The sequence below is a fragment of the Amblyomma americanum genome, chromosome 1 (genome assembly GCF_052857255.1).
Source record: "Amblyomma americanum isolate KBUSLIRL-KWMA chromosome 1, ASM5285725v1, whole genome shotgun sequence".
Lineage (NCBI taxonomy): Eukaryota > Metazoa > Arthropoda > Arachnida > Ixodida > Ixodidae > Amblyomma > Amblyomma americanum.
In genome coordinates, this window is record NC_135497.1 from 479,003,770 (window position 1) to 479,075,327 (window position 71,558).

The 71,558-nt window shown below is 48.5% G+C and overlaps 2 protein-coding genes and 3 non-coding genes across 5 annotated transcripts; 1 reads left to right on the plus strand and 4 right to left on the minus strand.

Annotated features, from left to right (window-relative positions):
• Nucleotides 1-13,045: 13,045 nt before the first annotated feature.
• Nucleotides 13,046-13,117, minus strand: TRNAG-UCC (transfer RNA glycine (anticodon UCC)). Its single transcript has one exon. It is a non-coding gene; the product is annotated as a tRNA-Gly (tRNA).
• A 126-nt stretch (nucleotides 13,118-13,243) lies between these two features.
• TRNAG-UCC (transfer RNA glycine (anticodon UCC)) lies at nucleotides 13,244-13,315 on the minus strand. The gene has a single exon. It is a non-coding gene; the product is annotated as a tRNA-Gly (tRNA).
• Nucleotides 13,316-18,311: 4,996 nt separating this feature from the next.
• On the minus strand, nucleotides 18,312-18,383 carry TRNAG-UCC (transfer RNA glycine (anticodon UCC)). The gene has a single exon. It is a non-coding gene; the product is annotated as a tRNA-Gly (tRNA).
• A 3,446-nt stretch (nucleotides 18,384-21,829) lies between these two features.
• Nucleotides 21,830-22,714, minus strand: LOC144126689 (uncharacterized). Its single transcript, XM_077660448.1, has one exon. The coding sequence runs from the start codon at nucleotides 22,712-22,714 to the stop codon at nucleotides 21,830-21,832; it is 885 nt and encodes a 294-aa protein (XP_077516574.1).
• Nucleotides 22,715-30,517: 7,803 nt separating this feature from the next.
• On the plus strand, nucleotides 30,518-53,201 carry LOC144126705 (uncharacterized; the record flags this gene model as incomplete). The annotated part of the gene is made up of 5 exons (XM_077660449.1): nucleotides 30,518-31,039; nucleotides 36,395-36,520; nucleotides 40,518-40,641; nucleotides 42,647-42,876; nucleotides 52,890-53,201. Coding segments are annotated over exons 1-5 (984 nt in total), but the record flags the coding sequence as incomplete, so codon positions are not given.
• Between the last annotated feature and the right edge of the window lie 18,357 nt (nucleotides 53,202-71,558).

Genomic DNA, 71,558 nt, shown 5'->3' on the forward strand with positions numbered 1-71,558 from the left:
GATGATGTCCTCAGGCTTAATGGCACATACCCATGGCGGGGGATTGGCCAGTGTGCATTGCAGATACAAACGCACTCATGGGCAAGGAGTGGAGTATTTGGATAATTTTTTAAGTCTAGAATTTGTACAAAAAAAAACGAAAAAGAAAAAGCATTGGATTCTCATTCTAGCAGATCAATCTACCTGATGTAATTTTACAGTCGTGGATACAATCGGACACTTTTTTCAGGGCATATCCCCTGGCGCTTGCCCCGAATGAGAAAAGAATTGGAACAGATAGAGGAAGCCCTATTCGAGCGAGGGCGATCTTCAGGTAAATTCTACGGAGTGCAGCGAACCACCGGCAGAAGAGGCAAAAGTGATCTGGACTCAATTTTGCCACAAGACTCACCACGACTCACTCAATTTTTTTCTTCTAGCACAAAATTCAACCTCCTCGACTACCTTAAATTAGACATTGTTTCACAATTGCTTGTCTGTAAAATGCAACCTGGCCAATCCCCCACTGTGGGTATGTGCCACTCCAACAGAGGACAAAACAGCATCTCACAAAGGTTGGTCATAGATAACTCCTATCGACGTAAATAGAGATTTAGTCGCGGTATTTTGCAGCGCAAGAGGGCCATCGACGCCTCACATTTCCTTGAACTGCACATCCGCACACTCCAAGGAAATGCCAGGCGTTGAAAATCCGTTGCAGCAAGGAGAGGCTCCTGGATCAAGTAGTGGAGACGCTGGAATCACCGCTGGAATCGTTGGAAGCGTGCTATAGTCAAGTAGGCAGCATTTGGGACGAACGGGACAATAGGTCCACCAAGGACGGACTTTGATAAAAAATCAGCCCTCTCATTAGAAGCAGTGACACAGTGCTCAGGGACCCAGTGAAAGCGTATTTTTGTAATATGTGGTGGAATAAAAAAATTGAAGGGAGCTGCTCATAGGAGTATCCCTCCATTTTACGAGCGCTGTCAAGACGGAAATGCTTACTGAAAGTGGCTGACTGAGTGGGATGAGGGAGTGCTTTCGTTCTCGCCTTTTATGATCCTGCTTCCGTCTTCGTGGGAAGACCAGTAAATGTCGGAAAGTTCAGTGGGATTTCCCGTTGTATTGTTGGTGTTTGTTTCGGTTTGTGCTTAGTATCTTGTCTGCATACTTGTCTGTCCGTATTTGTACTTTTAATGCGTTATTATTAGAAGCCCCACTGTGAAGTACAGGAGGCGTCCGGCATAGTGCTGCGTACACGAAATGATATATCCTAGAACCAGTGTGCGATTATCTTCATAATGACATCCTTGCTTCAGGGAGATTCATTTCTTAGTTCTGCTTTTGAATTTGTTTCTTTTCACACAAAATTGCACTAACGTCCAACTTATTTGCTTCGATACGTCACTATTCTTTGATTGTGCAAGGCACCCTGGCCAATCCCCCCTGTGAGTGTGTGCCACTCCAGCTGAAGCAAACAACAGCCACCTGTCATAGTTGACAGGCGACGAAGAGGAGAGAAAATCCTCCTCCCCATTTTTAGGGCACAGGAGGGAGAGGCAGGATAGGGGCAGCCGCGGGAAATCCCCCCCCCCCCCAAATTTGATTCAATAAATGACTGTAAAATTGATAATAACTCAGAGTGACTCAGCAAAAATGAGATCGGCCCAGAATGACTCAGCAAAAAGCGAAACGGTGGCTCGGCAAGTTTCTGAGCAAACTTGTGCAGAGAAGTGCATGTCAAAGTATACAATGAAATATCAGAAGTGTACGAGAAGGCATTCAAAGCATGGAGAAAACCTCGTGCTTATGCAGTGTCATCGCATTATGATAATTAGGCGCACTCGTAATTTTTATATTCGGTATTTCACGTCACGATTCCCGTAACTATAAACTGCCTCTGCTCCTCAGTAAAATCTCTCTTCTTTAGGCTCTCTCGTCAATGCCAGCTCTGACTCTTGACTCCCTACTCTCGGCCGCCTCCGCCAATACCACACTTCTCATCAACCGATATATCCTCTTCAGTTTACCTAGAGTTTTACTACTCTCTAGGCCTGTACTCAGGGGCATCGTTGGCGCACAGAAGTGATTTTTAAAGCGAAAGCTCCACTATGCCCTTCCGTAGCTTGGTAGGCGTGTGTTTCATATAGCCTTGAACCGAGGAGCGGATGTGGTGGCAGTATTCCAGAAAACAATCACTAAAATTTTTACCAACTGTTCGTCATAGAGCATTCGAGTGGTGTCAAGTTTTAGTCAAGCTGTAGGCTAGCTTGCGACAGTGGTTCCGACCAATGACATATGCACCTTCAATTGCATGCTTTCTGAGACTTGCGACAGGGGTTCGGACCATTGAGATACATTGTATGCACCTCCAGTTGCATGCTTTAAGGCGCGGTTGAGGTGTCCACAGAGATGTCGAGATCTCGGTTTAGGTGTCCCGAGATGTCGACTCCGAGATGTCGAGATCTGAGAGCTACTGCATCCTTTCCTTTCCTCAAAAACCTTACCTTTCATCAAAACACATGCTTTCGCATTCCTCCACGCAAACAGACTTAAGTTCCCTCAGAATTTTTATTAAAGCTTTCTCTAAACTTGCTCTCGTGCAAATTGGATCTGGAGATACTAAGATTGAGCGCGCCTTTCTGCTTAAGAAGCTGGCCTTTGGAGTTAGCTTAAAACTCACCTCGACCAGGTTTTTAAACAGTTTATGAGGTCTTACGGACGGCAAGGCCCTGAATCTTCAGCAGACCCTAAACTTGTCGGTGACGTCGCCCAGTAACAGTAATTTATTTCATCCTAATCAACAAACCCGCCGCGGTGGCATAGTGGTTAGGGCGCTCGACTACTGATCCGGAGTTCCCGGGTTCGAACCCGACCGCGGCGGCTGCGTTTTTATGGAGGAAAAACGTTTAGGCGCCCGTGTGCTGTGCGATGTCAGTGCACGTTAAAGATCCCCAGGTGTCCTAAATTATTCCGGAGGCCTCCACTACGGCACCTCTTCCTTCCTTTCTGCTTTCACTCCCTCCTTTATCCTTTCCCTCACGGCGCGGTTCAGGTGTCCAACGATATATGAGACAGATACTGCACCATTTCCTTTCCCCCAAAACCAATTATTATTATTATTACTAATCAACAAGGCAATCGTAAAGGGTTCTAACGAGACACTGAGCCAGCGTTATTTATTACTAAATCAGTTGTAATTTTGTTTTAAACGCACCAGTTGTTATGTTCATGGATTTTAAAAATGGTTTTGATAATGTTCCTCAACAATGACTTCTACTGAAACTTTCAAAATCGGATTTTTGCCCCCCTTTTTTGGACTAGATATGCTGCTTCGTTACCAACCCATAACAACTTGCATTCGCTTATAATCACTAGTTTAATAGTAATCAGCTAATAATCACGCGAATAATCCTTTCCAGCACTCTTCGGTATCACATAAGGAACAGTACTTGCACCCTGACTCTTTCTAATCTGCATTTAATGACCTTCCCAATCATATCTCCTCTCACATCTGTCTATTGCATGCAGACGACTGCGCAATCTATCGCCCTATTATTAATAGCTCTGACTGCTGCATACTTCAAGACGACCTTCATTGTGTAGAGGCCTGGTGCAATAAGTTGTGAGAGTTAATTGGTTTCTCAATTTATTGCGCCAAGCCTCAAGACGCTCAAGGTTGTCTTGAAGCATGCAGTAGTCAGAGCTGCATACTTCCAAGAAAAGGAAAGTATAGCAGAGGGCGGCAGAAGGTTAGGTGGGCGGATAAGATTAAGAAGCTTGCGGGGATACGGTGGCCGCAGCTAGCACAGGACAGGGTTAAATGGAGAGACTTGACAGAATACTTTGCCCTGCAGTGGCCGTAGTCAGGCTGATGATGATGATGATGCAATAAATTTTTAATGCGTTTTAACACCAAGAAAACGTCCTTTATCTCTTCTTATCGTCGGCAGCACTACCAACTTTAAAAATATGTGACATATTAATTGCGGCCCTGAAATGTCCCCGTTAATTCATATATATATATATATATATATATATATATATATATATATATATATATATATATATATATATATATATATATCATCAGCTCTACTACACCCACTGCAGGGCAAAGGCATCTCCCATGTCTCTCCAATTAACCCTATCCTATATACCCTAGGATATATATATATATATATATATTTATATATATATATATATATATATATATATATATATATATATATACCTTGTCGTCACCCTTTAAATACTCTAAGTTGGTCTGAACATGTAATGAACATTACTAACGAAGCCAATCGCACTCTTGGTTACCTTAGTCAAAGTTCATTCAAGATGAACTCCTTCAAGATGAACACTTCTTCTCTTGTCGCTTGTCTTTTGTGATTGTTTTTTTTTCAAGTTAAATAAAGTCGGTCGAAAGCAGGAAATTCTTGGCGCCCAACGCGGAGAAAGCAAGCGCACTTGGATAAACCGCTGCCCGCGATTCGAGGGCAGTGCGGTGTCGACGTTTGCCGGCAACAACTCGGAGACGAATCCGCGAAGCGGCTTCGCAGGATACCTGCTGACCCACTTTCCTTTCTTGGCCTCCGCCTTGCAAGCAGACTTTGTATCCCTGAGCAGCTTTTAACATCGTTTGTACCCTGGAATGTGAATTGTCGTCTGTGTAACGTGCCTGAGACAATTGATCATTGCTTCATCCTGTGCCGTGATGCCATGTTCTTTTGGGACATACTACAACGTACTCTTAAGAAGGACATTGAAATTACACCATACACTATTAGATTTCTGCCTGTTGACAAAAACTCTGTTGTGCCTTATGACGTGTTTGTGTTGATGGGACTATCAGTCTTTGGAAAAGCCGTATGATGGACAGACATGCCGAGCCACCAAGATCGTCCAAATCTGTGTTTCGGGAACAGTGTGCGTTGGTGAGGAGTGTATATGCTGCTCGCGACGAACCTCCAAGCTGGCTGCCGTGCCTAGATGCTTGTGTGTGCCTCCCTGAATTTTGATGTTTTGATGGGGATGCAGTGGTGAGTTAGGGCTATGGGGGGCTCATATTAAGCAGCCCGGTAACTTGAGACGCGAACTAGTCTGATTGAAGTTTCCTCCTTTCTACAGAAGTTCTTCCATGCAATAAAGAAAAAAAAAGTCGGTGGTATAGTGGTTAGCATAGCTGCCTTCCAAGCTGTTGACCCGGGTTCGATTCCGGGCCGACGGGTGTCTTTTTTTTTCAAGCACAATTTTTTTGTAGCCCTCCTTTGGTCGATTATGTAATGCTGTCCAGAAAACTTACGCTGACCAACCACCGGTTGCCCCGCCGCGGTGGCTCAGTGGTTAGGGCGCTCGACTACTGATCCGGAGTTCCCGGTTTCGAACCCGACCGCGGCGGCTGCGTTTTTATGGAGGAAAAACGTTAAGGCGCCCGTGTGCTGTGCGATGTCAGTGCACGTTAAAGATCCCCAGGTGGTCGAAATTATTCCGGAGCCCTCCACTACGGCACCTCTTCCTTTCTTCTTTCACTCCCTCCTTTATCCCTTCCCTTACGGCACTGCGCCATTTCCTTTCCCCCCATAACCAATTATATATATATATATATATATATATATATATATATATATATATATAGGTTTAAGAGAAGTGGGCACTTCTACAAAGACTCTTTTATTTATCAACGTTTCGACCGCGGTGCGGTCTTCTTCAGGACTGTAGTGGTCTCGCGTCAGATGGACGTTTTAAGTTTGTGAGCTCAAGAGGAGGGAGAAAGGAGTGTAACACGCAAATAGCAACAACGGTTCAAAAAATTGGAAAAAAAATAAATAAAAAAAAATAAAGATGGGGGTGCGGGGAGCAGACCAGGACAATATTGGGGGAGGAAGCAAAAAAATAGAAATAAAAGAAAAAAAGGGGCGAAAACTAGTATAGAAAGGAAGGGTGGGGTACAAAAGGAGATGGCGAAACGAGAGAAAGGGAGAGGAAGACGGTGCGGGGGACATGGGCAGCACGGCAACCACAGGCGTACGAAAACAAAACGTGCAAACAAAACACACAAACAAAATGCACAAACACAAAGGGCGCCGCTGCAGATGCGTGGCCAAAGAGGAGCCGCTGCGCAAATGACACTGGCAGTGACGAACAGGCCATACCAGGCGCCTTTTGGGGGTCTCACTAATTTCCGGTGAGCCGAGGGCTAGAACGTTAAGAAAGGAATAGGCTACGTTAACGAGCACATGTGTAAGAACTTACTCACGGGGTCTGGGTTTCACTGAACGGTGCACCCCTCTCCGTGGGTGGGTCGTTGAACCGACCTCGCCGGGAATACTTGTTTGTAGGGGAGGAGGGCTGGGCTAGCTGTGTGCAAAGATTTCAAATTGTCGGAAAATGTAGGGAAAGAACGTCAAAAGCTTATCAATACTGCACGAGGCAGGATAGTGTAAGTAAGGAGGGATATGATTGCCTGGGATATACACTAGGAGTTATAAAAGGTATATCTGAGTTAGCCAATTAACGAGAAGTGTAGTATTATTTTGTTTGGAGGTCGTGAATAAAAGAAAGTGTACCAGGCTTTTCGTTAAGACCTTCTTGAATAGTATTAAACTTGTGGATAAAATAGGATTCACGCTGTTCACGTTCTCGCCTGTTTTTGAAGCCCCCTTGAATAATTGTTACTTTTAGTTGGTCAAATGGGTGTCCTTCTGCGTTTACATGCTTGGATAGGGGAAGGTTTGGGAGAGACTTGGCGTGTGCGCGGTGATTGTTAAATCGAATGCGGAATGCAGTGTTTGTCTGTCCTATGTATTGCTGGTTACACAAAGTGCATTCAAGAAGGTAAATAATGTTTGATGAGTCGCAGTCAAAGTTACCGTTGATTGAATGCTGGAAAACTGACCTCGTACTAGTTGCGGAACACGTAGTCTGCATGTGCTTGCAAACTTTGCAGCGACCCTTACCACAGGGCTGGCATCCATATTTTGGGGTTTTGTGTTCCTTGGAGTGGACTAGGTGGTTCTGAATGTTTTTGGCACGCCTGTAAATCACGCGGGGTGCGCATGTAAATATTTTCGATAGTCGTTGACTTTGCTGGAGAATGTTAAAGTGCTTATTAAGAATTCTGTTTATGTTCGGTGCGTTACTGTTAAAGGATAAGGTTTGTAGTGTAATCATTTCGGTTATCTATTTAGTGCCCCTGGAGTATTTGACTACGGTTAAGATTTGAAGCTCTGCTTATGGCGTCATCAATAAGGGAACGTGGATAGCGCTGTGTTAAGAGCACGTTCCGCATGTGTTCGGAGTTTTCATGAAAGTCTAGGTCGTTAGAGCAGATTCTTCGAAAACGATGGGCCTGCGAATAAGGGATGCTGGTTTTGCAGTGACGGGGATGGGCGCTTTGAAAATGTAGATATTTTTGTGAGTCGGTTGGTTTTCTATAAACGGTTGTACGAACTGACCCCTTGTCCACCAGAATGTCAACATCAAGAAAATTGATTTGACTGGCTGAGTAGGTGTGCGTAAACTTTATGTTTGGGTGCACGGAGTTGAAACTGTCAATGAAATGGATAAGTTGTTGTTCTGTGTTTGTCCATATTATAAAAATATCATCCAAATAGCGCTTGTAAAAGTACGGCTGAATTGTACAAGAAGAAAGAAATTTTGACTCTATATGATGCATGAAGATATTGGCATAATTTGGGGCCATTCTTGTTCCCATAGCGGTGCCACTTACTTGCAGATAATATTGAAGATCAAATTCGAAGCTATTATATTCTAACACAATTTTGGCTAGTGTTCCTAACACGTTTGGGCTTGGAGATTCATGAGGTTTCTGCTGTTCATAAGATTCTAAAAGGGCTGCAATGCCGTCGGCATGGGGAATGTTTGTGTATAAAGATGTTACATCCATGGTCACAAGAAAGGCTCCTTCTGGTAATGTTATATTGTCTATCTGGCGGAGAAAGTGGTTTGTCTCTCTGATGTAGGATGGATGTGTGCCTGGAATGTGGCTAATTAGAGTGTCAATGTACTTTGATATTGGTTCTGTGAGAGTGCCGATTCCTGAAATTATTGGCCGTCCAGGAATACCGGCTTTATGTAATTTAGGGAGCATGTAGAAACGCCCAGGAGAAGGATGGGTAGCCGTGAGTGCCTTGCATAGTTTCGGGGAGATTTCATTGTGTTTTATGAGGTCGAGGAGAATGGCAGATATAGCTTTTGAGTGCTCGTCGGTGGGGTCGCCATGCAGTTGTTTATAAAAATGGTTGTCAGAAAGCTGTCGGATGCCTTCTGCTATATAGTCATCCCTGTTCAAGATAACAATGCCTCCGCCCTTATCAGCTGGCTTTATGACGATGTCGGTACGGTTGCTGAGCGCCTCGAGAGCAGTACGTTCTCTTTTAGAAAGATTGTCTGGTCCTAACCTGCGGTTCTTAAAATTTTCAACAATGTCATTTTGAACTGCCTTAATATAGATATCCAAGTGTTTTTCCCGCCCGATGTTGGGAGTCCAATTTTGGTTTGCTGGGTGGAAGTCCGTGTTTTGGTGGGGGTTTTCGGGCTTATCAAAAAAGTATTCTCTCAGGCGAAGTTTTCTGGCGAAGTCGTCAAGATCTTTCAGGAGTTGGAATTCATTGAATTTGCCTGTGCGGGGGCAAAAAGTCAGCCCTCAAGATAGGACGGCTCGCTCATACTCTGTGAGCGGTGTTAGAGATAGATTGGTGATGTTGTCTACACTGTGATGGCCCTGTTTTGAGAGGGTTTGCCCTTGGCTGACCTTTGACTGAGCGATATCGGGGTTGGGAGAATTTGATCCAACCGCACTTAGTACTTCTTTCATCCATTCGTCATGGGAAACTTTGTCCCGTGTAAATTTTCTCATTTTGATTATGCCAATTTCTGAAGTTTTTTTTGTTTTGAAACGTTCTAGTTCCTCGGCCTCCAGCGCGGAAACAATAAGATTATTCCGAGCCCGACGCTCCTCCGTTCCCGGTATCACCGAAGCTTTCTCAGAGTGCCGAATTGTGATTTTGAGTAACTCTAGGGAAGCTGATTTTAATATGTCGTTCCATTGCTTTTTGTCTCCTTCTGATAGATTATTCATTGCTGGTATCAGCTTCACTTGTAGACCTTTCGGTACGATATTAGCCCGAAGGTACGTTTTTAAGGTTTTAACATGAAGGTCATGTCTAAGCCGCTTATCAATTATTTTTCGTAATTTAAGAAAAGCTGAAGATTTGAAACAGGGCTGCCGGTGATATGAGAACAAGGGAGGCGGAGTACTCACGCGGCCTGTGTATCAGTCCCGGCGCACTCGCTGGGCGGAACCACAACGCTTCCGGAGGTCATATGATAAAACAGGGGTGCTGGGGATCAGTCCACAGTTATATGACGGGCTGCTGGTGATGGGTTGCTGTTCTGGTGTAGAATCCACGGCAGGTTTTTGCCTCGGTTGCATACCTCTCTTCGGGCTTGCCTCTCGACACGATGGCTTGTTAGATGTGCTCGCCTGGGCTGAGGTGCTTGCTGTAGGGGAATGTGCTGCTGCTGTGCCACTGGTGGTCTGGTGTGGCTGTTTTAGTGCGGCGCTGCAGTGTCCCCTCGATGTCCGGGAGGTGAGTGGTGGCCTGGTGGTGATGTCTGGACGGCTGGCTGCTGCTTGTCTAGTAGACATAGCATTTTGGCCTACGACTTGTGCAAATGTTCGAGGCTCTGGAGTACTCATCGAATTTTGTTGCTGCCGAGGCTGTGGACGTTGTGGCGCGTAGTCTCTCCATTGCCCCAATGTGAGGTGGCGAATTTGGAGGAGTAAATTATAGATATTCCATGACAGCAGCGAGACTCCACCGAAGCTGGGGTGCACGCCGTCTGCAGACAGAACTGTGCTAGGGTGGAACATTTCCATTTGGTGGTCTACGAAGGAGGTGTTCTGCTCTCGTCGGCAGATGTCGACAAGAAGGGCATTAAAGGTCTGGGCCTTCTGGTTAATCTTTACCACTTGAGGCCTGTTGGTTGAATTCCTTCGCAAATTTGGAGCCCGAGGAAGCACGAGCGTTGCAAAAATGTTAATGATATCCGGTCTTCCTATTCTGATTTGATGTATTAGTTGCACGTACCGGTCTGCGGCGGTGGCGGCATCCATGATTGCGACGTCGTTGCTTCCGACGTGAAGGACGATGTCCGACACACCTCGTGGTACCCAATCCAGGAGGTTGGGGATGTCTTCAATTTTGGCACCAGGTTGGCAGATAAATGCTGGGGTGTGCGGGATTGCAGGATCAAAGTGCTGATGTAAGTATTTAACTTGAGAGTCCCCGATGATGGCGGTAGTTGGGCTCTCGACGGGGAATTTCCAAAGGACGTGTCTTGATGAAGTGCGAGCAGGAGCCATTGTAGAGAATGTTACGAACGTAGGCTGCGTTGGCTCCGCAGAATAAAGGTTTAAGAGAAGTGGGCACTTCTACAAAGACTCTTTTATTTATCAACGTTTCGACCGCGGTGCGGTCTTCTTCAGGACTGTAGTGGTCTCGCGTCAGATGGACGTTTTAAGTTTGTGAGCTCAAGAGGAAGGAGAAAGGAGTGTAACACGCAAATAGCAACAACGGTTCAAAAAATTGGGAAAAAAATAAATAAAAAAATAAAGATGGGGGTGCGGGGAGCAGACCGGAACAATATTGGGGGAGGAAGCAAAAAAAATAGAAATAAAAGAAAAAAAAAGGGCGAAAACTAGTATAGTAAGGAAGGGTGGGGTACAAAAGGAGATGGCGAAACGAGAGAAAGGGAGAGGAAGACGGTGCGGGGGACATGGGCAGCACGGCAACCACAGGCGTACGAAAACAAAACGTGCAAACAAAACACACAAATAAAATGCACAAACACAAAGGGCGCCGCTGCAGATGCGTGGCCAAAGAGGAGCCGCTGCGCAAATGACACTGGCAGTGACGAACAGGCCAAACCAGGCGCCTTTTGGGGGTCTCACTAATTTCCGGTGAGCCGAGGGCTAGAACGTTAAGAAAGGAATAGGCTACGTTAACGAGCACATGTGTAAGAACTTACTCACGGGGTCTGGGTTTCACTGAACGGTGCACCCCTCTCCGTGGGTGGGTCGTTGAACCGACCTCGCCGGGAATACTTGTTTGTAGGGGAGGAGGGCTGGGCTAGCTGTGTGCAAAGATTTCAAATTGTCGGAAAATGTAGGGAAAGAACGTCAAAAGCTTATCAATACTGCACGAGGCAGGATAGTGTAAGTAAGGAGGGGTATGATTGCCTGGGATATACACTAGGAGTTATAAAAGGTATATCTGAGTTAGCCAATTAACGAGAAGTGTAGTATTATTTTGTTTGGAGGTCGTGAATAAAAGAAAGTGTACCAGGCTTTTCGTTAAGACCTTCTTGAATAGTATTAAACTTGTGGATAAAATAGGATTCACGCTGTTCACGTTCTCGCCTGTTTTTGAAGCCCCCTTGAATAATTGTTACTTTTAGTTGGTCAAATGGGTGTCCTTCTGCGTTTACATGCTTGGATAGGGGAAGGTTTGGGAGAGACTTGGCGTGTGCGCGGTGATTGTTAAATCGAATGCGGAATGCAGTGTTTGTCTGTCCTATGTATTGCTGGTTACACAAAGTGCATTCAAGAAGGTAAATAATGTTTGATGAGTCGCAGTCAAAGTTACCGTTGATTGAGTGCTGGAAAACTGACCTCGTACTAGTTGCGGAACACGTAGTCTGCATGTGCTTGCAAACTTTGCAGCGACCCTTACCACAGGGCTGGCATCCATATTTTGGGGTTTTGTGTTCCTTGGAGTGGACTAGGTGGTTCTGAATGTTTTGGCACGCCTGTAAATCACGCGGGGTGCGCATGTAAATATTTTCGATAGTCGTTGACTTTGCTGGAGAATGTTAAAGTGCTTATTAGAATTCTGTTTATGTTCGGTGCGTTACTGTTAAATGTGAGGATAAGGTTTGTAGTGTAATCATTTCGGTTATCTATTTGGTGCCCCTGGAGTATTTGACTACGGTTAAGATTTGAAGCTCTGCTTATGGCGTCATCAATAAGGGAACGTGGATAGCGCTGTGTTAAGAGCACGTTGCGCATGTGTTCGGAGTTTTCATGAAAGTCTAGGTCGTTAGAGCAGATTCTTCGAAAACGATGGGCCTGCGAATAAGGGATGCTGGTTTTGCAGTGACGGGGATGGGCGCTTTGAAAATGTAGATATTTTTGTGAGTCGGTTGGTTTTCTATAAACGGTTGTACGAACTGACCCCTTGTCCACCAGAATGTCAACCACCAGACAATATAACAAGAATATAACCACCAGACAAGTAATATGGCGATAAATTCCGTACCCAGGATGTCCATCGTAGAGTATCGACTGGAAGTTACGGCAGATAATGAATAAAAAAAATGCCACCTGCAAACCGTCCAGGCATGTTTTCTTCTAACTTACCCTGAAGCACTATTCTTGCGCGTTTCTCTGCAGCCAGCTTCAGTTCGTGCTTCTAAGTTGCGGAAGTTTTACCTAATCATTTATCCTTCGTTTTAATTACATCGGTATGCCCTTTGCCATTCCGTATAAACTCGATGATAAAAAAAAACACGAAAGCGATGCGGTTAACTACATAGACTAGAATAACGGCTCACCATGCCTCAGCTCATGGCTGTCCGAGTGGAGTTTCGTGCCCCCAGAACAATTTACTCAGATGTCTTTATATTATTTGTGTACTTTTCTGCGTTGTTCTTTTGTGTTTACTTTCATTTATTTGCGCAGTTGTTACCGAACGATGTATGGATGTAATTGAAATGAAGAATTTGTGCCTAGGTGAAACTTCCGCGGAGGGAGGCAACCAAATGCATAACAATACTGAAACTTACTGCACAAAAAGGAGAAATAGTAACCATTTGAAGAAATATCGAAGCAAACGCACAGGCGGACCTTATAGGCAGCGGAAGTTTGTCATTATCTGCTGGGACATCGAAGCGCCTATTACGGCGAACGTGGTGGATAAGAAATTCACAGGTATGGTATTTTACTGATGATTCAGCATTTATTATTAATGATAAAAATGACTGCGTCGGCCGGGAATCGAACCCGGGTCAACTGCTTGGAAGGCAGCTATGCTAACCACTATACCACCGACGCCCGATAGAGGTTCTCCGTTATACGCGGGATTTTCCGCTACTTCCATTCACAGCAGCTCTGTCTTGTATGCGAGCAGCTACTAACGCTGCTGTGGGTCGTTAAAGCGAGAAAATAAAAAAAAATGACTGCGTCGGCCGGGAATCGAACCCGGGTCGACTGCTTGGAAGGCAGCTATGCTAACCACTATATTACCGACCCTTTTTTTTTCTTTATTGCCGGGCTTCGACAGAATACAACAAAAAGCATACACGTGTAGACACCCAAACTACAAAAAGGTAGCCTACAGCCCCCAGAGGGCCAGGCCTTGTCAGTTTAAAATTCCCTGAGTTCCGTCAAAGGTTCGAGCTTTGAAAGCCACTCAGGGGGAGATGCTTGTGTTTTCAGCACCTCAATGAACTTGTGCATTGTCTCACTGAAATACAATCGCGCAGGCCGCGCATCCGGGTCACAATGAAAACCTGCCATTCGGTAGCGCCATATGCTATGGACGCCCGCGAGCATTACTAATTCCAACGGCATGCCATCTTCTTTTGCTGTAGGCAGGAATCGGATTCCATACGGATCCAATGGTAATTCTTTTTTGATGGTCCTTTGAAGGACGTCCCAAATATATACCCCTTCCCAACAGTGCATGAAAACGTGGTCGATTGTTTATGGTTGTTTACATATAAGGCAGTGGGATCCCCAAGGTAGGTAAAACCCCTTTTTTTCTTGGAAAGATTTTACAGACAGAGTCCCGGTGTGAAGCTTGAAGAAGAAATTTTTTGTTCCCGGTGAGACCTGCATTTTTTTCACCCGTTTCAGGACATCTCTGCCTGGGCCTCCGGAGCATATTGCCCTGTACATTGGTTCCTGCAATAACACGTTACATACATCCTTATACAATGTTTTCCGCTGAACAGCACTTAAATAATTTTTGAAAATCTCGCCGTCAAAAACCTGACGCCAAACACAACCTCTTTAAGAAAACCAAAAATACCTCCAGTCATAGTCTCCGTTCCAACAATGAAATCTGGCACAGCACGCCCGAGCCTGACTTGGCATACGGTACGTAGAAAGGGATCTTTAACGTCTCGGAGAAACAAAAATCTGTTTACAATCTGCCGTATGAACAAGTGCCCCAGACCAAGTCCCCCTACCTTGACGCTCCTGAGCAAATTTGTCCGGCTGCACCTCTCCCATTTTGAGGCCCATATAAAGACAGCGAAAATACGGTGCAGCTTTTGCACATTTAACCGTGAGCAGTGGAGTACTTGCATCACGTACCAGAGCGTGCTTATCAAAAACAGATTGCACACAGTTGCTCTTGCAAATACAGACAAATTAGCACTTTTCCATTTTTCGGCTTTCTCACGCGTTTCTCCAACATGTTTTCCAAAAAGGCTCAGTGTCCCTGTAAAATTCGAGTGGAACACCTAGGTATTTCACGGGTGTTGTCAGCCAAGAAACGGTGGCGAAAACAGCTGGAGTTCACGGCCATTCTCCGTGCCAGAATCCCAGGCACTTGCCCCAATTCACCAAACTTCCGGTGACCTCACTGAAACCCTTTACTGCTTCGATTTTTCTGTTTATGCTATCTTGGTTAACGCAGAAAACAGCAACGTCATCTGCGTATGCTAAGAGCTTCACTTCTGATTCCTGTGCACGGAAACCATGAATAGCCTCGTTTGCTATAATGTTTAGGCAGAGGGTTTCTGTATAAATACAAACCAGCAGGGGGCTGAGGGTACAGCCCTGGCGTACCGATCTCTGCACACTAATGGGGGCCCCGAAGGTCTTGTTTTCTATTAACCTCGTAGTACAGTTACGGTAAGCCATGGCCTCACCCTCTCTTATAACAGAACCCACGTTATTGTAATGAAGAATGCAAAGCAGCAATTCGTGCGCCACACAGTCAAACGCCTTCTCAAGGTCAATCTGAAGAACTGCTACCCGAGCATATATTGTGTCACATCACTCAAGCGCGCACCTAGCCTTGTGAATATTCTCAACAATGGAACGCCCCTTGATCCCACACGTTTGATGAGGTCCGACTGTTTTATGCATTACGGTCTGTAGCCTGCCTGCAAGAACCTTCATATAAATTTTGTAGTCGACATTTGTGAGGGCTATGGGCCTGTACGATGTTACCTGTCTGAGGTTTTCTGTTTGATCGGTTTTTGGTACGAGCACAGTATGCGAGGATGCATATGATGTAGGCAGAGCATGCAACACATACGCTTCATTAAATACCACTGAGAGGAGCGGTGCTAGTTCCTTCTTGAAAGCTTTATAAAAAGCCGCGCTCAGGCCGTCGGGCCCCGGCGACTTTCCTGAGTTTAACTTATCAATAGCCTGTTCCACTTCTTGTTCGCTAATTGGCAGCTCTAATCTTACTCTGTCTGCGTTATCAATACGTGCCATGGCCCCTAAAAATATCTCCTTAAATCTGCCCATGTCAACATGCCTCGAAGCGAAAAGCGCTTGATAGTAATAAAAAAAAGCCTTTGCAATGCCGTCATCGTCAGATGCAGTGGCACCGCCCCATTGAATATCCGCGACATGGTTTCGCCGAGCGTGCGCCCTTTCCATTCCTAACGCCCGCTTTGTGGGTGTTTCGCTCGCGGCGAATTGCTCAGCTCTCGCGCGCACAAGCGCGCCGCGATATCGCTCTTCCTCTATCGTTTCTAGCTTTTGTTTGGTTTTTCGGACGTCTGCACTGAAAACGCCCGGTGCCTTGCATTCCTGAGCTAATAACTTGTCCAGTAAGGACTTCAAATGCGCCTCGCTTAACCTTTCTTAAAAACGAATGCAGCTGGCCCTTTCTATTGCATACACTTTTATCTGCTGTTTGCAACTTCCCCATTCTTCTCCAGCTGCCCGATTGCCATTAACGGTTATTTTATTAATTTCTTGTGCTGCAAACCCGGTGAAAATTACGTCTTTCAGAAGCTTATTGTTGAATTTCCAGAGGTCCCACTGGAAAGAGTTTTTTACGTTTTACCGCGCCTATACTACATTTCACCAAGCAGTGGTCCGAGAAAGTTGCAGGAACAATATCGTAGCTTTGACACTTTGGCGACAGGTCGACCGATACATATATTCTATCAAGGCGGGCATGGCTACTTCGTTGGAAGTGCGTGAAAATCATGCCGCGATTTTATACCACACATTCAGTCACGTCCTCCAATGCAAACTTATCGATCAAGTGACGGAGAAGTTCGGTGCTTTCATCGCGGTGGGACCGCGTGCTGGTTTTGTCAGCCGCGCTCAAGACACAATTAAAATCTCCCAACAATATCAGGTGTTTTTCTGTGCGTAAGAAACGCTGAATGCTCTCAAAAAAAGCTACCCTGTCCTCGCCCACGTTAGGTGCGTAAACGCAAATTAGTGGCCATTCAGAGCAGGCGGAAGCAAAATCCACTACTACGCAACGACCCGAAGGGCACTATGTGTACGCCTGCACCTCGAGGCTAGGCAGCTTTTTTATAAACACAATGCATCCGGCAGATGTGCCGACGGCATGGCTCACGACCGCATAGAATCTTGACGTAAAACGTTGCACGATGCTCTCGGTGTCTTGTTCCCCTTCCACTTTCGTTTCCTGAATAGCAAGCAGATCGATATTATGATCTGTTAAAATGCGGTGCACTTGGCTCTGCTTCCTCTTAGCGTCAAAACCTCTGACATTGAGCGTTGCAAAAGTCAAGGAGGTTGCAGAAGCCATATTTAAAAACGTGTGAAGACGCCGAGAGCACCGTGCTCACCATTCACGTCTAGCACGAAGCTAGACGCCGTTGCCACCACCGGAGCCGACAGGAGCGGATGCCTGGTTTTGCGGCGGAGGCAGTGGAGGCGCCTTCTCGGCGACCCGCTTGCCTGCCGCAAGGTTGGGCATTGGCCTGAGTGTTGTTCGCCTGGACTGGCCTGTCTTCGCTGGCGACTCCTCAACGGCGCCATCTGTGGGCTTGTCCCCTTCTTTGTCGGTCGGGTCGTGAGGTTGCTTGGCTGGGGCGGCGACGGTCGTCACACTGGCGCCGCTCTGGTCCATCTGATCCTCGCTGGTCGGTGGTTGGTTGACATTTTTAGCCGGATGACTGGTCCCGTCGCTGGATGACCCTTCATTTGTCCCAGCAGGGATTACCGTCCCCGGTTCCTTCCCACCGCCGCTGGCCGTGTTTCCGTCGCCGCTCGGGTGCCCCGAAGACTGCGTCGTCACCGCCGGTTTCGCCGTCACGTCTGTTCCCTTTGCCGCCTCTTCTGTCTCGGCGACGTCCATAATGTGCTCCGTCGTGTCGACTCCCATTGCCAGCCCCGTTGCCACTGCGTATGTGCGGACGCAGTCACTGTCGGCGTGGCCGTAACGCCTGCATTTCGAACACCGGGGCACTTTACACTCTCGCCGAACGTGGCCCGGGCCATGACAGCGCAAGCACTGCATCGGTCGCCCCGGCGCCACAACAAGGGTCAACCCCCCGGCGACACGTATCTGGTGAGGCAGATCGTCGACCTTCAAACCAGGTTTCAGATTTAGGAGCACAGTTCGTGTTGTAGATCCCTTGTCGTGGACGCCTTGGACGCGCCACCGATCCCGCGTAACTTCGGTTACCTTCCCGAACGCAGCAAAAGCCGTCCGGATGTCTTCGTCGGCCACGCCTTCCAGCATCCAGTGGAGCCGTAGCTTGACTTGTTGGTCTTCCGGATCGATGATAAGACATCGCCGTCCTTTCACTTTCAGTTCCTTGAAGGCGACAAGCCTCTTGGCTCCTTCAGCGGTCTTGAAAGTCACAGCCCAAACGTGGTTGCTTTGGTACGCCCCCAAAGTCACCACGTCAGGGAGCGTACCAGCCTGGGCCAGCGCATAACGAAAATCCTCGACCCGAAAGGGCCTAACACGAACAACGCCGTGAAGAAAAAGTGTGTTTAAAACCACACGTCCGGTAGGCAGCTGCGGCAAGATCGCCTGATAATCCGTATTTTCGTTTCCCTCGATCCTGTTTCCGCGGCCAGCAAGGGCCGCTCCGCCGGAGCTCATGATCCTGCGTCCGCCACGCTCGGTGGCCGGAAGTAGAATGCTATACCACCGACGCCCGATAGAGGTTCTCCGTTATACGCGGGATTTTCCGCTATGTTCATTCACAGCAGCTCTGTATTGTATGCGAGCAGCTACTAACGCTGCTGTGGGTCGCCAAAGCGAGAAAATAAAAAAAATGACTGCGTCGGCCGGGAATCGAACCCGGGTCAACTGCTTGGAAGGCAGCTATGCTAACCACTATACCACCGACGCTTTTTTTTTCTTTATTGCCGGTCTCCGACAGTGCGCAGTAACACATGATGGTACACAGAAATGGAAACAAAAAATTAGGCAGACAAAAATGCCACAGCAGTCAGCTTTGTACTGACGTTGTCATATTAAAATTCTTTCAGCGCTGTCAAGGTTTCTACTATCGACAGCCACTGTGGTACAGGCTCAAGCGACTTCTGCACTTCAACAAATCTCGCTATACTCTCGCGAAAATACATCCGTGCGGGCCTCGCATCCGGATCACAATGGAAACCGGCCATGCGGGAGCGCCATACAGAGTGGAGTCCGGCCAGCATTATGAGGTCGAATGGAATTCCGTCTTCATTGTTTATTGCTAGGTATCTAATGCCGTGTGGGTCCAGTGGAAAATCTTTTTTGACCGTTCGCTGCAGAACATCCCAAAAGTACACACCTTCCCAGCAATGCAGAAAAACATGGTCTATAGTTTCGGGCTGTTTGCATATCATACAGTCAGCTCCCCACGGTAAGAAAAAGCCTCGTTGCTCTAGGAATTTCTTTACTGGCAGTGTTTCAGTGTGTAGCTTGAAGAAAAAGGATTCCATTCCAGGCGTCACCTGCATTCTCTTTACCCTTTTAAAACATTCTGACCGGGTTCTCCACTATGCAAGGCTCTGTACAATGGTTCCGGAAAAATGCTGTCACACACATCTTTGTACACTGTTGTTCTTTTCACTGAAGAAAGATATCAATTGAAAAACGCGCCGACAAGAGTCGTACACTAGTCAGAACCTCCTTGAAAAAACCTGAAATGGATCCATGCACCACATTTGTGCCAACAACAAAACTAGGCAACGCACCTCTTAATCTGACTTGGCACACTGTTCGTAAAAAAGGATCGCTCGTGTCACGAAAAAACAAACCTATTAACGAGCTGTCACACAAAGAGATGCGACAGGCTAAGACCGCCGTCTTTCACCCTTCTGAACAAGTTCGTTCGACTGCACCTTTCCCATTGCGATGCCCATATAAAGGTGGCGAACACTCTGTGTAGCCTTTGCACATTCAGCCGCGAGCAGTTCAGTACCTGCATCAAATACCACAACTTACTTACAAAAAAAAAGATTGCACGCTGTGGCCCTGGCGAAGAAAAAAAGGGGAACCCCCTTCTACCTGTCTGCTTTTTCTCGCGTTTCGTGCAGCTGGCTTAGCCAGAGGTCGTCATTGTTTTTGTAGCATTCCAGAGGGACACCTAGGTACTTCGCTGGGGTGTTCACCCACGTCACGCCAGCAAATGTGTCTAGGGTTGTCGGCCATTCTCCATGCCAGAATCCCAGGCATTTACCCCAGTTAATTAAACGGCCCGTGAGATCCCGGAAACACTTCACTACTTCAACCGTTGCTGCGATACTTCCTTCGTCGATGCAGCATACGGCGACATCATCGGCATATGCTAAGAGCTTTACTTCAGAAGCTTGCAGTTGAAACCCGCGAATCGAATCATTCTGAATAATAGCCAAGCACAGTGTTTCAATGTAAAGACAAAATAAAAGTGGACGGAGTGGGCAACCCTGGCGTACAGAACGCTGCACGGCAATGGGGGCCCCCAGACTCTTGTTTATGATAAGCTGCGTGGTGCAATTCCTGTACGCCATGGCCACTCCATCTTTGATAATCGAACCGACATTAATATGATCGAGAATAGCGAACAAAATAACATGTGGGACACAGTCAAAGGCCTTCTCTAGGTCGAGCTGCAGCACAGCAACTCAAGCTTTCATGATGTCACAGCACTCAAGCACGCACCGCACATCTTATGTATGTTAGTCACTATCGACCTGCCCCTGATTCCACATGTCTGGTGGCAGCCTACTAGGTCTTTAATCACTGTTTGGAGTCTTCTCGCTAAAACTTTCATTAAAATTTTGTAGTCAACATTAGTTAAAGAGATTGGTCTGTAATATGTCACCAGTCTAAGTTTTTCTGCGGCATCAGTCTTAGGTATAAGAACCGTGTGTGATGTACTATAAGACTGTGGAAAAACTTTCATGTGGTACGCCTCATTGAACACTACCGTGCTCACTGCAGCCAGCTTTTCTTTGAAAAACTTATAAAACGAGGCGGATAAGTCATCGGGCCCAGGCGACTTTCCGCCGTTTAAGTTTTCAATTGCTAGGCACACTTCACTTTCACTTATTGGTCGCTCCAAGAATTCTCTTAACTCAACTTCCAGTCGCGGCATATGGCCAAGAAATGTCTTTTTAAATCAGTCCAAGTCGGCATGATGAAATGCAAATAGCGCCTGATAATGCTCAGGAAACTGGCGCCGAATGCCCTCGTTATCATTCACCACGACGCCATTCCGCTCTATCTCGGCTATGTGGTTTCGTCGGGCGTTTGTCTTTTCAATCCCTAAAGCCCGCTTCGTAGGTACCTCGCCTGCTTTCAGTGAATTTGTTCGTGCACGCACCAGTGCACCGCGATAGCGCTCTTCTTCGATCAACTGCAGTTTCTGCTTTACATTCCTGATATCATCTTTGAAAATGCCGGGCGTTTTGCACTCCTCTGCTATCAGTTTCTCCAATATTGTGCGCAGCTCGGTTTCCTTCATTTTTTCTTGGAAACGAATCGCACTGGCCCTGTCAATTGCTGTGACTTTAATCTGCTGCTTGCATAGTTCCCACTGCTGACCCAGATTAAGGCTAGTGTTTGGTTTTATTCTGTTAATTCCGCGATATTCCGCGTTACACAAAAGGAAATCACACACTATTAATCTCCCAGACGGGCATGATATGATGCTTTGAACAGTAAGACCGGGCAACTTTTTCAAAAAGAGTACACATCCTGCTGACAGTCCTACAGCGTGGCTAACTACGGCATAGTACGTTGCTGTGAAACGCTGCACCATGCTCCCGGTCTGCCCCTCTCCCTCGACTTTGGTCTCCTGGACGGCGAGAATGTCAATGTCATTTTCTGTTACCAGCCGATACAATTGACTTTGTTTTCGTTTCTGTCCTAAACCTCTGACATTCAACGTAGCTACACAGAGGGCTGGTTCAGGAGCCATTTCGGTTCGCAGTAGGAAGAGGCCCGGAGCATGGTGCTCACCTTTAGCATCTAGCGTACCGCTAGACGCCTCCGGCGCCGTACGGTTGTCTGCTCTCCCTTCTCGACGGCGGTGGCTTGTCGGCAGGCTTTCTTTCCGCGTTGACGTTTGGCCGTGGCTTGAAGGTAGCCCGCCGTCCTTGCACCGCTTTCACTGGCGGCTCGTCAACGCTGCTTGCGAGTTCCTGGTCGTCGTGGTCTCCGGAGACTTCGTGGGGGCATTTCGTTGCAGTCCCAGTACCCGTTGTAACGGAAGCGTCACTGGCTGGCGGTTCCTGGCCCTTAGACGATAGAGACGGCAGTGCATGAGTACTCGCTCCGCTTTTGACGACACTCTGCTGCACCAGGGGTGGACCAGGCGACGGTTAACTCGGACGTTCCGCGCTTGTGTCCTGCGGTTCACCAGCGAGGGCTGCTTGCTCTGCCACAGCGGTAGGCAGCGGCTCGCCAGTTCCCTTCGCCGCGTCCTCTGCCTCGGTCGCATCCATTAAGTGCTCGGCTCCATCGCTTTCCCCCGGGCCCATTGCTGAGGCATACGTGCGGACGCACTGGGAGTCCTCGTGTCCGAAACGCCGGCAGTTCGAGCAGCGCGGCACCTTGCACTCTCTTCGGACGTGGCCAGTGCCGTGACAGCGCAAGCACTGCATCGGACGACCGGGTGCCACCACTAAGGCCAGTTCTCCTCCCACCCGTATTTCATGCGGCAAATCTTCAACTGTCATGCCCATCTTGAGCTTCAGGACGGCCGTCCTCGTCATAGAACCCTTATCGCTCATACCTTGCACAAGCCACCGCTCTCTGCTAACGTCCATGACAATCCCAAACGCCACTAGTGCGCTCCGCACATCCTCGTCGGCCACGCCGTGCAGCAGCCAGTGAAGGCTAAGCCTCACCTGATGATCCTGCGGGTCGATGATGACGCAGCGACGGTTCTTCACCTTCAGTTCCTTAAAGGCCAGCAGCCGCCTTGTAGCCTTCGCGCCGTTCAGGGTGACTGCCCACACGTGGTTGACCTGGTAGGCTCCCAGGGCCACCACGTCCGGCAGCAAACCGGTAGGCACGAGAGCATCCCTAAAATCTTCGACCCGGTAGGGCCTCGCTCGCACGTCGCCGTGCAAAAACACGGTGTTCAAAACGATGCTTCCTGTTGGCAGTTGGGGCAGTATCAGCTGATAATCCGTGTCGTCGCTATCGGTGATCCTGTTTCCGCGGCCAGCAAGGGCCGCCGTCGCCGCTCCGCCGGAGCTCATGATTCTGCGCCCGTCACGCTCGGTGGCCGGAAGTAGAAACTGTACCACCGACGCCCGCAGTTCCTATGTTCGTTCTGATATAAATTCACTGCGATATTATCCGAACAAGCGTGCTTTCAGTGCAGCCGCCATAAAAACATGTCGGCTTGAAGCCGCTTCGGTTTTGTCCTCCTCGCACTTGCGCTGGTCCGCGAAATGCTGAGTCAGGTGCGCTCTGCTTGCTTCTGAGTAGGGAAGGACAATGGATATGAAGCGATAGGTATACCAGGTGTTTCAGGGAACACCGTGAGTAATTCTCAAAAATAGGTTTCTTGAGGTAAAAGTGTTGCTCTTGTGGCCTAGTATTGCCAGTGTTGGCGGACACTAAAAAACCGGAGAATCGCTTTTAGTACGCTGGTTAACTAATTTTTTATAATTAACTGTTTAACTATCACAGCTAGACAACTGGTTGCAATTAGAGACTGGTAGCCGGCCGTTAGTAACAGCCATACGAGTTTTTAGACTTTCGAAAACGCGATTACCCTTGGCGCTGTGGCTCGACAAAATTTGGTTTTTACGACTGGTTACACGCACTGGAAAGGTTGCTTTGCCTGCGTGCATTACGAAAGTGCATTTATTTTTGCGCGATGTAGCTAAAATTTATTGGTCCACAGCTTCGAGGATAATCGCGTTCTCGAAATTCTAAAAAACTGATGTGGCTATTGCTAACAACTGGCTACAAATCTCTATTTGCAACCTGCCTAGTTGTGATATTTAAAAAGCTAATTATTAAAAATTAGTGAACCAGCTTACTTATTAAGACGATTCACTGGTTGTCCGGTGTCCGCCAGCACTGGTAATACTGTGCCGCAAAAGCATGCATATTTTTTTACCTCGAAACACCTATTTTTGAAAATTGCTTAAAGTCTTCCTTCAAACTGCACGTGGCGGTGCAGCAAGAACGACATGATGTAAGACGAAGAAGAAAACGTTGTTCGATCATTCACCACTGTACCTTTTTGTTTATTTCTTACTTCCTCAGCATTCGTTTTATTTTTCTCCATGAAAAGATTTATCTGAAAAACTCTCTGTGTTCCTCTGTGCTCCCCAAGTCTTGGCGAATCATCCTGTGAGGGGCATGTGCCATTGTGTGAGGGTAACAGCAACAACAACCTTGGTCAATCCTCCCGCGCGGGTATGTGCCATGTTTACTAGGGCAAAGGAGAAGAAGAAGTTGTCGTCTCGGCTTTGTTGCTTTACCTAATTTTGTTTAATTCATTCTAAGATGGCCGCATCTCCAAGGCGGTACTGTCCCTATTGGAAGAGCACGGATGCTCCGGCGCCGGCATTTCTAAAGGGACCGCACCATACTAAGGAGACCTGCGTAGAGGAGGCGGCCTTGGCTTCACAGGGTGTGGAGCGGCCACACCACGGGTACGATCCCCAGTCCAGCGAGTCATCATCGCTCAGTGGGGAAGAATCAACGATCGTCGATTGTGACTTGTTAGTGGCCGATATGGCTGACGTTGATATCGTGGGCTATAAATTGTGGAATCATCGGAACCTAAGAACGGTCGGGATCCCGGTGACAGTTTCGCGCACAGAGAAAGGGATTGATTTAAGAGAGCGAAGCCCTATCATGCTGTTCGCGGCTATTCAATCTCTGCTAGAAACATTTCCGACTCGCAACTTATTCACCACACAAGGGGCTCTTCATCGGGATATCCCAACAGAAGAGCAGGTTGACATTCTTCAGAAATATTCTCGGATTGGTGAAATAAGAGTTAACGTCCGTTTGCCCCATTCTGCATGTACGCCTGTGTTAATGAGGGTGTACCAAAGTGGTATTCAGAAAGCGACCTTCCTGATTACTTGAATCTGCAAGATGTTATGCACATGAGACGACTGGTGCGTCGTGTGGAGTTCCCGAACACCCCGAAAAAATTGACCTAGGATCCACAAAACGCAGTCACCGAGTTCACTGGAACTCCTTCCTGGTGTTTTAGATATCAACGGTTTGGCCATGTGGCCAAAGTTTGCATCAAGGATCAACGCTATAAGCAGTGTGGTGGCACCCATGATTATAAGACCTGCAAAGCAGAAAATTTGCTAGTGTCAACTGCGGTGGGGACCGTCCAGCGAGTTCGGTGCCTGCCCCTTCCGTGTGAGCACCCTACACCGTCGAATGGCTTTCATTTCTGGACACAAAACTCAACCGACTGAGAAACTTGTGCCGAGTTCCTTGCGTAAGAGTTGGATGTTCGCGTCGCGTCCGCAAGCACTGTCCCAGAGAGACCTGATTCTAGCAAGACATCCAGGTCCCCTGCGTGCGAGTCGATTGTTCGAGCCGCTTCACCAAAAAGTGTCCATGTTTCTGACAGACTAGGTCACAGCCAGACTCGACGGCAGGAAGGACTCTCCCGTGCCTTACAAGCGAAGAGAAAATCATGAACAGCGGCCAAGGGTGTGTCCCAGTCCGCACCTTTTGTCGACGTTGTTGGTCAGTGTGTGGCGCCAAATAAGGATATCAAAAATCAAGGTATGCCCGCCCTTCTGCACGTACAGCTCGAAGCCCTGCGTTCACATATTCCCGCGATACCGCCTGGCACCCTGAAGAACTTCTTACAGCTGGTTCTTTCCTTTTAGTTCATGATTGCCGCCTTCGCAGCGAACTTCATTTCGCTCTAATATGGCTAGTGTTCAACCTCACGTGACCAAAAACCACCGAAAAGTGCCGTGTAAAATGCAAGAGAACTGCGCTGAGATTCTAAGTCGATTAGCTGAACTGAAACCATTCTTGAAAGAAGCTAGTGTTCGCGTATTGACTCTCACGGAAGTTTGGGCTGCCAAGCGGGAGATGTTTGACTGGATATGTCGGCCATAAAAGCTGCAGCATCAAGTCCTTTCCCGCAGGAAGTGCCGCGCTTTACTTACGCCAGGCGATTCCAGATGTTTATTTGAACGTCACCGATCTTTGCACAGATGACATTGAGGTAGCGGCTGTGAGGATACCGCTCGGCTTTCGAACTCTTTCTGTTGCATCCGTGTACGTGTCTGCGCGGAAGAAAGTAGCATTGGATTTGTTTCTACGCTAGCTTTCTGACGCTGCCAAGCTCCTCGAGTTATATGCGGTGAATTCAATCCCCATCACTCCGTCTGGGGTGACAGGAACACGGATTCCCGTGGACGCAAACTCGTAGAAGTCATTAGACCTTTTTAGCATACCGGAGATGTACTACCAGAGACGTGTAACGGTTTACCAAACCCCTCTTGCGCATGCGCGGTGGAGTTGCTGGGGTGATTGGCAGCCAGTGCGCGTGCACTAGAAGGTCCGGTAAACCGGTATACGTCTCCAGTAGTACGTCTTCGGTATGCTCAAAACGTTTGTTAAAGAGGACCTAGCCTGTGTATCCGGTGATGTTTATTGACAAAATTATTTCTAGTAAAATGGCAGACATTACGGCGGTCAAGTTACCTGACCATTTTCCGGTCCCGGTTTTAAAACTCAAAGAACCTTTGCGCAGAGAGCAGAAGGATGGAGAGATAGCTCATGCGGAAGGACGAGAGAGCCTTGAAGTCTGCCTTCAATAGGATGGATTCTGGCATTCGACGGCACATGAACAAGCTCTGCAGGTCGCAATGGGCCTCCGTTTGTGCTGGCTTGACTGTATCCTCACCGATGTCGAGAGTATGGCGAGTCATTGGCAGTCTTGCTGGAGAATCTCGACCTTCGCAGCCGTTTGAATGTCTTGCAATGCGCAAGAAGACACCTCTTGAGTGCTTGGCAGAGGATTTTGCAGATGGGTTTGTACGTGCAGCGTTAAAATCTGGTATTCACCTGTGTCCCCCCCCCCTCTGCCTGCACGTCTTTCATGGACGCCCTGTTGACGCTTAGCGAGCTTCAGACAGCGTTCAGCAGACTGTGGCGCCGATGTATTCCAGGTCCCGACGGCGTCAACAACCAAATGCTGCGGAGCCTGCATCGGAAACATAGGAAAGCGCTCTTAAACTACCTCAATCTGTCGACGTTCCTTCCTCATGGAAGGTGGCATATGCTGTGCTGTCTGTCTGTCCGTCTGTCACTTCTCTGCGTGTGCAACCAGCAGACAGAAAGACTGACATGTAATCTGGAAAGGTTACAGAAGCTCGAGCATCGCGGTCGGTTTGCGTGCGTTTAGTTTGCGTCACCGCAGACACAGCCGCCAGTATACGGAGCTAATTACAGGAATAGGTCGGTGAGGGGTTTTGCGGAGCGCGAGGATGTCAACTCGATGTCCAGCGAAGCGAACAGCCGCTTTCCTTTTTTTCGGGTCATCGGTCGCTGCTGCGTAAGCAGAGCGGTTCCATCGATCCCGCGCAGCACTATTCGGAGTGCCCGATAGCCTTTTTTTGTTAGGGCTATTTCTACCTCAGCTGCGGTGCCCGGTGAGGAACGTCTACAAGTATGAGTGAACACCGTGCAATCCTTGCTCGGCGCGTGTAAGAGGTCGTCAGCGAAATGAATGCTAAACGACAAAAAGCAGCACCACGGAGATAGACAGGAAGAAATCTTGGTAAAAAAATCTTCTATGCAGCCTGTGCTTCTGATCGCAGTTTTTTTCTGCGATAGCGTACATTTTCAGCCAAAAAGCGCTAGAATGGGACTAACTGTACAACTTAATCTAACTGACGAGTGCTTAGTGCCTGCGGAGATCAACTATGGGTGATGCACCCTTTGTAGTTAGTCTCTAAAAGAGTAATGGTTGCTCTTTAGTCCCAGAAGGACTGACCCTTGTAGCCATTTTACTCCAGCCGCCGCGGTGGTTGAGTGGTTAGACTGCTCGACTGCCGACCCGAAAGACGCGGGTTCGATCCTGCATGGCTGCGGCGGTCGCATTTTGATGAAGGCGAAGTGCGTGATGCTCGTGTACTATGCCATGTCAGTGTACGTTAAAGAAGCCCAGGTGGTCGAAATTATCCGGAGCCCTGCAGTACGGCGTCCCTCATAGCCTTAGTCGCATTGGGGCTTCAAACCGCATAAAATCTAACCAAACCTGTTACTCATTTCTCGCTTTGAGCGTATGGTGTGGACCTCCACTGAAATGGCAGCCGACAGGACACTTGCTAAAAACGCGTGTAGAAGACAGAGCAGGGGAAAAAACCGGGGGAGGGGGGGGAGAGGTGGAGGAATGACGAAATGACTAAATTTGAAGCGGAGAACGTGTTCAGCTCGACATTACATAATAGAAATAACAGAAAAGTGCTTTATTGAACTAATAGATAACAACACTAGTAGAAATACAGAAATGGACAAACAACGCAATGAGGTCAGCAGACGGGAAGTGCCTCAATACGTGTAGTAGGTAACTGACCGCAATGTGGACTCTTGCGACGAGCTTTTTCTGTCGATCGCTTTCGAACTTCATTATACCTTTCTGTCCTGTTGCTCCATCCACCTCTTGACAATGCGGAAATTATATTAGCTGCAATACTACTTTTCCAGGCTAGAGTTTATTTATTTACTTCGCCTCAGGGCCCAAGGGCATTAGGGAGGGGTGTGGCTGATTTAAAGCAATATAAAACAAAAACATCAAAAAGATGACGCAAATGTAAACGGTGATTATACAATAAATATTCAGGAGCGTGCAATAAGTTATCTACAAAATTAGCCGCAACATAACAAAGGAGTAAATGTGTTAAAAAACAAAATGTTAAATACGGCAGTTGGCTGGGCGATGTTAGTACATTGCAGGACATAGAGAAGAGTAGGAGATAACAAAAGCGAGGAGCGCATGACAAAGGCTAGAGGATATAAGCGCTGGATATTGCAAGGCAATTCTATTTGATTTGGTGTCCGCTTCAGTACTGCTCCTCGTACTCCAAACCGCTATCTTCGGTAGTACTTTCATCCTTTGCTGCGTTTCCTCTGCGATCAAGTGGAATAGCATACAATTTTCAGCGTTAAATTTTTTTCCAGGTAGCTTTTTCATAAGGTTTCTTCTCGGGATTTTAGGACAAGACTCCTATCAGTATTCGGCCCATCACGTCGCTGAGCTGCATTCGGCTGCTCGCGAAAAAGGATGCCACATCGTGTTTCAGTGAATCCCGGAATGCTCTGGGCTTCATAAAAACGGCCGTGCTATTGCACAAGCAAAGAGTGCCCTCAGCAATCACGTACGAATAGAAGTTCCTTCTTCAAGATCAGGTGCCTCCTCCTTTCCTTCCGTTTTTATGTGTAGTGCTACAGTGTGCCACTGGGCCCAATCAGGCATACGCCGCAGCTGTCTTCAAATGTAGGATCCGACCATCACGTTTACGATTCCACGTTACATCTAGCGTAACCTCCTGCAAAGACTGAGATTGGGCGTCGCTGTCGTGTGGCATCACTTACATCCATTTAGACGGGCGGAATCTGTGAACTCCGCATCTTGTCGTGTCAGTGAACATGTGAACCATATGATTGGGATATGCTCAGCATACGGGCGGGTAAGACTGGCGTTGGCCGCTTCCTTAGCGGGTTTCCAGAGCTGGCCACACTTGGAGAACCTTGTACTGGACGCTTGGAAGGAGACATTGAAAAGCTCTCCAGGCGTTGCCAGGTGCGCTTCTTTGTTTTTTTGCGCAACACGGCTGTCGACTGGCGGTTGTGACCAGGCGCGCTCCCGGTGTGTTCGCGTATATTCTCATCTATTTTCTGTCCACATCCCGGCCTGTCACCAAACATCTTTGTTATCATTTTACTATCTCCCAGTAAACAGTAGCAGGCCAGATGATCATCGTTCATGGTTATCCCAGGACAGAAAAAGTCTTCCTAAACAAGGCCCGAGCTAAGACCGCCCTGACCAAGGACATCTCTCGAGATGAGACGGGTGTGAGAGAGTAGTGAAAAATACACCGAAAGAGCAAGCCATATATACGGACCCGCCAAATGTGACGTGCGCCAGATGCAAGAAAGGCTAGACCAGACATCGCCCACATAGTCTGGTAATGTAAGGTATGGATTTATGGATCCCTCTTGGAGGGGATAATATTTGAACCATGTGCTTCTTGGACTTTCTTCGTCCAAAAAATGGCATTCGACACGGATTTCCTATGTAAACATTTAGCATGAGGAGGTGGCAACCACCATCCCCCCCCCCCCCCTAAAAATCCACTCCTGGTTAATTTCGAGATCACCGAAGATAGGAGCAGGCACAAACCCCCGCAAGCCCAGACTTATATGAAGACTGTGCATTCCCATGCACGTACCCCTCTACGACCATCCCTAGTTTCTGGCACTTTTGGGTTGGAGGACGAGATGCACCTCGTGAAGTGAGCCTAATGAGCAAGAAAGGATTAAGCTCAAGTCACCAAGGATCCTGCTTCCCAGTCCTTAGCCTCCTTCCCAAAGCCGTGCCCATCCATTTTTTTCGAAACAAACATGATGATTCATTCTGAAGAAAACTATCTCTTTCTTCTCTCCACGGAAGTTTTGGTGACGTCTGAAAGTTCGGTATACGCTGCCTGATGTCACTGAACAGGCTAGTCTGTGAACACCGGGCTTTGGTTTTATTTGGTTTTATAGGGTTGAACGTTCCATAGCGACTCAGGCCATGAGGGACGCCGTAGTGGAGGGTTCCTGATAATTTCGGCCACCTGGGATTCTTTAGCGTGCACAGGCATCGCACAGCACACGGGCCTCCAGCGTTTCGCCTCCATCGAAATGCGACCGTTGCGGCCGGTACCGAACTTGTGTCATTCGCGTCAACAGTCGAGCACCATAACCACTCAGCCACCGCGGCGGCCGAAACACAGGACTGTCGATTCCTCCGTTCAGAAGTTGTCGTTGCCTCAAAAGCGATGACACATACGCACAGTGGGGGATTGGCCACAACGCACCTCATGGAAGACAATACGCTGCTGGTGGTGGTGGTTGTTGCCCTCCGTTGGAGTGGCACATACCCACAGTGGTGGATTGGCCAGGGTGCATTGTACATTCAAACAATTGTGCAGTCGACGCACTGGCCTTTTCATTTTGTTCGTTGAGACATTCAGGATGCGTTTTTTTTAACGCAAAATGCCATTTCTCAACCACTTCAAAAGCATTCATCCATCTCCCGCAGTCGCGTAGAGTGCATTTTCTTTCCTAGATCCAGACCGAATACTAAGAAGCAAGAGGAAGAGCCGAAAAGGAAGATGACGCATAGAGAGAACGTGCCGAGCCCCGCTCACGGCCATAACCGTCGCAGCAGACAAAGAGGTCGAACCATGGCTGTCTCTGCTCCTGCGACGCCCGTTGCACTTCGGCCACTTCACCAGAGTTGCGTCCGACTGCGCAAGCAGGAAGAAAAGGGCTGGGGAACGGGGCTACACGACGACATCTTCAAGGTGCGCCACCTTTGATTACCTGCGATTGCTAATACAGTATACAACTCAAGAACATAGCGGATTTTCCCCGTCATAGTACCCCTTTCCAGCAATTGGCGTCGGCCGATTGTCATGACCCTGCTAGCCTGACAACGCAGGAAGCGGCGCCACAATGGAGAGACGGGTCTATCCCTGACCACGTAGGGAAGCAACTGCCCCCTTTCATCTACCTATCCCTTCTTTGTCACACCAGCAGGGTCATGAGAATAGGTCGACGCCATTGGCTGGAATGGGGGGTCCTTCGGACGGGGAAAAGCCGCTTCAGTTGTATCCGACTCTAGGACGAAACTACTGCACCGGCAGGCGACAAAATAGCCCGCAGGGTATTTTTCTGCCAGTTTGATCCCATTGAATGATTCCAGACACCTCATGGCTCACAGCCGATGAAACGACACTGCCGGCATTATCTTTTACCAGCTGTTTAGCGGGCGGCATACCCTGCACAAAAAACTGCCGGCAGCCGGCATTCAAACCTAAGCCGAAGAATCTCGAAATGCTACCTAAAGGCGACACACTACCAGGGGAGACAAATATTGATTTGTCCTGTTTTATTTTTCCATTTATAAAAAGAAGAATAAAATGACTCCTGCTCGATGGCTCTGGGCACGTCACGTGACTACAGCGAGCCAATAAGACGACACTGCCGGCATTATGTTTTCGGGCGATTCGACACTGCTGACATTGTTTTTCGGACGATTCTGCCGGCATGTCGGCATCATAGCCACTTCCATGTTATTATAAGGTTAGGTAGTCTAGATTTTGAGCCACGTTGTTTTGGTTGATGATTTAGTTTCAGATGCAGAATTTTATGTCGCAGCAATATTCCCAAATACAACATTTACCGCCGACTGCGCCACGAGAACGTTCAATACAGCTGGCAGACATAGAAGTGTTATTTCACGCCGACATTTACCAGCTTCGTCTTTGAGGTTTGCCCAGGCTTTGAGAAACAAAATGGTGTTCCCAAACCGAACCATAGTTGTACCCAGTCTAAGCGGACACGCTCAAAAGGAGGCACCCTATGTAGGCCGCTTAGCCTTCCGGAGCTCTATCTTCAAAGTTGCAAGACTCCCCACCACGTATACAGTTAAAATACCAAGAGTTTCAGGGGAGGTGATCACTGATTTTTAAAAATAGACTCTTCGAGGTAAAAAGCTTTTTGCGGCATAGTAATACCAGGTTACCAGACAAGATGACCGCTGGTACTTAAGGGTAGCGAAGCGGATTCTAAGATAAGGGAAACGTAGCAGGGGGCAACAGAAAGTTAGGCGAGCGGATGAGATTATGATGCTTGCGGGTATAAGGTGCCCTCAACTGTCAAAGTACAGGGTTAACTGGAGAGACATGGGAGAGGCCTTTTTACCTGCAGTGAGCGCATTCAGGCTAATGAAGATGATAATGATGAATACAAGTTTTGGCGGTCGTCAAAAACAGGCGAAACATGTTAACAGCAAAGTAATTAACTCAATTCTAATAGTTAACTTTTATCTGTTACTGATAGGTACCTGATTTCAATTACAGATTTGTAGCCGGCTGTTAGTAATACCATATAAGTTTTTAGAATTTCGAAAACGCTATTACCCTCATTGCTGTGGATCAACAAAATTTGGCTACATGGTGGCGAAATACGTGTGCTTTCGGAAAGCCTGCAGGCAAAGCGACCCCTCCAGTACACGTAAAACTAGTTCTAACATTGCTGAACTTTATATGTCGCCACTCATCATACGACACCAGAGCACAGTATACATTTGTACTACTGAAGTGCAGGACTAATTACGGGCATTCCATGTTAAACTATATCGTACCAAAGTTCTAGAATAACACATCCTGTGACCAACTAAACACTATGTCTAAATTCACAATCCGAAAGAGCTTTACTCGTCAGTCTATCCTTCAGTGATTTCAGATGTTTTCATACCATCTTAAAATGTATCGCTCTGTTGAAACTGTGAAATTTCTGGTATTAATAATGTTGATAATTGAGATATACGCCTGTTACTGTCATTCCTGTTCTATATTGTTATGTATTCTTAGTTTTCTTTGATGGTTGTTTGTTTGATAGTTACTGTCATTCCTGTTCAATATTATTTTGTATTCATTGTTTTATTTGGTGGTTGTTTCCGCCTTGTGCCTACAGCTGACTTGTAGGGGTGGTGAGGCCCGTCAAGCAGCGTCTAATTCGCTGCTTTTTTCTCGCCATACCCAGTTTGTAACCACAAGTTGAAATAAAAGAATAATTGAAATAGCAATCCTGACGCATTGCTGTTTATTGAAGCCTTCCTGGCAGTATTATGATGGTGTCGCAGAAGACCAGCGCAGCCTCCAATCAAAGTTTTAACCAGGCCCACCCTACAGGTCCTGTGTATCAAAATTCAGCTCTCTGATAGGCCTAAAACTGGGAAGCTAGCTGATAGTCACGCCACTTACTGCATGAGTCCAGCAGATAGTCGCCGCTGCTTAAAACATGGTTAGGGTGGAGGAACACGACTTGCCATGCACCACCCTTGGCTGATATCCCAGCCCACAGGTGACGCTTCTGTCTACGAACTTCCAGAAACAAGCCCCAGGTTGTGCACGGATTTCGACGCGGTAGTTTCATTACTGGCACAGCTCTGACTTAACCACACCAACCGGCCCGCCTTCTCCGTCATCTTTGATCCGCCCTTCACAAACTGGAAGCCGTTTGAAGAACCAAGCACTATCTTTAATTTCTCGAAGTATAGGGGGCGATAGAGCCCGCGGTAAACTTCCACACACCCCCCCCCCCCCCCCCCACTTGCACATAGTTAGGGCGCAGTTTTCTCCGTTTTTACATCAGGTGCAACGCTGTCAAAGCTAGCGCTGTTGTTTGCGCTGCCTGCATCCGCGATAAACAAGTTGTGCGTTGCTAGTGGTCAGCGAAAAGCAGTAAATGCTTTGCGTGCAGGAATATTACACAACACACTCGTCATTAGCTTGAGTAAATACTCTTTTATTGCTGACGACAAGCTGTTATACCTTATCGTGGTTTAGACCACTCGGCCAGAGAGCAAGCGCAGAGTAACATGCCTCATTTTTTTTTTCCCGCGGATCGGTGGTGGTGGTAATAACTTTAATGATAGAAATATATAGGTGGGTCTAGATGTCAAGCCACTCTTCACAACTTTTTATGTGGTCTGTGGCTCTTGTGCCAGGGTTGTTGCCTCTAGTCCAGGGCCCCACTGAGTATTGCCGCCAGGTAGGCTTTCCAGACCAGTCCTGCCTGGACCGCCGGGTCCTCAATGGAAAGCATCCTCTCCCACTGCTCCGCACTCGGGATTCTGTTTATTGCAGCCGCATTTGTTCTCTTTTCACACCACGTTATATGAATTAACGTGGCTTTGTCCGCGCACCACGGGCATTTGCTGCTATATAGCCCTGGATGGATCTTACCTAGCATGTTTAGATTCGGGAAAGTTCCCGCTGTAGCTGTCTCCATTAAATTGCTTCCTGCTGGTGGAGATTTTTGTGAGGTGGGGGATATCTAATCCTGACCCCCTTATAGTAATTCAAAATTTCTGAGTATCCTAAGGGCAATGGTTCCGCGTCAGGATGCTCGAGGCTGGTTTGGTTGGAGGCTCGGTTTGCAAGCTCTCGAGCTCTCTTATCCATCTCGGCCTTCCCCGCGATGCCTGTGTGTCCCGGTACCCACATTATGATGTGTTGCAATTGTTTTTCCTTCGGCGGCAATTTGGCTGCCTTTAGGATGTGAAGTGCTCCCCCCCCCCCCATTTTTTCGTGGACTACTTCCGTACCTTTCGCAGCGTTGCACCTGAAGTATGAAATGGAGTATAGTTATCGTCTTGTGGTGGTTTGAAGCCTGTCACTTGACGTTGTCCTTTTGATCTACTTCCTGCGAGGTCGTTCATGTAGGCGTACTCTAAATTTTAACCCTGTTCAACGCGGGTCCCCAAGCACAGTGAACAGTTTAGCGAAAAGCTCTGTTGATGGCTTTCGAAACGCAAGCTTCCTGCAATAGCATCTTTCTCCGTCTCCACTGAAACAGCCGTAATATGGAGAACCTCAGGCTGCGCGCATGCGCGCTGTGAGCCCCAGATTTATTTGCGCTGTAGACAGTTCCAAGCAACCCAGGGCCTCAGATCGGCTGTCATTTCAGGCCTAGGAGCGAGTCAACCATGCCAGGGGTCACTCCAGCAAGCGCGGCCTGTTGGTCGCTTTCCTGAAAGCTGTCGTTCTAAACGAGACTTATCGGCCTTGACCCGTTACCACAGCGAGGAGCCGGATCATACCGAACAATTCTGAACAAGAGCATTATTTCCAATGGGAAAGAGATTATGAACTCATTTTTTTTCATGTATTATAAGATTTCACTATAACAATCTATACATCCGTATATCTCCCGTCAGCAGGTTTGCATTTTTTTGCATTACTGTTTTTGCTATCGTATAAACGTTTCCCGTTGTTTACTATGACAGTTTTAACTGCTCGATGCGGGAGATGGAAAAAATAAATTAGAAGAAAGATATTGCTACACTTCGGATGAGAGAGAGAGAGAGAGAGAGAGAAATAAATTTAATTTGCACCCGCCAAAAATGACGGGTTAGAAGGCTGTAGCTTAAACCATTATTCATTCCCCTGACCGTCGGCCGGAATCCCTTGGAACTCGGCGGCGGTCAGGGCGAGACCAATTACTTTGCGTTGTTCTTCTGCTTCGTGGTTGAGCAATAAGGTCTCCCAGGATTGTACATTTCTTTTCGGGTCGTTATAGAAAGGGATGGTCCAGACCACGTGGACTAGGTCTGCAGTGCCATTGCAGTGCGTACATCTTGGATTAAAGACTTCTTGATGCCATTTATTGTGCAGTTGAGGGTTTGGAAACACCGCGGTTTGCAATTTCCTCTACATGATTTGCTCTTTCCTACGGAGCTGTTTATCTGCTGCTCGATAGGTCTTGCGACCGAGCTTATAATGAGAAATTATTTCATGGAATGTTGTGAGTTCGTCACCCGAAGGGAGGTGTTCCTCGAGTACCAACCAGACATGCTGGCTACTCAAGCGTCGATGAATCTTCATAACAGTAGCTTACAATATCCAAATGTTCAAATTTACCCAATAATGCTGGACACGCTATAGTACAAGGTTCGCGTCACTTCCAGCGCGTCGCTGATAGGGTTAGCGGTTAGAGACTCGTGTTCTGAAAGCCGGAAAATCGATCAGCTTGCGACACTTCCTGTGACTGTGCGACTTTAGTACTAGAATGGCTTCACAACCTCCGCGATCCACAAGTGCGAATGTGCCTTAAACCTGGGACTTTTACGCATGACGGGTCTGTCTCAGATGCCGTACGGGAGACACACTGCAGCAAGGGCGTTGACACGCCATCTGAAGAAGATGCACGAGACCGAGTCACTGTGCTTCGACACCGAGGACAACATAGCGTTCAAGTCAAGCTGCAGCTCCACAGTGAGTGCAATCTCCTCGTTTCCTTGATGTAACTGCGAGGGAGGAGGCGAGTAAAACACGGAGAGCCCTTAAGACTACTTGCGTGCTTTGAATGAGACAGCATAAAATGATCCGGAGCTCCCGGGTTCGAACCCGACCGCGGCGGCTGCGCTTTTATGGAGGCAAAACGCTAAGGCGCCTGTGTGCTGTGCGATGTCAGTGCACGTTAAACATCCCCAGGAGGTCGAAATTATTTCTGAAGCCCTCCACTACGGCACCTCTTTCTTCCTTTCTTCTTTCACTACCTCATTTATCCCCTCCCTTACGGCGCGGTTCAGGTGTTCAACGATATATGAGACAGATACTGCGCCATTTCCTTTCCCCCAAAACCAATTATTAACTCTTAAATTAGTGTTTTTTCTTTTCTTTTCTAATATGACACATCTACTCACCTATACAGTCGTAAGGCAGCTTCTACATTCACCTTTATTCGCAAAGCAGGCACACGGAAAATAGAAAATTGGCTCTTGGGGAAAGGAAATGGCGCAGTAACTGTCTCATTTATCTCGATGGACACCCAAACCGCGCCGTAAGGGAAGGGATAAACGAGGGAGTGAAAGAAGAAACGAACAGAGAGGTGCCGTAATGGAGGGCTCCGGAATAATTTCGGCCCCCTGTGGATCTTTAACGTGCACTGACATCGCACAGCACACGGGCGCCTTTGCGTTTCGCCTCCATAAAAGCGCAGCTGCCGAGGTCGGGTTCGAGCCCGGGTACTCCTGATCAGTAGCCAGGGGCCTTAACCATTGAGCCACCGCGCGGGTAAGTAACGCGGTTTTGTGGCCTATGGGTTACTTCACTGGCTCTCAAAATGAAGGACCTTGGTTCAGTTGCCTGCACCTTTGGTTAAGAAATTTTTTTTTGTGGTGACGTCATTGCGGGTTTTGTCGGCCACCTTTTCTGGACGCCGATGGGTTTCGTTGCTAACGGGTGATATAAGGATTCCGCTTCAAAAAGATTAGCACAGTTGACTGATCACCGCGTAGTGGCGAAATGGAAACGCGCGAAGCCGCGTGGTTCATGTTACATGCCCGATAAACAAAATGCCACTCTTTTCCAGCTCCTCAGTAGGGGGTGTAATTCAGCACGCTGTTGTCAGCACCAATTGATAACACTCATGCTTTATTCTTCTTTCTGCAGCTTCGATCATCGGTCACTTCTGGTAATCTGGTTACCTTTTACACCCGTCACTGTATACATTGAGCGCTCAGTACATATAGAAAAACCGAGCAAAAAAAAAGAAGCTTAACGGAGTCAAGTTCCGCGAGGGCAGCTGAACTTAAGTGAGCATGTTTAAGCCGCTGCGTCCATGGTCGCGAGATAGAATCCCTGCCATGACGGCCGCATCTGTGATGGTGCACCGCACCGCAGGACTGGCAAGAGCACCCGCTTGCTGTGTTATGTCACTGCTCGTTAAGAAAATCCAGGTGGTGCTCTCTTTTGTCACGTTCTCTCCATAGTCACGTTCAAAACTGTTTCTGAGCGCAAAACATAATGAAACTAGCTCTCCATATCACTAGATTACGCGCCGATCGATGAAGGCCTGCAGTAAAATACATACCAGCGGTATACGTACCGCTGAAAACGTAGTTGATTGCTCAGAAAATTGCTTCCCATTCCCTGCGCCTCACCTTAAACCTCGACCCCATTATTTAGTTCGGCGGCATTTCTACTGCTATGACGTCACTGACTACAGCGGTCATCTATTAGAAGAATGGGTTGCTCCAGCGTCAAGATTAGCGAGTACGTTTGGAAATGTGAACAGGGACCCGGGAAACATACCGAGGAAGCCTAGCAAATCGGACGATTGAACCGCCATTAATCGAATTAGGCACGAGGAAAATATGTATATGAAGCGTGGTGACCCTGCGCACCACAGCGAGCATCTCTCGCTGCCAGAAACGACGCGTAGACTCTAGCGCAGTCTATAGACATGACGAAAGGACACAGAACGGCTTGGAAGTGCCGAGGGGCGATTTTTAATATCCCTGATAACTACAACTGTACACTTGCGGACAGAATCATGTGGAGCATGCTTCGGTGGGCAAACTCTTCTGACTCTGTACATAGCGAATATTACTGGGTATTTGATACATTTCCAAAAATACCACTTTTGCGCTTGGGCATGAAGGCAGAGAGCCTTTCTGTAATTATGCAAGGCGAAGGAAGAACTGAAACGCCTAAGCGTGGTCCATATTTATTCTTTTCACGACTGCACAGTTCGCCCTCCTCGAACAATTCTTGTTAGAGATGATTTCAAATGGGGAAGGGAAGGGGCACCTTTAGGCTGCCTTTATAAACAGCGTTGAAGGGCTTCTTAAGACTACTTTAAAGGTTGTTGTAAATTCTGGACATACACTATGCACTGTGAAGGACGCCGTGGTGGATGGCTCCGATTTCTTTTTGATTACATGAGGTTCTTTATCATACATGGAAGTCTCAGCATACGGGCCATTTTAGCAGATTGTCTTTACCATAACGGGCGATTTGCAGCCGTATAGCACAACGTGTGAACTCGAATACTCACAAGCCGAACGCCACCACTATCGGGTCAGGCAATATTTTACAACGCGCTCAAACCTTTGTGTTCACTTCACATTATTTTCGCAGATCAGACAGCCAGAAGGAGGACAAAAAAACGCATAACGCAAGGGTTGTCTAACAGCGACTAACAGCTACAACACAAAACGAAAACCATGCGTCCCCTCCCTCCCCCATCAAGCTATCAAGTAGTGAAGGGAAATCGCAGAAGCCTCCCAGATTCAGAGAAGAGGCGGGGGTCGCTTTGGCCACTGGTCAATCGCACTTCATAACGAGCATATCAGATTGCTTCATTTGGGCCCTAGTTCTCTTTTTATGCTGTTCACGTGGGCCGATTTGTAAGACACTGCTTGTAATGCATGCCTGTCCCTGTCGAACTGCTTCACGTTGCTTATTCGTGCTCATGTTCGCTTGCCGACCTTCGTTCAGATGTGTTCAGATATGCCACTGTCTTTGCAATACATTTCACTAGGTTAACCTCTTCACATTCCCCACTATTGTACGCTAGGCCTGTAGCGGACAGCTCGCCTACGGAGACTCCTGCAAGCGATGCCAGGGGGCGAATGTTGCCCGTACATGTGCACGCGCACAGTTGGGCAACGAGACAGGGCGTAGAAGGAAGCGCGCCTTTTTTGTGCGTGTTTGGGTCCGCGTCCAATCTGTGTTGCGTAATGATCTCACGCGCACCAGACAGCCTTTGCGTCGCTCCTCTGATGTTACCAAAACCTGATGTAGCGCATCATTTGTGAATTCACAGAGTGGGTTCACAAGCTGCACGCTTGTGAAGCGCCCGTGTACGCTTAAGCCCCAACTCGATGCACACATCCTAGGCGTACGGCGGAGCGCCTACGCGCCCAGCGCCGCGCCGTGCCAAGCGTCGAAAAAAGTCATACACCTCCATGCTCCCTGTGCTGGGGCGTTCTCCCTCTCGAGCCGACCGAAGGAATTTCAAGCGTGAAGTAAGGGGATTTGGGGGGCGCTGAAAGGACAACTTAAACCGCGAAGAAACGTTCCAGGAACCTGGGATAGGTTCAAGCCATAAAGAAAAGAGTCCCCGAGAGCCCCCGCCGTCCTCCTATTGTTGTAAACCGGACCCCGCTTCCGACGCGCGCGCAAGCGCGCGCGCTCAGGCGCGGATATCTGACATGGACAGATATCTGCCCCTGCTCGCGCCTGCGCGCGCGTCGCGCTTTGCGCATGCGCAGACAGGATCCAGCGTACGCCCGTGCGCGTAGGCGCTCCGCTGGTACGCGTAGGATGTGTCCATCGAGTTGGGGCTTTACACGAACTCGGACAGCGTCTGCCGGTAACGATGTCCTCTCTGAAACGCTTTCTTGCAGGCTTACCTCTAGTTCTAGTCATTGTGCATGCACTTTACTGCGCTGGAATTTGCGGATATTTTTCTTTTTCTTCCCAGATCTGGCGGCAGTGGAAATTCACTAATGGCTGCTCGTGGGACCGCCGGGTTCGCAGGAACTTGATTCAAGGACGGAAAAGACAAACGCTAGCAGCTTTAGCTTCTTGCACTTTTTTCCTTCCAGGCATTCCCGTTTCCCCCTTCAGCTGCATCAAATAGTTCTTCTTTACAGCGATATGCAGAAAAGGCTCTTAATATACTTTCTATACGTATCACTACAGAAATGACTCTGCGTGAGAAGGAAATGTGATCTAGACCCATGACATATCACATAAAGTGTGTCTCAAGGCAGTCATATACCTATAGACCACGTTATTTAATACTGCCCTGCAATTACACTAATCATACTGCTGCCCGTTACTTTCGCTTTTATACTGCCCTGCAACTGCACTAATCATACTGCTGCCCGTTACTTTCGCTTTTATAGTTAGCTTAGACTAGGTCAAGCACTAAGTAACAACGACAAATAACCTGTCAATAGTGTGTATGAGAGGTCGTGGGCGACTGCGTGTGCTAGACGACTATTCGACAAATGGAGAAGCATGCCTCCCTTCTCCCACTTTAAGCGGTTTGTCAATGCGATAAGCGGTACGTGCCGGAAGCAGCCCTGAAGCCGACATAGAGCGGGCTCGTTGTAGTCTACACTGAAGGCATTGTAAGGGACAATAATTTTACTCTCATACTTACTGCTGTACATCACGGTGAACAAGCGGCACCAAGAAGTGGCGCTTCCAACCCCTGCTGTCGCTGACACCTCCTTCCCTTATTAGTTAATGCATTCATCACCTGGACCCCACATAAGCATGAAGTTTCTCAAAATTACCTGGAGTGAAAACAGGCATCACCTTCTATGAGAGTTTCCTCACGCGTACTTCATCCATACCGGGAATACCGGAAGTGGGCCCTTCGTCTTTGGCTTGGCTAATGTTGGAGAGAAAACATAGATTCTGTTTTGGTATGTGGCTGCGTCGCGGTGCTCTCAACTGTGTTCATAATGCAATATTTCAACAGCGCGTTTTTCTCTTATGAATAGCATAATACAAGTAAATGATCGATATTTAGCCTCCTATGCAAACTAGTAAAATGTCCTTGTAGCAGGTTTGACTTGGCTGCAGTGAAGTGAGCAAACTTTATTTCGTCCAAGGCACGTGTAGATTCCGTGCTAGGTGACGATCAGCCCGTTACTGACGGCGACCTGGGCGACACACTCCACGGTCCGGGCCTGGTCGGCCGGGCCTGAGCTGGCCAATACGGCCTCCCATTGCTCAGGAGAAGGATATGGCAGTAGAGTCACAGGGGACGGCTTTTTTTTGCATTCCCACTGGATATGATCGTATATTGCCGGTTCCCGGCACCATTTACACTCAGGCTTCACCTCATGCAGATATATTTTGATGAGTATGTAAGGACATACGAAAGACCCCGTCTGGAGTCTTCTCCAAACACACTCCTGCTCCTTGACCAATGTCTTCTCCGGAGGAGGGAAAACCCCCAGCCCAGCTTGTAGTGATTTTTAATGCCATAGAAGGACACCAGCCCATCTCTCGTGGACCCCCCCGTGACAGGCTACTCACCTGCTCGGCTGAAGAAACCTCAAGCTTTTGCTTGAGCCGCCTCGTTCCCCGGGTTTCCGGAGTGCGCCGGTACCTGTACCACCTCAACCTCTCTCATACCTACCCTGTCTGACTCGGCTCAAAAGCCGAGCCACTCGGGTAGTATCTATCCATTACGACTGAATCCACGTTTTCTACCCAACATTATCCGAGCCAAATGCGAAGTGGGACCTTCCTGGCATTCCTGCCGAACCCATGTGAGATGAAAGACCGCAGAGCCTCTTCCCTCTCCAGGTATAATTCTGAGAAACTATGCGCGAGGCAAAGCGTGTTACGTTGCCTGGAGCAGAGCTCTTTGGTCATACCAGTTGGGAAAATCTCCTGGTCACAGTGTATCTCATATCTGAGGCTCACCTGACGGACGTTTCTTTGGACATCATGTTAACGTGAGAGTTTCTGGTTGCGATATACTAGGACGCCAACGGAGCCGCTATCTGCCTAAGGAAAAAAAGCCCCCATATTGTTACTAAACGTTCGTTGCACAGCTACCATATTCAAGAACCCTGAAAATTTCAGGTGGCCCAAACCGAAGCTGTGAGAAAGCTTTGTTCGCCCAGGTGGCGTTACTCTCGGCGCCGGTGGACTCAAGTCCAAAGTCTTTCAAATACATGGTGGAGACCAGGCAGCCTACGACTGAAGGCAGCGGTTCACCGTACCGACGAAACTCGCTCACGCCTCAGAAACAAGGACTTTTCCTCACGCAAGAGGACAACCTGCTTGACGGCCTCGCCAGGAGCCAAGTAGAGGTAATGAATACCTTGATAGGACACACCTGGAGTATGAAAAAAATATGGTAGGTATGTAACGTAGATAAACATGTCAGGGGGCTTAACGCGCCAGAGCTGCCGATGGGCTGTGAGTGGCGCCGTTGTGCAGGGCTCCGGATTAATTTCGACCACCTATGATTTCTTAACGTGGCCGGTCATCGCCTTTTGCGTTTTACTTGCATCGAAATTCACCCCCCCCCCCCCCCCCCCCCCCCCGCAGCCACGGACTGATTCCGCGACCTATAGGAATCATCAGCTGAAGTCCATAACCACTGAGCCACTATGGCTGGGTTATTCTTTTTGTGGGGATGGGCTTGTACGAGTACGTCATGCTTAGTTATAAGGAACTAGTAATCCATTCAGCTATCATTTCATTATCAATTAGATTGCACTCTCTGCAGGACAAATGCCTCTCCCATGTCTCTCCAATTAACCCTGTCATTTGCCAGCTGCGCCCACGTTATCCCCACAGACTTCTTAATCTCATCCGCCCACCAAACTTTCTGCCGCCCTCCTGCTACGCTCGCCTTCCCTTGGAATCCAGTGGCTTACCCCTAAGGACCAGCAGTCATTTTTGCCTTGCGTTAAATGCCTTGCCCAAGCCCATTCATCTTTATTTGGACTACGATGTCATTAACCCCTCACGTTTGTTCCCTCTATCACTCTGTCTGCTTCCGCTCTCTTATCGTTACACCTGTGATTTTCTTTAAATAGCTCGCTGCATTGTGGTTAGTTTGTCTTCTTGCTATATTTTTTGTACCCTTTTTTTACTCCTCTTCTACCCCTCCCCTGCGTCCTACTTCTGCCAGACGTATATCAGGTGCTCGAATGACATTTGGCAGTTTCTGCGGCTGGCAAACATCTTTTATCGTCTACTTTGTTATTATTAATTGCTTCACAAAATGAAAACAGAGCCACTGCTACCCGTATAGACAAACGTGGGAGGCTGCTGACGGCACCAGCAGCGGCGCAGCGCAGCGGTGGCCTCTTTGTTGGGGGCAAACCGCGTCCCTTTGCAGAGGTTCTCTCGTCCTTCTTGGGAAAGAGCCAAGAATTTGATGGGGCGTTGTAATAAGCACGGGCTGTAAAGTGAAAGTGAGCCAAAGCAGCCGCTGCGACAGCACCAGTGCCCAGAGCGCATGGCCGCTGGAGGATGGGGACCGCATCAGAACGTGACGTGGGGGCTTCAGACAGGAAAAGAAGTCATTCCCAGTTCTGATTTAAATACAACATCTTCTAGTTCAGTGTTTTTCTGTGACGTATTTTCCACTGTGTTTTGTTTGCACTATTTTGCAACGTTTCTTTCCCTTCCCGTTCTCGTAATACACGCTAAGCACGAATACGTCTATGTGGGAGTAAACTGTCCTCTTGCACACTTCCTCTCATAAAAGGCAGTGTACTAGAGGACAGTTTACACTTTTTTCACTCCTTTCTGTTCAGTGTGATAAGCTGTATGAAGCCACTCCTATCGTGGCCCTATTTGAGCTGTTTGTATGTGTAAATAAAGGAGTGATTTTACGAGACAAATTTTGTTCCCAACAGGCCGAACATCTTGGTCACGCGGCGTGAGAAGTGTTTTCGTGCATTTCTCAAGAAACAGTGCGTCCCAGTTTCTGTCATATTTTTAACCGCACGTTGGAGGAGCTTTTGCAGTTGGATACTCTGTGTGAAATATTTACACCTCGAGTAACAATGACAACGTTGAAATAAACGCGAATTACTAGCGTGTGCATTTAATTTCACAGCAGCAGACTTAGGGATCCAGATAGTGTATAGTCTCTTCTAATGGCCTGTTTCCACAGATACGACAGCACAACAGATCACACCCGGAAGAAAGGCAAGAGTGATGCAAAGGCGGGCTTGCAAATAAAAGCAAAAACAAAGCAAACCGTGAACCGCCAGCTGTGTGTTCGCGCTCTGCTGTTTTCGCAAACAGCGTGGTGGCGTTACCAGAGTATCGGGGCATGTCGCGCCGCTGTTAGCGATTTCTTCTTTTTTGTTTGTTTGCTTTGTACTCTGTGGTTTTGTCGCGACAGCATACCCGCCGGCGGGGTGTTGTATCTCTTACGCCGAGCAAGTGGCTCTCATCGCAATGGAAAGACTGCGCATGGACCCACTCAGCTCTTCTGTTTCTTTTTTCTATTGAGAGATAAAAGTGTCTCACTGAGTGGAGGGAATTGTATTGAAGCGCGCGAAGCTTATTTCCGGGCTTAGAACGGAAACAGCTACTACGCCTGTATGAAGCCGAGCGTTCCAAAAAATTTTTAGACAGTCTATAGACTCTCTATAGACGTTTTTCTAGAAAGTCAAAACTTTCTATATTGAGAAATACTGTGGACTGCACTAAGACAATACAAATCCTGTAGACAGTCCACAGACAATCTACAGATTTATGGCCATACACTTTCAGTATAGACTTTTGTGAATAGAAAGACATAGACTAAGAGTAGATAAAAGTATATATATATATATATATATATATATATATATATATATATATATATATATATATATATATATATATATATATATATATATATATATATACATATATATATATATATATATATATATATATATATATATATATATATATATATATATATATATATATATATATATATATATATATATATATAGGAAGGCAACAGAGGAGGTGTAAAAATCTATTGACTATGAAGTGTAAAGAGCATTTTTTTGCGCTTCCTAGTAGCCCGCCGCGGTGGCTCCGTGGTTAGGGCGCTCGGCTACTCATCCGGAGTTCCCGGGTTCTAACTCGACCGCGGCGGCTGCGTTTTTTGGAGGCAAAACGGTAAGGCGCCCGTGTGCTGTGCGTTGTCAGTGCACGTTAAACATCCCCAGGTGGTCGAAATTTTTCCGGAGCCCTCCACTACGGCACCTCTTCCTTTCTTCTTTCACTCCCTCCTTTACGGCGTGCTTCAGGTGTCCAACTATATATGAGACAGATACTGCGTCATTTCCGTTCCCCCAAAACCAATTATTATTATTATTATTCCTAGTAAACATTATTATTATTATTATTATTATTATTATTATTATTATTATTATTATTATTATGTCTTTACTACACTTGTGCGTTTGCACCGGTATTATATTGTTTTTTTCTCTCCTTAATTGTTCATCACGTGTACTTGTTGTCATTAATATTATTTCTTTAATACTGTATACTCACGCCTGATTGTCTGTAACGCGTTCACTAATTACGTTTCTTATTGTGGATGATTGTATTTCTAGCTTGTATTTCAGAGGTTTCATATTCGTTCATATTAGTATTGGCTTTATTCTTGTTTGTATTTTGCTATATGCTGTACTTGGCTGTTATCGGTCGTTCATTCTCTTTGTTTATTGTTTCATTAGTTATTTATATGTCTGTTGCCTGTTCTAGCTGTTTTCATTTACCGCTGTTTTCGCTTTTTTGCTTCATGCTTGCTGTCACGCCTAGTTTATGTCTTTTTTTTTTCTATCGCCTTGACTGCTGCATTACCTCCCCTGAGTGTCTTCCTTTGTAGTGAAATAAATTTACATTTTGTGCGTGTGAATGGTGTACCAGCACCAAGACTTTTGGGTTGTTCCTGGGCACCGAAAAATAAAGATTGATTGATTGATTGATTATTATTATTATTATTATTCCCAGTAAACAACATGCAGAACCAACTAGCCCGGCAGCTTGCTCTCCAAGGTGAGATTGGTCGTGTAAATACGTGATAAAATATTTTTTTCACCTCGCGTGAAGGGGAAAGCGGGATGATAAGGAAGAAATTTGCAGCCGAGAAGCGAATATTGCCTCTCTATAGTCGCATACAAGTCAAGAAAAAGGTGGATTTTCTCCGTCAAAGCGCCCCCTTCCAGACAGTGGCGTCGGCTGATTCTCATGGCCCTGCTAGCGTTGCAATGCAGGAAGGGGTTATCCCCGACAGTGCAAGGCGATGACTGTCTCCATTCATCTGCCACTCCCTGCATTGTCCCGCTAGAAGGCTCATGAGAATTCGCCGGCGCCACTGTCTGGAAGGGGGCACTTTGACGGGGAAAATCCGCTTTTTTTCTTGACTTGTATGCGACTACACGGAAATGGTATTGGCGGTAGGCTGCCACATGGGAGATGAATTACCGAGGCCTGAGAGGCGGCACATGATGTCGGAGGCTATGGTTCACACACCGCCCACTTAAGACGATATGAGATCTGCCTCAGCTGAACAGCATTTCTTCGACCACTTCAGTGACGCAAGCATATTCACTTGTTGGACTTATTACTATTTTTACGAACACAATACAGCTGGGAAGAAGAGAAAACTTTATTGAAAAATGGAGCCATTATGAAGGGACTCCTACGTCCAGGCCTTTGTTTCGTAGGTTGTCTCGTGTAGTCGGAATGCTTGTTTTACATGCTTGACTGAAGTGAGCTTGTCTGCTGATGTTCTTATTAGAGCCCGCCAGAAAAGTTTGAAGGCAAGGGGAAATATCCTCTTTCTAATTTCGGCAATAAGCTTGAATGATTTTGACAGTCCCGTAAACCTTTCAAGGATGAAGGCAACTTATTACATGATTTAGACGCTGCATGGGAGTCGGCTCCGCTCGAATGGTGTGCTCTGTAAAATTCGATTGTGCTTGTCTGAGTACAGCGACTCATTTGGAGATAAAGCACAGGGTGAAACCCAACCAGGAATCTTGTGGCATCCCTGAACATGAGGGTGCAGAAATAAACTAAATAATAATAATAATAATAATAATAATAATAATAATAATAATAATAATAATAATAATAATAATAATAATAATAATAATAATAATAAGTTTTTGGGGAAGGAAATTGCGCTGTATCTGTCTCATATATTGTTGGACACCCCAACCGCGCCGCAATGGAAGGGGTAAAGGAGGGAGTGAGAGACAAGAAAGGAAAAAAGAGGTGCAGCAGTGGAGGGCTCCGGAATAATTTCGACCACCTGGGTATTTTTAATCGTGCCCTGACATCGCGCAGCACACGGGCGCCTTAGCGTTTTGCCTCCATAAAAATGCAGCCGCCGCGGTCGGGTTCGAATCCGGGAAAACTAAATATTCCCGTGTCTGAGGTTCGAACACGCGGCAGCGCGAACACATCAGCTTCCCTGGGCAGTGCCCGAGAGCACTATGCTATCGCCACACCCAATCACGCCTCGTGTTAAACTGCAACACATTCTCTACTGCTGTGCTTTGCACATCGCCGTCTTCATCAACTTCCCTCTGCGGCGCGAACAGATCAGCCTAACCTCGATCAGAGTGTAACTCGTATCGTCGCCATACTTGCTGACGACTCAGCAATGAGCCAACCATGCGAAATACACGCCTTCGCAAGTCTACTGGGTGCAACTACGTGGAAACCGTACCACTTTTCTCTTTTTGGTGGGGGCCGCCGCGGTGGCTGAGTGGTTACGGCGCTCGGCTGCTGGCCCGAAAGACGCGGGTTCGATCCCAGCCGCGGCGGTCGAATTTCGATGGAGGCGAAATGCTAGAGGCCCGTGTACTGTGCGATGTCAGTGCACGTTAAAGAACCCCAGGTGGTCGAAATTTCCGGAGCCCTTCACTACGACGTTACTCATAGCCTGAGTCGCTTTGGGTCGTTAAACCCCTATAAACCAAACCAATCTTTCTGGTGGGGGCCGCAGCGGTGGCCTAGTCGTTTGAGTATCCGCCTCGCATGTGGGTGGTTCGGGGTTCGATCCCCAGTGCCGCCGGGTACCCACCGGTGATACAATTGGCACACTAAGCTTTCTACTGCCTGGCGATGTATTCTTTGGGGTTGACTCCACCCTGAGCAGAATGTGCCATGCAGCTCTTTGGCCCCAGATGACCTTGCGCCATGAAAAGTTACATCATCACTTGTCAGATGGTGGTTTTGTGTGCGAATACAGCTGTGTCAGTTGAGATGCTGAGCAATTTTTCGCTTAGCTCAACGTGCCTTCCCTTACGGCGCGGTTCAGGTGTCCAACGATATATGAGACGGATACTGCGCTATTTCCTTTCCCCCAAAACCAATTATTATTATTATTCAACGTGCATGTGTTAGCGTATCCCTTTAACGTGAGTGACACTTCTTAATAAGGAACTTCCGTTCTTTCTATGAGATAATTTCTGTTCGTAGTCGTCCCGTTTTCTCAGTCGCACGACATCGAAAAGTAATGTGCTCATGATCACACGTCTCTGTGCTTCATCCCTGTTTCAGTACAGTCGCCATGGAAAAATATTAGCGCAATGACGTCACTGAACCGACACCGTTCGGCTGGCTGAGCGCCGGGCTTCGCGAACACGCCTGGAACTTTTGTTATCGGCATCTTCTTAACTGCAGCTCCGAGAGTTGCTATCTGCTGCTCGGTTGACACGTCACAGTGCTAATTTTATTTCTTCGCGATAGTACGTGTGCCAAAGTGGATGGTTAAAAACAAAACGGTGCACTAATATCTGAAGAACGGACGCAACGCAGCGTTGAATTACAACTGATATCGTTATTTGGATCGCCAAGTGCATAAGTACACGCGAGCATCTGACAAACAGAAAGAAACAGAAGAGCACAGCCCAGGAAAAAAAACCGTCAACGAAGGATGGACACGCCAGGAAAATAGCGCATTGAACAAGGCAAACTTGAGAAGAAATCAAAAATTCATATTCTTTTCCTGATATAGGCACATAAGAGGCTCTAAAGCAAATTGCCTACAGATGGCTTTCACATGAGATTACAGGCGCCATGCTGACGAACCACAGACGCCTTTCAAGTTACAAACCAGAGCAGGAGGAGATTAACGCATTAGATTACCACGCAGGCTTTTAGAGCAGTTGTATATTGGACCAACAAGGCGGCTGCTATGACGTCAGTGCAAGCCATCGATACAGCCTTCATTTCGATAATATATCTAGTGAGCTTTAAGCTTTTATAGCATCAGTTTAGATGCTAAAATTTAGTCTAGATGTCGTGGCACGTGTCAGCGTTTTTTTGTTTTTACATTGCTGTAGGCATGTATATATATCGTCACGGGTGTTCAGAAAAGCTTCATTTGAAAACTGCCCCTCGTTGTAAACTACGCGCTTTGATTTTCTCGAGCCCTCGTCTAACCAAACAGTTCTCGTCTACCTAGACTGCTCGCCATCTTCCTGAAGATCCTGAGGCAAGTCGAAAACTGAGCATCAGGTGGGGGGACCAGGCGTAAATCACTTCACCTCCGTTATTGGACATCGCGGTGAACCTCAAGCAGAGGTCGTTCACTGTCGCGATGTCGGTCATCTATATACGCCCGCCTGGTAACTGTAGCCCGTGATGCCACGTAAGGTCCGCTCCTAAGGAAAAACCACGGAAGTTTTGTTTTCTGTGCAGTGTACTTCGTAAACGCCGAGTTTAAAAGCGTGCCCTACTTTAGTGCAGTTTTGTGCCGAGCATATATATGGTACGCGGGCTACGTGCGATGAGTGTTTTATCTAGGTCGTATATTTCTCAGCTGTGACCACGAGCTAAACCAACTTTCTGCAGTTGGCCACGGCCAGACAGTCGTATGTGACATTAATGCGCACTTGGAATCCTCGTTAAATGCAGGCCAGTTCAACTTTCTGTGGTTCTGCAGCCAAGGCTAGGCACGAAAAGGAAGGAGACGTGCCTTTGTCCCCAACAACAGCGTGTAACCCATTCTCCATGGAACCGGACAAAGGCGAACTCCTTCACTTCCATGCCTAGCCTTGGCTGCAGAACCACAGGAAGTTAACCGGGAGTATAGATGCGCACTTTTTGTTCTTTATTTGGGGGCGGCGCCCATGCTCATAATGGAGTTGCGAAAGCGACGACCGGCGGTTCCACATTGCTTAGGCTTTGTAGGGAGGAGGTGGGATCAAATCGTTTTATTTGAACCAGATATTTACTGGTTGTGGCACCTGGGCTAAAAGCTGCTCGAGGCAGCTTGACGAGGCCCAGGGGACCGTTACAAGGTAGGGCGTGGTGAACACTTCAAGGTAGATACCTGGAAATAATCAGAGCAGAACAACGAAACCGACGTGTTCACACGTGCGCTACAGAAGCGCCAAAAAAGCAAGACATGTAGTATATAAAACAGTGTAGCTATATGGCCGTCCTTTCATATCGCGTCACGAATTGCCCGCACTGAAAGAGGATCCGTGTTGGGCAATGTAAAGTTGCGAACAGCAAGCGTGTTCGAGGCCAGGTCACGAATCCGTTACGTAACGCAGCGTCCAGGTCTTTAATGAGTGATCATTAGATTTCCACGAACGCCCCTGGAGCGGCACTTCTTTGCGTTATCCAGGAAGTTCAATTGCCAGAACAAAAGTTCGAGGATCTTTCTCACTTTCTTTTTTTTGTGTGTTTCCGAAGCATTCGCGGCGTAATTGAAAATCGGGAGCAGCGCGAACAATCAACTTACGCAACCGAACGCAGCAATACATGTGCACGGACGAGCCAGAAACCCGCTATATCGCGACTCGGCTTGGCGCAGATGGCGTAGTCGCGCGTCGTCTGCCTCGATCGATGGCTGCTGTCCCTACACAAATATCAAAAAGAAATTTCGTCACGCCGGCGCAAGGATTAAACCGGCGAGGGCCTGCTGGAAACGTGTACAGGCAGAGCTTGGCATGGTGCGCCGGTTCGACTGGGCGCTCGAAACGCCGGCCACAGAGCCCGCCAGTCAGATTGACCCGCGATTGGTCCGACGCGAGATGTCGCATGACCCATTACGTACACGCAAAAAAGACGAACTGCGCAACAAGAACACGGACGAAAGGGAGGCAGACACACACTAACGCAGACTTACAACTTTACTAAAGGAAGGAATACAAGGCAAATATATATAGCGATCCCCAACGCACTTCAAATCTGATCAATATGGCACGTGACAATCTGCCCAGGCGATAAACAGACCACACAAGAACCAACCGCTTACAAGATAATCTTATACCGGGCCGGCCCTTTCTATGAAAACAAAAAGCAAAGGAACGCTTAGCGACAGTGCACACTTGAGAATTACGCGTTCTGCAAAGTAAGGAAATTCATAACAAAAACCACACCACTGTAGCCATCTGATACCACTGAAGCTCAAACCGCTTACAAGCGCAGGTGCTGACACCAAAACCAAGAGACGAAGCACTCCCCTTTTTGAAAGCAAACAAAACGGGAAACAAAAACAACCACATCGGTCATCGTCAAAAACAAATAAACGGTGAAAAAAAGGCACCAGGTCAAAAGGGTAAAAAAACCATGAATCAGCTCAAGAAGCTACGTCACAAAAACAGTGAAAATAGGCACCGAGTCATTTAAAAAAAACAAAGATGCAAGACGGGACATTTTAAGACAACAACGGTTTTAAAAAAGGGGGGTGAATGAAATCCAAAGCGTAGGAAAACATCTCAAACCATGACAAAACCGAAACAAAACTGAGATCGCTAATCAAATGAACAACGAAAGCATCAAACGCCATCAGGAGGCACTGCTCAATCACCAGGGCACAAACAGGCCACTAGGCTACACATGCCCCCGCAAAAACGAAAATTCTTTGGATGATAAGGAAATGGAAGCCTTGCTAACACAGTTGTCCGTAGTGCCGATGTAAAATGTTTCGACGACGAGACGCTCCGATTTGTCATTCAATCTGGCCAAAAATTCCGTCTTTTCGAACCATGGTACACAGTCCCGTTGCTTCATTTTTGTGCAGTGCCATATTGATCCGATTTGAAGTGCGTTGGGGATCGCTATATATATTTGCCTTGTATTCCTTCCTTTAGTAAAGTTGTAAGTCTGCGTTAGTGTGTGTCTGCCTCCCTTTCGTCCGTGTTCTTGTTGCGCAGTTCGTCTTTTTTGCATTATGATCAACCAACTAGCCCGACAAGTCCTGTTGATTACGTACACGTCCGTCGCGCCGCGGCGCCCCCTAGCGCACCGGCGTCTGCTCGCGGGAGGAGGAGCGCACGAGAGGAGTAGCAGACGAGTGGTTTGTTATGGCGACGTGCAGATGGCTGCCAGCGTCGCCGTGCCGCAGAACAGCTTCGCGAACGACGACGAGGACGTCGGCACACAGGACGCGGCAGCAGAGGCGGGTCGCCGAGGGGCACTGAGGAACCTGGCTTACGTCTTCTACCCGGTGCTTGTGGTGTTCTGGCTTCTACGATGGCTCTGCAGCCAGGTGCTGGTGGTGTTCGCGTTCGTTTTGCGCGGCAGCAGCAGCGGCGTCGAACGCGAGAGCCATCTGACGGCGGCGGATGGCACCGAGGTCATGGCGGCCGCCAGTGGGGAGCCCGACGCCTATCTGCTCATTCGACAGAAGGACAGAAGCAACACCACAAAAAGGCCTTCGACTTCATCTCCAAGGCGCTCATATACGACGAGGAGTATGACTGTGAGTCCGGGGATCCCTGCGGTTCAGTTACGAACGACCGTGCTTGGATTACGGAGCGCTCTAACCGCCGTACGCTCGCGGACGTCTGCATCGGGGGTTAGAGCTAAATCCGCGCTCGGTAAAAACACGTTCGTAAGAAAGCGTTCTATCAGCTGGCTAACCCCACTCTTGCCTCTTCTCGCCCTTTCCGTTGCGTGTTTCAACCCGTGCAGCCCCAGCTGTCTTTCCTGGTTGAACGAATTTACGTCATTGCGTTGCGTTCGAAAGCGCGTCAAGGGAGTCCGAAAACGTTGAGTAACTGACGGCATGCAGTACTGCTGCGTTGTCCCGCTAGATGAAGCTCCAGTGACTCTAGAGAGCTTGAGACAGGCGTTGACAAGTCGTGTCACGAGTTCAAAGTTCCCCGTTACAACGTCCTCTCTTTCCAACTTTTCGGAGCGCCGTGCCACTCCTGCTGGTCGGCAAAGCGGAACGCGCTGTCTAAAGGTGCGAAAAGGAAAACTGTTTGCGCGAGCAACACAAAAAAGCGTCACGAGGGCGGTGCGTCCGTCCTTTACTGTCCGGAGCAAAGGCTAGTACACACACACACACGCTTCACGCCTGGATTTTGCGGTATCGGGACCGCTGCGTTGGCCACGAGCGCGTTTTTTTAAGGGTCGTGTAGGGGAAGCTTCGGGAGGAACCGTTATCGCCTGCAGGCTCGCGGCCCTCTCGGCTTCGGGACCGTCGGCGATTGCGCTGCCTTTTATGTGCACACGTCTGTCGTCGTTGGCGGTAGTTGGGCCGGAGCTGGCTTTTGGTTCGTGTTTTGTTTGTTCTGTATTCCGGTGGGAGTGAGCGATCGTGCTTGTTACAAGACATCAGTCGCCATGGGTTTCGTTGCAGACGATCTTCATGCGTGTGCTGTCGAAACCTTGTGTTGCGCACAGGTTGTGCCTGCAGTAGCGCAGAAGGTCCCGCCTCTATCTTTGTATCGTGCTGCGCTGCTCCCGCCACAAGATCATGAACCAACCAGCTCGACTTTTCACCTTGTAAAAGTACCTAAGATTGGCTTTGATTATAGCTAGGTCGCTGCTGGCCGCGATAAGGGATCTTTTTGGAAGTTCCGCGGGTTCAGCACCAATTACGGCTATCAGCTACGTTAGGAACCGGAGGTCCGTGCCACGTTTCGACGCGGCCAGTCCTGTGGTGATTATAACGATCGCCTTCGGCGGAGAGGTTGCGACCCTCCCCGGGCATCGCTAGCCAAGAATGGTCGGCCCAGATTCGCGCCGCAGCGGTTTGTTCGGTGTGTGTGTGTGTGTGTGTGTGTGTGTGTGTGTGTGTGTGTGTGTGTGTGTGTGTGTGTGTGTGTGTGTGTGTGTGTGTGTGTGTGTGTGTGTGTGTGTGTGTGTGTGTGTGTGTGTGTGTGTGTGTGTGTGTGTGTGTGTGTGTGTGTGTGTGTGTGTGTGTGTGTGTGTGTGTGTGTGTGTGTGTGTGTGTGTGTGTGTGTGTGTGTGTGTGTGTGTGTGTGTGTGTGTGTGTGTGTGTGTGTGTGTGTGTGTGTGTGTGTGTGTGTGTGTGTGTGTGTGTGTGTGTGTGTGTGTGTGTGTGTGTGTGTGTGTGTGTGTGTGTGTGTGTGTGTGTGTGTGTGTGTGTGTGTGTGTGTGTGTGTGTGTGTGTGTGTGTGTGTGTGTGTGTGTGTGTGTGTGTGTGTGTGTGTGTGTGTGTGTGTGTGTGTGTGTGTGTGTGTGTGTGTGTGTGTGTGTGTGTGTGTGTGTGTGTGTGTGTGTGTGTGTGTGTGTGTGTGTGTGTGTGTGTGTGTGTGTGTGTGTGTGTGTGTGTGTGTGTGTGTGTGTGTGTGTGTGTGTGTGTGTGTGTGTGTGTGTGTGTGTGTGTGTGTGTGTGTGTGTGTGTGTGTGTGTGTGTGTGTGTGTGTGTGTGTGTGTGTGTGTGTGTGTGTGTGTGTGTGTGTGTGTGAGAGAGAGAGAGAGAGAGAGAGACCGTGACCTAACCGTTGCAGCCTAGTTTCGCCTGGTTTAAGCGTCGTTCGATCAATCACTCGTCGCTCCGCTGCACGCAACTTAGTTTATCGGGCTCGCGGAACTCGGCCGTTCCGAGGAGAGCTGTTCGATCAGTATTGATGGGCGCTCCAATTTTCATCGTCTGGAGCGCGTCTAGACGTAATGGTCCGTCTGCCCATAATTAAGTTCGCTGGAGTTGGAGACTCTCCCTTGCCCCGTATTGTCAGAACGTGATAGGGGACCAGGCTTAACTTTGATTTTAGCTTCTCCTGAGACGGAACAATCGGCCCAGAGTTGATGCATGTGTCGTAAAAGTCCGCAGTGCTGGAGTATCCACTTTGTTCTCAACAGTCCCTTCTGGGGACTCTCTCGATACGCTACGGCATTGTGACGACAAAGACACCGCTCTCACGGAAAGTGGAGTTTTATAAGCTCTAGGACGGGCTGAAAAACTACATGTAGAACTGCGGCTACGTCGAGACGGTGTCTTCTCAGATCTCGGAGGCTGGTCTACACCGCTTTCAAACTGCGAACACGGAGTCTATTTCGGCATACCGGTTTGAATTGGGCGGCGGGAAATGTTGCAGTAATTCCCCAAGTTGCCTCGCCCCCGTTTTGCTGTGTCCCTCGGTCCTTTCACATTCCAGCGGACCCACTGGTTGGTAGTTTCGTGCATGTCGTGACGACGATGGAGGCGAAAAGCTTGGGAAAGCACTAGAACATTACTCCGCTGCACAGTTCACGCTAGTATGCCGAAAAGAACTCCATGCTTGCCGTTGTTTTGAAGTTAATGGCGGAATAGCCTAGCCTCCGTGATTTGCGGTTGTTCTATTGTCGGCTGAACAATCAACTTGTGGTTGGTCTCTAGTGCACACTTTTCTCCTTATGTTACACCTATCATTTTTTTTCTTTACATCCTTCCAGTGCCGCCGCAATGGATCAGCGATAAATGGTGCTCTACTGCTGACCCGAAATTCAGGCCGCGCCGGTCGCATTTTGATGCGTGCGGTGTCGGTGAACGTTAAAGAACCCCAGGTAGTCTAATAAATTACCCAGAGCCTCCCACTACGGCGTCCCTAACAGCTTGAGTCGCTCTCGGACGGTACACCCCATAAACCAGACTAAATTTTACATCCCTCTGTAATGTTCAGAGTGCCATTTCTCGCCTCTGTGTCAGCGTTAAAACACCCATTAACGTCCTTTAAAGCGGACCCTTTGTGCGATGCCGTGCGTTGTTCATTCGAGAAATTTTTAGGTTCTGAACTACGTCATGCTGCTTTGTATGCTCGTTTCTATGTAGAAGAGTGCGTTCGATGTGGCCGTTAGTACTTGTCGCGCTGCCAGCCCGTGACGTCAGTGTAGGAACCCGGGGGTTTGAGCTTCAGGGCGTTATCCTACGGTGGTACAACTTCCGCCCCCTTATTAGAGGTAATCAGTGTACGCATGGAGGAGTAATCTCGGCATATGTTTATTGCAGTGCTGACTCTCTTCGGCCCACGTATATACCGTTGGTGTCCTAATATTTTATTCCGCGCGAACCTTTTGCGCCCGCCTAGCTATTGTATTTTGTAGAAGGTATATACACGTCAGAGAAGCGCTGAGGCGTGACGCTGTTAATGACTTCCTTAACGTGTTAACGTTAATAAGTTCATTGGATGCTAAAATAATAAAATGTCCCGTTTATACGATTTTGACTTGTACATTCGCAAGCGAAACTCGCTCTATGTAAGGAGCATATAGTGGCGACGCAAACGGTAGATGCGACATGTAAAAAAAAAGATAGAGATGTAAAATATTATGTATATATATATATATATATATATATATATATATATATATATATATATATATATATATATATATATATATATATATATATATATATATATATATATATAAAGCCGCCGTGGTGGCTGAGTGGTTGTGGCGCTCGGCTGCTGGCCCGTAAGACGCGGGTTCGATCCCGGCCGCGGCAATTGAATTTCGATGGAGGCGAAATTCTAGAGGCCCGTGTACTGTGCGATGTCAGTGCACGTTAAAGAATCCCAGGTGGTGTAAATTTCCGGAGCCCTTCACTACGGCGTCTCTCATAGCCTGAGTCGCTTTGGGACGTTAAACCCCCTTAAACCAATATATATATATATATATATATATATATATATATATATATATATATATATATATATATATATATATATATATATATATATATATATATATATATTACATACTGCAGACCCTTGGGTCCGAGCAGAGGGGCATTAGTATACACACAGATAATAATGAACAAAACAGGAACAAACAAGTACACATTTATACAATTTTTAGTCACACTGCAGTCAGCACATCACGGTTCCAGTCCGGTACTGTCCGAGGAAAAAAGGAAAATTTGAACGTATCAGTTCGAGCATAATAGGGTGTGAGTGAGTCAGGATGATGATATCTTGCGAGGCGCGTTAATGCAGGCGTTAAATAAGGTGATTTATTCATTTGAAGTTTGTTATATTCATTTGAAGTTTATACACACACACTGTGTCAGCTGTTATCCATACCGAGTGCTTTACCTTAGGGTAGAAGAATTCGTGCCGACTTGCGGGCTTATAATTGCTCGGTGCCACCGAAAACTGGCTCGCATTGTGTCTTTTGCGGTTAGCCAGCCCCATGGTGCGGGCTTTTCAGTCGCCTGACGAATTTCGCGCGGACTCGCTGACCGACTGTGGGGGGCATGCATGTATACGCCGTCCGGGCATAGTGCCAGCGGCGGCTGTTCCGCGTCTAGAACATTTCTCTCCGCAAGGTCGATGCGATGGACGGCGGAATGCTCGCACTTCCTGCCCTTTGTCGCTTGCTTTCAGATTGTTTCGGCTTTCTCGGGGGTCTTCTCGTTGGCACAGTTTGGCACCGCGCGTGGCATCCGCGAATATAATGAATTTCTGGCGACGGAGACGCGAGAGTAATTCCCTTATACCCTGTCTGGAATTCAGCCAAGGAACGGCGAACAGTGTGTTGTTCGCGGGAATCGATAGTCTGCCCCTCCCTCCCCTCCTTTCTCCTCGTGTGTTTGGGGAGAACAGAGGCGCGGGAACAAAATGTACCGAATTCTGCCGTCTATGGCGTTCTTTCGCGAAGTCTCTGGGACGTTCTGGTGGTGGCAAAATCGCTCCGTTATTCGCGGCTCGAGGTCTCCCGTCGCTGTCGGTATGGATACAAGCGGCCCAGTGATGGCTGTTGCCGTCACTGGGTCGCTTGTATGCGGCCTTTTTGCCTTGTGAAAGGAAGGCGCGGCGAATATCTGGCGAATCACGATTACCGGATTTATGGTCGACAGTTCGAACGGTGCTGCCGGTTGTAGGCGGCGTTCCCTGACGCGTGATGCATTAATTCATAGAAAATGACAGCGAGGGAGCCTATCGCGAATACGGAGTGATCCAATAGGTACACAGACAGTAATATAGCTTAGTCATCAGAAATGTTGCACGCAGTAGCGTTGTGCGGCTTTCACAAGGATATGGGACGCTTTTCTTTTTCATAACGGCATCATTCTATCGTGACATTTAGATCACCCTGCATTTCTCGCCTGTGCGGAAAAAAATAAAACTACATTCTAACTGGTCATAGAAGAATGGCAACACGCTGGGACGTGTTAATCATGGGCAATGCGGGTAAGCATGCGGTCGGTGTTGGTAGAACATATATGGAGAGCTGGTGAATCGGCGAGGCTTTAGTTGCTGTATATGCAGCATAGCGTTAACAGAAGGCACACATGCGTTCGTCCGTTCTTTTCAGTCTGTCCTCGTCGTGTTAGCGTTTTTGCCGTATACGTAACAACGGCGCACTGTGGCGTTAATGCGGGACGTTGTAGCTGCTCTTCTGCGGTCATTGATCCCCCACCCGTGGGCTGGTCAAGTCCATGCAGGCTCTTCCCTGATAGCATTCACAACCGCAGCGGTGGTCTAGTGGTTGAGCATCCGCCTCGCATGCGGGAGGTGTGCGGTTCGATCCCCAGTGCCGCCGGGTACCCACCGGTGATACAATGGGTACAAGCTTTCCCCTGGTATGGTGCTCGGCTCAATCTGGGTGAGGAAATGGGGCCTTGACCCCATCTTGAGCAAACAGAAATACCTTGCGCCATAAAAATCCATAGTCCATGCTGGGGAAACAGGGAAACCAAGTCGGGACAAAGGCAAGACAAGCGCTTACTAGCAACTGAGTTTATTGAAGAACGAAAAGTGGTAACGGTTGCTGGTTAACGGAGTCAGTAACTGTTTTGTAAATAACGCAATCGTCGGCAAACATCCGAATATGGCAATCTAATTTCTCAGGTAGGTCGTTAATATAAATTAGAAACAAAAGAGGCCCTATAGGACGGATCCTTGGGTCACACCTGAGGAAACTGGTAATAAGTTAGACATTTGATTATTAATGACGACTGATTGGGAACGGTGAGTCAAATTCTTTTATCCATGCTAGTATGTCAGGATGCAAGCTTAAGGGTGCTGATCTCTGCACCCTTTTTTAGCACCCAACAATTAGAAAAGGGTGTTCGTCTGGGGACAGGTGATTTACACCCTAAAGGGTGAGAAATTGTTTAGTGTGCAGTATCACTGCACAACGGAATCCCACGAACGGCAGCCATGGAAGCAGGTTAAGCGCCGTGAAAAGGATATTTCGCTGCTGCTACTAGAACCTCTGCTGCTGCATATGTATTCGTGTACAACCTTAGTCTATACAGTCAAGCTCCGGCCGCATTCAGCACCGCCACAGTGAATTCCTCCACGACCAGAAAGTAGTCCGGTGTAACTTTACTTGTTATGTAAACAAGAGACTGACCGCAAGAAAAAAAAATAAGCTTCAGATTTTTTGATAGTGAAGAAAAGCTGATTTCATTTCCCATTGTTTGGCCAGCGGAGTAATACAGGACGCCGCGGACATTGGGTCAGTGTTACCGACTACTATCTTTTAAAGTTGTATCCTACTGTAGTGCGTAATGTTAAAGCCGTATAGCTTTTCTCGTTTTCAGAAGCTCTCAGGAAGGGGGGGGGGGGGGGGAGCAGGGAGAGTTTTGTTTACCGTGGCGTCAAAAGTACAAGCGCACTGACGTGCACTTCAGCAGCAGACGGCAAGACACTTTAGCGCTCATGAGCAACAAACACACACAAACGTATACTCGGCACACACACACACCCGAAAGTTGGAAACGCAGCAAATGGTACTTGAGTTTGCACTGCGGGTCTCGGGAGGTTATTGCTGTTATCCGCGTATGGCTGTTTCGGTCTGTCGGCGTATAGCGCGCGTCCATGCGCCGCCATAGTTCTGCGCTAATAACTGCGTTGAGTGAAGGCGGAATTGTCGCATTACGGTGCTCAGGTCGGTTGTGTTCGTAGTGGTGCAACTTTTGTGGGCTATGCTTTGTTTCGTTTGATTTCGCCCGCATTAAACCTTTTCATGAAGCGCTACTTTCTTCGGTGTTGTTATTGCAAGGCGAGACCCGAGCCCGGCCACGCATTGCGGACATTGTCGCGGGCGCGCATCTATAGATTGGATTCGTAATACGACGCGGGCCGCGAGATCTCTGGCGCTTGAGGACGACGGCGTGCAATGTAGACCTCTCTCGATTGCAGTGCAGGAATTTGAAAAAAAAAATAGGCGGTTTCCCCACTGGCGCATGCTCCAGTGAAGTTGCATTCGGTGTGAAAAATATAGAGGCCGCATTCAGTTGCTCGATGTCTCCTGTCTCGTGCTGGAAAGCCCGCGTCCTCCGTTCTCCATATTGCCTCTAGACACATATTCCAAGGACAGTGTGCACCGGCAGACATGTAGTACAAGCACACTTCGCACCCTCCGTGCGTTCCTTTCTTCGTCGGGTTCGACACCCACGGGCAGCCCCCGCTTGTTGCGCCGCGATACAGGCGCACGCACAAAGGAAAGCCGACGCTTCTTTTGGAAGAGGTGAGAAATAATGCGCGCGCGAACAGCAGCGTCGGTCGGCCTCTCTTTCAGTCTGATCGGACCTTCTTGTTGTTCTTCGCGGAATACGGCCGTGAGATGCTTGCCGAGGGAAGGGTAGAAAGAAGAGAACGGAGAGAAAGTAACGGTGTCGCGCAATTATTGCTCTACCTTCCATACCCTCGTGTAGTTTTTTGTTTTTAATTCGCGCCGCCGACTGGCGACGACGGGACGCTCATCTCGAGACGGAGCGTCCGTGTGCGTAGGCAGATGGTGGCTGCCCCGAGCGCCAGGCATCCCCTGAAGCGCGTGCGCTGGCTTGCTTACTTGCTGGGTAGTCGAAGGCTGGGTAGTCGAAGGTAGTCTGTGCGGGCGGGGTTGTGTTGGAGAGCCTGCGTCGAAGGGCGACTCCCTCTCTCCCCCTCTCTTCCTCTTTGCACTTGACGAGGCCCGTTCTCCTCCTCTTTCTAGATTTTGCCGCGGTGCGTTGTGCGGCGGAGGCTGGTGGAGGCCGAGGATTTTTTGTTTGTTCTTTTCTCTCCGCTTGTTCAAGGCGACCTGTGTTTTGAGTGGGGTTTGCGCTTGACGTTTTTGCTGCTCTTATATTTGTCTTGCTTAGGGTTGGGTCTTCCTCTCACGAGTAATGGTCTGACAAGTACTAAACTTTATTTCACTTTGAAAAGGGGCCCCACGTATCATACAGAAAAAAAAAAACCGATACCAACGGAGCAGCTAAATTGATTCCAAGCAATGGCACTTCATCTCGCTCGGGATTCTTTACAACTATGCTATCTATGGCAGCGTTAACGATGTGTGGGCACTTACGCCCGAAGTTGCACAAGGGCAATCTGAGACGCCGTAGTGGAGGGCTTTTAATTTCGACCACCCGGTAATTATTTAACGCGCACTGACGTCGCACACGAGACGGTCGCCTTTTGCATTTATTTCACCTCTGTCGAAATCGACTCGCCAGAGTTTGATTCCACTTTCGTCGTACTGGCTGTTATAGCTGCTTGGCTCAGTATTTTTCTTACGTCAGGATTATTGCAGTTATCTTTCGTGTGTCGTTGCCCAAAACACTCAGGTTTTTGTTTGTTTGTTAAGGCCATTTTTTTTTAGTTTCAGCGATTCGTACGCCAGAGCCGGGTATTCTTTTCTATAGTAATACCACGTCTGTCCCCTAGTTCCCTCTAAACAGAGCGAGGCAGTCTTTTTTTTCTAGGCGACGAACGGTCGTTGCTTTCAAACGGATGGAGGTAAGCGCCAGGCCCTCGTCAGCTGCACTGTAATTCGCTTTGTTTCGCGCTATTCTTTACAGTGCGTCGCTTGATCCAACCAGGCCGCACTTTTTCTCTTTTTCCAATGGATGGTGTGAAAACTTGCGTGTAGTAGTGCGGCGTTGCAAAGCAGAGGGAGGGGCATGTATACGTTGCACGAAACCTCCTCCTCTACCTCGCCGAACAAAGTGGGTGGTGGTGTTCAATGGATTATTTTCTTGTCGCGCTAATCGCCGCGCAAGACTGACGATGATGCTGCCCCCCCCCCCCCCCCCCTCTTTATTGCAGCAGCAGTCTGTCCACTTTTCCTCCAGCCTGCGGCTATCATTAGCGCCGCTGTGCGAAGCCCTCCTGCCTCCTTTTTTTTAATGTGTTGCCTGTCTTCGCGTGCACTTCCTCCGTCTCCTGTGCGTTGTAATTGCCCCGGCCACTTCGTTGATCACACTAGCCTCTCGTCTTCCACTTTGGGCGTTGCACAATACGCTTTCGCTGGGCGTGTGCCGGGCAGGCGTCGGACAGAGATGGACAAACGGAGTTGGGGGGGGGGGGGGGGGAGGAGTGGGAACAGTTTGGTGGCGGCGGCGGCAATTAACGTGCGTTCGGCTCTCCGCTGGACCGTCTCACAGACACCGCCCTGCGACCTGTTGTGATAAATGTGTAGTACGCGCACCAGTCCTTTCCTGTAGAGTCGCCGAAAATTTTCGTGCGTCACCTGTAGCGTGCAATGTTTGTGTAAACGCGAGGACCCAAGTGAGCGGGTCCCTGCCTTTTCTCCGGGCTCCACTCGTCTCACGCGTTAAAAGCGCATCTAAGTGCGCTGCAGCACCTTTGTCACTCCGTGTCTCCTTTCTCTTCCAGCGTTGTGTATTTAAATACTACGGTTGAACCTCGTTAAAACGGAGGTTGAAGGGGCCCAGCGTTTGATTCGTTATAGCCGTAGCTTCCTCATAGCCCGTGTTATTGACCGAGCTTCCAAGGGTATTCATCATTCCTTCGTTAGATCCATTATTTCGTTATGATCCATTCCGTTACAACGAGGTTCGACTGTGCTTCAGGTTGAGAGAACGCAGTGCAGTTGTGACGCGTAGCGGTGTCCATGTTTACTATCCATCTGTTGCCCACTGCCCTTGGTTCCCGTAGCTGGCGCTAACCGATAGCGACGTAATTTCTCCGCGGCGAATTAATGTTGGCCGATGGTGCCGCTAAGGGTTTGCCTGTATCCGTATATTTCTCCTTCCTCGTAAAACCACGTGGCACACCGGATCCCGATCGGTCGACGGAGTGGTTTAAAAGCGCGTCCCTATTCGTGCGTGCCTGAACCTGGGTAAGCCGTGCTCACTACAATCCCAATGCCCCGAGCTGTCCTCGAGTCACCGTGACTGGCCGCAACCGCTGGTGTCGTGGGCTGGGCTCCTTACACGTTCAGCCGGTCACGAGGCGGCGGTTCTAACGGACGCACGCCTCTGAGCACCCGGCTCCCTGTGTTTGCAGTGCTGGCTCTTGTTAGCTTCGTCCCCCCGGGCTTCGCGTAGCCGACGTCGGTAGTGGTAGCGTAGGCCATGGGTAGCAAGCAGCCCATGCCTCAGGTGGTGCATACGCGGTCGCAACCGGACGCCGCCAGACGCCTAGAAATGCCCCTCGGGGTAACAGCCGTGAAATTCGTTCAGACCCTTCGATCGGACTTGACCAGTCGCCCTTGCTGGCGCCTTCAGCGTCGACGTCATGAAGCACAAACAATTCGACGTCGACTCCGCACCCCGGGAGGTTTTTCTCTCGAACCCAATCGAGTTAACGCCGTCGACAACGTCACGAAACAACCGCCGCGGTGGTTCAGTGGTTACGGCGCTCGACTGCTGACCCGAGAGAGGCGGGTTCGATCCCGGCCGCGGCGGTCGCATTTCGATGGAGGTGAAGTTCTAGTGGTCCGTGTACTGGGCGATGTCAGTGCACGTTAACGAACCTCAAATGGTCGAAATTTTCGCAGCCCTTCACTATGGCGTGCCTCATAGCCTGAGCCGCTTTGGGACGTTAAACCCCCATAAATCAGACTTCACTAAACGCGTCCTTTAATCCGGGGTTCAACAGCGCAGTGCAGGGCAAAAGCGATTGCGTCCACCTTTCACGTGTTTCCCCGACCAGAAGGCAGGCACATAATCATGATGCCAGGAACGCGAACTACGCAGAGTCAGTAAGCGTGGGGTCCTAAATGCAATGGTACATACTTCTCGTCATGTAATGGTTCAACCGTAAACGTTTCCACCATTACCATCGCAGATATAACCATCACCAAAGTCGTTATGTATTGAGTCATAATTTCTTGGCTCGTTTCGTCAACCATCTCTTGTGCTGAGCACTAATCGTATACGAAAGGATTAGGCGTGCGTGTTTTTTTTTTTTTGTTCTGGCTGCGGCTTTCAGTTCAGGGGCAGCCAGCTGCGATGCAGGGGTGTAGGATGCTCATATAGCAGGGCCGTTCAGGTCAGTAAAGCGTACTCAGGCCAAGACACGAGATACGCTTAAACTTCGAGTTTGGAGACTCGGAAGGGACCAATTTTGAGCAGGAAGTCATATCGCGTAAGGTCTAATCTCATCGGCATTGATATGCTTAACGTGGAAAAACGGAGCGGAAACCAGAAGCGTAAATTTCGAGCGACTCCTTCGCCGTCTGAAGTCACATTGAAGTAATGAGCAACCAACCGGCCTGCGCAAGACAAAATGAATGTACAGCTTCTCTCTCAAATCGCCATCATGCGAAAGCTATGCGAACATAGAAAACGGGGTCGTGGCGAGATTTATGGTACCACCTGCCAGCTATAACTATACGCAGACGATTGAAACTTCTCCGAATAAAAACATTCAGCACAGCAGAGTATAGTTTCTGGCAGCGTGTGTGCGAAGTTCCACCCATCTTTGAGAAAAGGCAATTCTTGGCAAGGACGAATGCCTGTATCCTCGTCAGACCCGAGCAAAAGCTCCGCCTGTCAGCATTAACTCAAATGCATATCTCAAGCCTCGGTGGTCCCGTGCATGTGTACGCAAAATCTGGCAACCGTAGATCCAACAGTTCTTCCCTTACGACCTCTGGTGCGAGAGAGTTGGGAGCTGTTTGGCCACTGGGAGCAGAAATGTGGTTCAGACAAATCAACCATCTTGGGAGGCTGCTTAGAGCGCGCCTATTGTTTCACCCGCTTGAAAAGCTTACTGCGTGGGCGCATAGTGAGTATACTCTCTGAATTCCATGCAATGGCACTCAGGCTGCGAGAGTGGTGCGGTTTTTTTAGGAACTTCGTAAATTACAAATGTGCATTATATATGTACGTGGGGTCTAACGAGGATATAGAGGGAAATGTGGCACGGTTATCCGTCAAGCCGCTTGGTGTTCATTCCTTCTTTCTTGGGGAACCTGTTGGCTTTTCTACGCTGGTTTTTTGTGTTGCTGTCACGTTCCATGAGCTCCTTGGCCTCCAAACGTTTTCTTCTTCGAGTTGTAATGGTTTTCGCTTGTCATATGTTTCAGTGGTTGACCTTGTTTTGTTCGGCTTTTAGCGTCGACTGTGGTACCATGCTGTTCACGTTATCGGTTGTTTATGGCGCAGCCATCATGATATCGGGCGCGAATTCGTGCCTTGTCTTCTTGGTTTCCTGATTAGGCCCTATATATCCTCCTTCGATTTAGTCTCTTTCGTTTCCACGCATGCGCCCGGGTCTGTGTTTTGGGACCAGTTTTTTTTTTGTGGTACAGACGTCGTTGCCACGTGGCTGAAGCGTGCGTCGTGGCGTATACGATGGGAACTTCGCTTTCGAGCTTGACTACAGAAGTTAGATTGAGGCCTCAAGAGGGAGAGGTCTCTGTACGCATCGCTAAGAGATCACGGGATAGTGAACAGTTCGGGTTTGAGGGGATAAAAATGCAGTGTTTGGAGTAGAATAAGTAAAATATAGGTTTAGGTTTGGTCTATGGGGGTTTAACGTCCAAACTTTTTTAACGTCGCAATCCAACTGAGCAAGTTCCACTCGGCCAGCTGTAGCTATCGCGTCACTCCAGGTTTAACCAGAGCTAAACCACCACCAATTTTTTTTTTCTGAAATGGGGGGGGGGGGGGGGGGGTTTAATGCTGTCGCGGTAAAGTATTTTTGTTCGCAAAGGTGCGACGCAATATCTGCGAGTGCCGAGCGCAGTGCTCGAATTGCAAAAGCGGGGACAGCGGCTCGGGAGTCCACTTTGAAAAGGAGAGCTATAGGAAATTATTGCCGGTGAAGCCCCATCCGCGGCCCTCACATTGTCTTCGACTCGTATATACATATACGGCCTCTTGTTTCGCCCGTAAAACTATACCTCGGGAGGGAAACTGGTCGTGCCAAGTAAAACCGCGTCTCGTGCTGATTTTAGCGGTGTTTTAAGCTTGCGCTTGTCATGTTTTGAGTTTTTGCCGGAGGTTTCCTCCTCCCGCTCAGACATGTGCAGTGCGGTGAAGTGCCAAAGTAGAACTGTTGTTTTCTCGGGTTTTAAAACGCTGATAAAATGGTGTAGCCCAATATCGATTGATTACCTCGTTAAGAAATATCAGGCCGCTGCGGTGGCGCAGCGGTTATGGCGCTCGGCCCCTGACCCAAAAGACGCGGGTTTGATCCCGGCCGCGGCGGTCGAATTTCGATGGAGGCGAAATGCTAGAGGCCCGTGTACTGTGCGATGTCCGTGCACGTTAAAGAACCCAAGGTCGACGAAATTTCCGGAGCCCTTCACTACCGCGTTCCTCATAGCCTGAGTCACTTTGGGACGTTAAACCCCCATAAACCGTTAAGAAATAGCTTTATTTTTCTAGAAAGCTTGCAGCGCCTTAACAGACAGCTTTATTGTGTATCGCAGATGGCGGGAGCTGTGGAGATTGCAGGTTATGTGCAGAGTTTGAGAAAAGCCGACGTGGTTTTGCTTTTACGTAATATCGGTTTAGCAGTGATTGTTTTACTTGTAAGGCTGATATGTAATTGCCGGCGGGGAGGGATGGCGCCAGTGTTTTGCGATGCCAGTGCACGTAAGGAACATCAGGTGGTCGAAATCAGTCTGCAGCCTCCACTACAGCGCCTCTTGTAGTCGATAGTGGAGGTTTGGCTTGTGAAAAATCCCTTACATCACAGGTCCGCCCAGACCTCTATAGCAACACATTAATGGTGCCTGAAAGTTCCGGTTATTCAGCATATCGGAGCAAAATCCAAGCAAACAAACATACAAGATAATCGGCGAATTATCTATAAAGGTTTTGTGTGCTGTTCACTGACCCGACATCTTTTCTTTGGCATGTGCAGTTCATATACGCTACTTTGGCGAATAAATTTAATTAGTTTCCGTTACTCTTGCGACGAAATGTTAGCGATTTGTTTAGCATGTCTTAACAGTTCGTTATGCCGATGCAGTCAGGGCGACGTTACATTTCTTCCTTCCGAAAAGGCCATTAGGGAATGGCATAGATACCGCCTAGCCTTGTGACTGCTACACCGAATGAGGCTTTCTTTTCGGTGATCGCATGTCGATCGCAAGATCGCATGTCAAATACTTTATTTCTTGTGCACTTTCCGCTCTTTCCTGTTGGCACCGCACCAGTTCAATGCCTTTGGCGCTGTGGGTTTCTGCAAAAATCGGGCTCTTGATTCTGGATTCAACGCGGCATTGGGTACACTCTAAGCACGAATACGCCGATATGGGTGTGGAAAGGGAGTAAGCTAACCTATAGTGCACTCCCTTTTAGGGGCAGGGTATGCTGGCCCATGTTCCGGAACGCTTACTCGTGGCAACGGAGGTATATTTCTACCGCAAAGCATGGGCACTTGATATGCAGTTAGCATTGGGGGAAGGCCTTTACATGCGGCACCGGAGGTCTTCACGTCAGCAAATAGAGGTTGAAAAACCTCGGTTATTGAAACCTCTTCGTAGCTGCTCTAGAACTTAGCGTGTTTCGAAGAGGGAATTTGTTTCCCTTGCCTACCGCAAGTAATCCGTATATTTCGGGACGGAAATCTACCCCAGGGCTTCGGTCGCATACCGTGCCCCGTAAATTGAGTGCGCTTGAGGGCAGATTACCCCCTTTTTACTCCTTTCCTATTTAGAGTAATTCATGCACTCCGAATTACGTACGCTGCATACATATCTATTCCGAGCCGCGTGCAAAGACGCGTGCAAAGCTGTTTTTCATCTGTATTCTTTTTTTCATGGGTGTATGTTTAAACGGTTGGAGAGGACATGAATTTGACGAGCGCTGATCCAGAAACGCCGTTACACTGTTCACTCGGTAGCGTATGGATCTTCTTCATAGTGTGAATGTAATGTGAATGCCTTTTTAAGTTTTCCCCGAATGGATCTGGGATCCTTAACCGAAGGGGACCGAGAAGGCTGCATGCAATTCGCCTGTGGAATCCGACGCTGGAGCAGCCCCGGGGCGCTTGCCCCAATGGGCAGTTTCACTTGAAATCGTTCGTTGCCGCGTAAACAAGGTCAGGTACATGAAAAAAAAAAACGGACCGTTCCTTCTCTTCTTGACGGCGCAGGTAATCGAATAAAAAAAATGTACACACACCCGACCCGAAAGGCGGCTTTTGCTGCAGGTAGGTGGTCACTGAACTCTTTCGGTGGCTCGCTCTCTTCCGACGCCCAATCAGAGCGCCGTTGTGAGCCGCTCACCTCTGGAGGCGAGAAACCGACCGCCCTCGTATCCTTTAGACGTCTCCGGCCTGTCCGTCCCATGTATATGCTCTCCTGTATAGAAGGTTAGCTGTATCCGAAGGAAGAAATGCTCATGGCGTTGACCTTGGAATCCGCATTCGTTTTGTGATAAGAGCCTCTACTCGGGCTCCTGCGCATACCCTGGTTCTGGAACGCTTCAGCTATGGGGAGCAAGTCAGAAAATCAAGAAATATTTCTAGAAAAAAAAAACAGCGCGAGGGGCGAACGCAGTTTTCTTTCGAGGTGCAATAGCACCAGCTGCCTCCTCACCGAGCCGCTGTGTTATATACTTGAGCGGCTCCATTTGATGTACCTCCAAGGGAGTGAAAGTAACCTGGTGGTTTGTAGTGCCGTATCGAAATGAATTTTAAGGGCCTCCGCAAGCCAGCTCCCGTTTAAAGCTGCTGCGATTGTTTCTGGGGGCCTTATACCCTTAACCGTCCTCGTAGGTGGCCGCACCGTGGGCACTTATCGAGGAGCGCCGCCTTTATGAGGGTCGCCTCTGATATGACGACACTATTGGCTTGTGAGGCCAGCGTAATACGAATGCTTCGTAGTAATAATTGCTGGGACACCGAATTCCCAAGTTTCTTTTATTGGTGATACATGCGGGGCGGGGGGGGGGGGTGGAGGGGGGGGGGGCGGCACGGTGCAAGGGGGGCCTTAAGAACAACATAACCGGTTAAGGAATGTTCCTGTGTGATTCTGGTACTTCATTGCAGCACCTTCTTTCTTCAGTTAAAAATTTCAGTCTCGGTTTGCTGCGGCTGCGCCCTCACGAGAGCATAGCGAGGAGTGTCAAGTAGCGTGCGATTCCAAAATCGATTTGCCTGCTCCACGAGCGAAACTTCTAGTAAACGGGGAGTTGGGTACAAGTCAAGAAGAAAGCGGCTTTTCCCTGTCAATGGGACCCACTTCTAGCCATTGGCGTTGTGCGGTTGTCGTGAAGCTGCTAGCCTGAGCAGCGTGCCGATGCAGGGAGTGGACTGGCAAAGGGACCCACTTCTAGCCATTGGCGTTGTGCGGTTGTCGTGAACCTGCTGGCCTGAGCAGCGTGCCGATGCAGGGAGTGGACTGGCAAAGGGACCCACTTCTAGCCATTGGCGTTGTGCGGTTGTCGTGAACCTGCTAGCCTGAGCAGCGTGCCGATGCAGGGAGTGGACTGGCAAAGGGACCCACTTCTAGCCATCGGCGTTGTGCGGTTGTCGTGAACCTGCTGGCCTGAGCAGCGTGCCGATGCAGGGAGTGGACTGGCAAAGGGAGCCACTTCTAGCCATTGGCGTTGTGCGGTTGTCGTGAACCTGCTAGCCTGAGCAGCGTGCCGATGCAGGGAGTGGACTGGCAAAGGGACCCACTTCTAGCCATTGGCGTTGTGCGGTTGTCGTGAACCTGCTAGCCTGAGCAGCGTGCCGATGCAGGGAGTGGACTGGCAAAGGGAGCCACTTCTAGCCATTGGCGTTGTGCGGTTGTCGTGAACCTGCTAGCCTGAGCAGCGTGCCGATGCAGGGAGTGGACTGGCAAAGGGACCCACTTCTAGCCATTGGCGTTGTGCGGTTGTCGTGAACCTGCTGGCCTGAGCAGCGTGCCGATGCAGGGAGTGGACTGGCAAAGGGACCCACTTCTAGCCATTGGCGTTGTGCGGTTGTCGTGAACCTGCTAGACTGAGCAGCGTGCCGATGCAGGGAGTGGACTGGCAAAGGGACCCACTTCTAGCCATTGGCGTTGTGCGGTTGTCGTGAACCTGCTAGCCTGAGCAGCGTGCCGATGCAGGGAGTGGACTGGCAAAGGGACCCACTTCTAGCCATTGGCGTTGTGCGGTTGTCGTGAACCTGCTGGCCTGAGCAGCGTGCCGATGCAGGGAGTGGACTGGCAAAGGGACCCACTTCTAGCCATTGGCGTTGTGCGGTTGTCGTGAACCTGCTAGCCTGAGCAGCGTGCCGATGCAGGGAGTGGACTGGCAAAGGGACCTACTTCTAGCCATTGGCGTTGTGCGGTTGTCGTGAACCTGCTAGCCTGAGCAGCGTGCCGATGCAGGGAGTGGACTGGCAAAGGGACCCACTTCTAGCCATTGGCGTTGTGCGGTTGTCGTGAACCTGCTGGCCTGAGCAGCGTGCCGATGCAGGGAGTGGACTGGCAAAGGGACCCACTTCTAGCCATTGGCGTTGTGCGGTTGTCGTGAACCTGCTAGCCTGAGCAGCGTGCCGATGCAGGGAGTGGACTGGCAAAGGGACCCACTTCTAGCCATTGGCGTTGTGCGGTTGTCGTGAACCTGCTAACCTGAGCAGCGTGCCGATGCAGGGAGTGGACTGGCAAAGGGACCCACTTCTAGCCATTGGCGTTGTGC

Coding starts and splice junctions, on each gene's coding strand:
- LOC144126689 (XM_077660448.1), bottom strand. CDS start 22,714: ATGAGCTCCGGCGGAGCGGCGACGGCGGCCCTTGCTGGCCGCGGAAAC.